The 72089-nt window shown below is 45.9% G+C and overlaps 1 protein-coding gene and 1 pseudogene across 1 annotated transcript; both read right to left on the bottom strand.

Annotated features, from left to right (window-relative positions):
* Positions 1-17078: 17078 nt before the first annotated feature.
* Positions 17079-23183, bottom strand: LOC146425494 (uncharacterized; annotated as a pseudogene).
* Positions 23184-40088: 16905 nt separating this feature from the next.
* LOC146425493 (uncharacterized) lies at positions 40089-41749 on the bottom strand. The gene is made up of 2 exons (XM_085041471.1): positions 41179-41749; positions 40089-40822 (listed from the first exon to the last, which is right to left on the bottom strand). The coding sequence occupies exons 1-2, from the start codon at positions 41734-41736 to the stop codon at positions 40346-40348; spliced, it is 1035 nt and encodes a 344-aa protein (XP_084897597.1). The 5' UTR covers positions 41737-41749; the 3' UTR covers positions 40089-40345.
* Between the last annotated feature and the right edge of the window lie 30340 nt (positions 41750-72089).

Genomic DNA, 72089 nt, shown 5'->3' with positions numbered 1-72089 from the left:
ATAATGCGGAGCCTGTAAAGAGATTTCAATGGAAAGTGTTACCACAGGGCATGAAGAATAGCCCGACTATCTGTCAATGGTATGTTGTGCAGGCCTTATCCAGAATCCGTGAGCAGTTCCCTCAGGCACTCTGCTACCATTATATGGATGATATCCTGGTGGCAGCAGCCACCCAGGATGAGTTGCGGAGGTTACAGCCTCGACTGCTCAATGCCTTGCGTTCCTATGGGTTGCAAGTGGCTCTGGAGAAAGTTCAACAGCAGCCTCCTTGGAAATATTTAGGAGTCAAAATTTTGGATGGAACCATACAACATCAAAAGGTGCAGTTTTCAGACTCTATTAAGACTCTGAATGATGCCCAAAAATTGCTAGGTATCATCAACTGGTTATGTCCATATTTGGGACTGACCAATGCACAACTTTCCCTGCTTTTTAAAATTTTAAAGGGGGACTCTGATCTAAATTCACCTCAGAAATTGACTCCTGAGGCGCGACAGGTGCTGAATGAGGTGCAGCAAGCTGTTTCTGCTCATCAGGTTTATCAAGTAGATCCCTCTACTAATATCACTGTTTTCATTACTGCTCCAGACCTCTATCCTACAGGTATCATTGGCCAGTGGAACAAACAATGGGATGACCCTTTGCATATCCTGGAATGGGTCTTTTTGCCCCATCAGCCAAAAAAGACAGCACCCACATTGTTCAAATTGATAGCTTGCCTGATAATCAAATGCCGTTATCGGTGTTTACAATTGATGGCAGCAGATCCTGCAATGATTGTTGTTCCGGTATCATGGGACAGCTTTGAATGGAGCCTTGCTAATAGCGCTCCTTTGCAAAGTGCACTGCAAAGTTTCTCAGGGCAGATTGCTTATCATCTGCCCAGTCACAAATTGCTGCAGCTGGCAAATTCAATCAGTTTTATGTTGCGGCCAAAGAACAGTCGGGTGCCAGTTCATGGACCCACCATCTTCACGGATGGTTCTGGGAAAACAGGAAAGGCCCTTGTCAGCTGGAAGGAAGGATCTGAGTGGCAAGTGCTGAAAAGCCATGAGACAGGCTGTAAGAATTGACTCCGTGGGGTTTAGTTGTGGGGGTAAAAATAGGGACAAGATCTCTAAAGATGAGTTTTAGAACATGAAGGTTTATTGCGAAGTAGAGTGGGGGTGAGAGGCCTGCTGAGTCGCAAGACGCGACTCCAAGCAGGCCAGCAGAAAGGGGAGAGAGAGAGAGAGAGAGAGCAGAAAGAAGAGAGCTAAAAGAGAGCGATTTGCCGTTTACAATACAATAAATTGTCTTCTCTGTTGAATATTCAACTCTTCTTTAACCAATCTAAGACAAACTACATGTCCTACAGCATTTACATACAGCCTATAAGAATCGTCCCATTACCATACGGGGTCATGTTTCTGACCCTTGGACTTGCCTGGGCAGAGGGCATTGTTCTATCAAGAGGGGGGATTACCTGCCCTGGTCATGCCATTGTTCTCTTAGGTGCTCTACAACTCGAATCTTGTTTCCATTTCAATCTTGCTCATATTTTCCATATTCTCATCATCTTTTGCAAGGCTATCATATCTGTAAGGCCTTCCTATTTCATCTTCCCCAACATCTCCCCCTCTTTGTTGAACAACTAATATGCTAGACACAGTTTTACTCATTAACTTTTGTACACACTGGAGTGTACAGGGTATTGCTACTAAAACTACAATTACTACTATTAGAATTTTTGGTTGATTTACAGGTAAAGCTTCACTACAGAAACTAAAGCAAAGGAATAAAAGTAACATGCATTCGCGTAAATGAATAAGGTTCATATATCTTTTTCTTCTTGAGCTGCTTTTTGGCAGAATACTTTTTCTTGAGTTCTGCTGGCTCAGGTGTGGGTACTTGCTTCTTGCTTTGCAGTTGCAGGGTTGCTGGCTGATGTGGAGGCTTAGGCAGGTTTGGATACATGACACAGCTTTACGTTTTTTGCTGGAATCCACTTGAGGCTTTCACCTGTGGAAAAACATGCAAATCTCTTCCCCCAAGTTACAAGATTGTATGGTGTTTCTATTTGTTCTGATTCTACATTTTCAACTAAAGCTGGGGGGTCAGGCTCTTTTGCAGAGCTAGTTAAAAAATTGTAAACATACAAAACATTGATGTGTGAAAAACAAGGATTAGGTTTGTGTGACTGAGTTTGGTAAATACAGGTGAGCCAAAGACACAACTTGTTGTTCACAACCTTTAGAACAGATCTTTCAACTATTTTAATAATATTAGTAACGAATGCCGAATCAGTGATTAGGTTGAAAGACTTTGGAAAGAGCTGAAAAGCTCTCACAACTGCTGCTTGAAGTAAGGTTTTAAGTTTTTGAACATCTTGATTCCAGATTTCTGTATGTTTGTTTTGCGAAATTATTGCTGAATTGCGCATTTGCTTTGACCCATCGGTGAAGATAGTGACTGCATTTAAAGGCTCTTCACTGATCAGAGGTTTCTCTTTGTAGCATAATTTGGCTTTGATCAATTTGTGTGCTGGATAACGAATAAAGCAAATGCCTGGAAAATCGAGCAAGGTACACAGCAAGTTTTCTGATTGGTGCATTGCCCAGTTAAAGTAAGTTTTGATTATAGGCAGATAACTAATTGCATATTTGTGACCTGCTATTGAGAGAAGATTTGCTCTGTCTTTTATGATGATTTGAGATATCATTTCTAAAGGTGTGATGAATGTCTTTGGCAACCTGTAAGAGAGAACACATTCAATTATTAACAACAGATCTTTCGTAGTGGAATCACATTGAAAAATGAGACTGCACAGTCTCAGGTCTTTGTCTAATACCGCCAGGAAAAAGAGTTTATCGGGCATACAGTGATATGCCTGTTTGTTTTGTAAGGCATGAATGATTTTTTCTAAGGCGTTGCAAGTTTCAGGAGTGAGAGATATACAGGATTTGATGCTATTGTTTCCTCTCAACAAATTAAAAAGTGGAGCAAGTTCATTCGCAGTGATTTTTAACTCAGGCATGGTGAAAGGATTTAGACTTCCTTCTTCACAAATTTGGCATTTAACTTCCTGCAAGTCAGTTAATTGAAAATTATGAAAATAATTCTGGAAGTGTGCTGTATTTGTTAACGCAGGTGTTACAATGCAGCTCCCCTCTCCCCGTTGCAGGGTTTGAGTGTGGGGAGGTTGGATTGGGTGGCTCAGAGACGCTGATTGTTGCACGGGGTTCGCGTGATGTTTCACGGTGGCGGGGATTTGAATGCAGCGCGGATTGTCTGGCACAGGGGATGGTGGAGCTGTGGGAACGGTGGTCGGAGCCGCGGCCGGCAGTGCTGGGGTCGTAGGCAGCTGCATAGATACTGAATTGTCGGGCATTGTAATGATAACAGACTGAGCACAGCTCTTGCCCGCGGAAAACAGGAGGGGAGCGCCCAGCCCCACGGGGGTAGGGGGGGAGGGGGGGTTAGCCGCGATTATATCAGTCAGGGAGCTTGCAGCAGCTGGAGCGAGGGGAGGGGCCGCGGCGACTGAGCCGCTCCCGCCGGGGTCTGCCATGGCCAAAGCCGGATAGGAGCGGGGAGGGGTGCGGGGGGCAGGGATGGGGCGGGTCGTTACGGCGGCAGCGGGGAGAGAGAGGCGGCGCGGGCGGGGGGTGGGGGGGGGTCACTGCAGTGACGGGAACAGTAGAGGGGACCGTGGGGGTGGCGAAGCAGGGTGGTACAGCGGTGACACTGATGGGCGGGGTCGCAGGAGCGGAGGAGAGAGGCGGGGTAGCGACGATGCAAGTGGGTGGGTGCGCAGGAGCGGAAGCGACACAAGACAGCGTGGGGCACGGCGTGGCGGCCGGGGTCATCGGAACGTCGGGTGCCGGGGCGGCGGGGACCGGTGGAGGGGTGTAGGGCGCGGCGCATGGTGGGCTTCCGACGGTAGGAAGAGGAAGCGCGGAAGCGGGGGGGCCCGACGCGGGGTATGCCGCCGGCGGCGTTTTTGAAGTGAAAAACTCCACGAGTGCCCTGCAGGCTGGGAGGAGCTCCGCGACGGTGAAATCGCGGCGCGAAATATTATTAAAAAGTTTGTTCCCAACTATTTCCCAGAAATCTTTAGTAAAGACGACGGAACGGTTCGTGTTTGGAAAATTAATTAAGGTCCATTCTAAGAGGTTTTTTAGCTCCTGTTTAGGTAAATTATTTGGAGTGGAGCTCAATAGGCGTTTAAGTTGTTTATAGAGATCTCTATCGTGCGCACTATGGGTTTGACCCATGGTGTGTCTACAGGGGTGCTTACCTGGTGCCGCAGGGGGGGTTGTCCTCAGAGCGCCGTCTCGCTCAGGACTTTCAGGGGTCGTTTAAGAGCTTCGGGTTGTGCGTGCTGTGCACGACTTTCCGCGCTCGGGATTCTCCGTCCCAGTTCTTTTAAGAGCTCCGTTTTTGGTGTTGCTCAGCAACACCGTTCCGTGCTCGGGACCTCGTGGGTACGGTAGCGCTCAGAGCTATAGGATGAGCGATGCGTGGCAGCGTCCACCTATGCTCAGCGCACACAGGTTCCACGGTAAGGTCCTTTTAAGAGCTCCAGGTTTTTTAGCCGCGCAGCAGCAATCGCCCGTGCTCGACGGTAAATAGGCAAAAGTCCTCTGAGAGCTCCAGCTGATTCGTATTAGGAACGAATTGCTGTGCTCGAGGTGTGCATTAATATTTTAAGAGCTCCAGCGTTTTGTTGCTTGAGCAACCACGCCGTGCTCACGGCACTGTTTCAGGTAGCTTTAAACAGGTAAAATAGTTACCATCCATGGAGAAGGGTCTTACAGGGAGAAGCTGGGTCAGTCGTCCAACCACGTTATGGCGCCATCTGTAAGAATTGACTCCGTGGGGTTTAGTTATGGGGGTAAAAATAGGGACAAGATCTCTAAAGATGAGTTTTAGAACATGAAGGTTTATTGCGAAGTAGAGTGGGGGTGAGAGGCCTGCTGAGTCGCAAGACGCGACTCCAAGCAGGCCAGCAGAAAGGGAGAGAGAGAGAGAGAGAGAGCAGAAAGAAGAGAGCTAAAAGAGAGCGATTTGCCGTTTACAATACAATAAATTGTCTTCTCTGTTGAATATTCAACTCTTCTTTAACCAATCTAAGACAAACTACATGTCCTACAGCATTTACATACAGCCTATAAGAATCGTCCCATTACCATACGGGGTCATGTTTCTGACCCTTGGACTTGCCTGGGCAGAGGGCATTGTTCTATCAAGAGGGGGGATTACCTGCCCTGGTCATGCCATTGTTCTCTTAGGTGCTCTACAACTCGAATCTTGTTTCCATTTCAATCTTGCTCATATTTTCCATATTCTCATCATCTTTTGCAAGGCTATCATATCTGTAAGGCCTTCCTATTTCATCTTCCCCAACAACAGGCTCTGCTCAATTGGTTGAATTGAAGGCAGCTGCCATGGCTTTTCAGCGGTTCTCTCAGGTCCCTTTGAATTTGGTCACTGACTCTGCTTATGTAGCGGATATAACCAAACGTTTGGATTGTTCGCTTTTAGAAGAAGTCAATAATGTGTCGGGAGGCGAGGGGAAGCAAGCAAAAGCTCAATATGAGTTATAAGCAAGCTCCATTTATTTCATGGTATGCGTGGCTTATATACTGTTACAAGTGCTTATGCTTGCTACTAAAAGTTACAATTTGCATTCCATTGCATTCCATTCTCACACTTTCAGGGTTCCCCCCTCATTCTTCTTAATCGCAAGTTCTTCCCTGGTACATTCTTTATGGTACTTTCTCAGAGCTCAAGGGCACTGCTGCGCCTCCTGGTACATTTCTCACGGCACTTTCCCAGGGCACTGCTGCGGCCTGTATGGCCCTTGCTCGCACAAAACTCTTTTTGCCTCTTTTCCTCCTCATTCTGTAACAATAATGCGGCTCTGTTTTCGCTATTGCGAACCTTGTGGAAGGCGATTCAGGTTCGAGTGCATCCATATTATATTTTGCACATTCAAAGCCACACCAATTTACCAGGTTTTATATCGGAAGGCAGTTCCAGGGCTGACATGTTAGCCAACCCTGCATGGGTGGCACCTCAGCCTGACAAAATTGCACAAGCCAAGGCATCGCACAATTTCTTTCATCAGAGTGCACATACCCTGCAGAAGCAGTTTCAATTGACGCCAACTGAGGCTCGTGACATTGTCAGTGCTTGTACTGACTGCCATGGACTTGCTGCACCTCTGCCACTGGGGGTAAAACCCAGAGGCCTAAAGGCCTTGCAGCTTTGGCAGACGGATATGACACACATCCCTGAATTTGGCCGATTCAAGTATGTGCATGTGTCTATTGACACTTTCTCCTCAGCCATGTGGGCAACTTCTCATACTGGAGAAAAAAGTCGTGATGCCATTGCCCATTGGAAATTAGCCTTCTCGGTCCTGGGGATGCCGTCTACTGTGAAAACCGATATTGGTCCTGCCTACGCCTCTTACACCTATGGGGTGTAGACCATAAATTTGGTATTCCGCATTCTCCTACTGGCCAAGCCATTGTTGAACGCGCTCACGGTACTCTGAAGCGTGTCTTGGAAAGACAAAAAGGGGGAATGCATGGGGAAACCCCACAGAGTCGATTGGAAAAAGATTTGTACACAATCAATCACCTTACAGTGCCACTGAATTCGAATAATCCTGTGATTTTGAACCACTTTCTGTCATTGCAGTCATCAGGCGAGTTGCACTTGCCCCGGGCAAAGGTATGGGTACGGAACTGTCTTAGATTGATGATATGATAATCCTTTATCCCCTATCGTTGGCTTATATGCCCAAGAAAGAAAAAATGTGTACAAATGTGTGGTCCTGTCTCTTTAACTGCACCCAGCCGCAGAGAGAAACGCGGGTTGTTTTGAAAACATTTTCTCCAAGCCTTGCTCCGGGGGAGGATTCGTCGCCCGGCAGAGACTGCGTGCTGGACGGGGGTCGGAGTGAGCTCTGTTCCCGTTTTTTCCATTCTTCTTCTTTTTTCCTCGTTTGGACCCCTTCTCTTCGATCTGCTTTGCCACCCGGAGACCCAGGAGGGCCAGAAAACCGCAGAGCTCTCCAGGGAGCTCCACCCGGCCCTGGGTGGGGGGCGAGGAGGAGAGGAACTGCGTCTGAGAAAAACACTTTTTAATCAGGTTGAATAACTGCCTTTCACCTTGTTTTTTCCCCTTCCCCTGTGCCTTGTAGGGCACTCTGCGTGGTTTTGTTAAATAAATAGTTTTTTCTTCACTTCCATCTAAGAGGTTCTGTTGTGGGTGGGGGAGGGGGTGTCGGGGCCCTTCGCTCTCGGAAGAGAGAGAGTCTTATCATTAACCCGGGACAGGAACCTACTTACTAACACCTGGGAAGGCCCGCATGAGCTTATTGCTTGGGGTCGTGGGTATGCTTGCATTTCCACAGATACTGGGGTACGATGGCTGCCTGCAATATGCGTTCGCCCTGACCTGCGGCTCTAGAGACAGAACCAGCAACCTCAAAATAACAACCAGAATGCAGAACACCAACCAAGTGATCCTTCTGATGATGGCCAGGACACCGACCATCAGGAAGACGGTCCTTCCACAAGCAGAGACTGAAATTTAAGTTTTTATGGAGTCAGAAAGCAAGGACTTTGAAAGCATGTTTTAACTGAATTATAGAATTGTAATATAGAATTAAGTTTATAGATGCATTACCCAGGGTGTTGATGGAGAGTCTCTCTGTTCACCTTAAATCAGCATCTGATATTCAATTGTTATTGGAAGCTGTAACAGAAACCGAAAAACAATTAATTTTGAAAAAGGCAGAGGATTTGGCTGAGGATTATTACAAACCATGACAGGAGGATCACAAAGAATATTTGCCACTCCAGGACCCAAATTGGGATTCAAAAAGAGCAGTCGAAATGGCTTAACTACAGGCTTATCAGGAGTAGATAGTGAAAGCCATGGAAAAGGCAATTCCTAAAACCATTGACTGGTCAGCACTGTATGCAGTCAAACAAGGCCCCTCCGAGTCTCCAACTGACTTTCTGGAATGATTAAAAGATGCTATGTGCAAAAACACAACACTGGACCCTGAGTCAGAGGTGGGGATACAACAACTAGTGTCTCTCTTTTTTGGGCCAATCACAGGGGGACATTAGACGTTGTCAGGGTTTGACCCTGACTAAACGCCGGCACTCCAGCTCTCTCCTGCTGCAGACGTGCAGGAGAGGGGAAAGAAAAAAAAAGTAAAACACACACTAATCTCATGAGTAAAGTGAGATAAGACACTGGTAGGAGGACACACGGAAGAAAGGGCAGACAGGCCTTAAACTTAAAGTTGCAAAGTGATTTAATTACCTAACCAAGTCGGAGGATAAATGAGAGACAAAAATAAACTTTTCATACACTATTTTGTTCACTCACCCCCCTCCCTCTTACGAACCCATTTTTTATTCACGCCCTTTCTTCCTTCCAACCAACAGCTCGGGTAGGAAGGCAGGGTGTGGGGTATTTTCTCAGTCCACAGAGCAGGTCCATAAATCTATTCATCACCACAATTCTTCTACTACAAATACTCTTTATCTCTAATTATCTCTCTCTTTCTCCAGACAGCTTCTCTGCTCTCACCCCCACCCTCTTAAGAAGCAGTCTCTCTGCTCACCCCCCTTTCCTCTTTCCAGACTAACTACACAGGCAGGGGGCAGGGTAAGGGGCTTGTTCTTTGGTCAGTCCATCAGGGAGAGGGGTCCTCTACTTAGCCAGGGGTCCCTCCCACGAGAGACAGTCCTCTGGGAACTTCTTTGGCATGGGTCCAATCTCACAAGCAACATCCCGCCCAAATTCTGCTGCAACATGAGTTCTTTTGTCCATAAGGTGCTGTGCAGACTCTCCCGAGCCGAGGCCAGGCTGCTTCCATCCCAAGAGCAAGGCCTTTCTCTCCCTTGCAAGGCCTTTGTAGCTTTAACTCTTTCGATGAGACTCCAACTGGATCACAGCTTCTTCCAGGCATCCACCTACTCCTCTGGCATGGGCTGTGGGTGGATTTCTGAATCCTTGTGGACTCCATGGGCTGCAGGGGGACCTCCTGCCCCCCCCCCCCCCCCCATGGCCTTCACCACAGCTAGCAGAGGGTTTTCAGCTCTGGCACCTGAAGCATCTCCTCCCCCACCTTCTCCACTGACCTTGGTGTCTTCATGCTGTTTTCCCTTCATGTATTTTTACCTCCACCTCCTCTTCCTCTAACTGCAAAGAAGTGCGTGCCTACCTTGTTTTGATTTTTTCTTAAATATGTTTTCACAGAGGCATAACCAGCACCTATAATTGGCCCACACTTGGCCGTCAGCATGTCCATCACCTTCAGAGCTATCAGAGATTGGCTCTGCTGGACTTGATGAAAAAACTTCCAGAACTTTCACTCAGGACACACAGGAGCCATCTTTGTGCCACTCCCCACCCCTCAGACACTTCAGGCCTACTACAACAGCTTCTGAGGGGTTGAAATTTCTCTTAGATGTTAAAAATACCTTGCTGATGTTTTGGGCCAATCAAAACCACCACAGACGTTAACTCCAGAAACTGCGTTCAACTGAGAGCAGGAATTTAGAGGTATTATTAGATGAGGCATGGAGAGTGTACAGTAACTGAGAGGCAAAATATAAAGAGGGAGTCAAAAAGTTAGTGACATTAGTGGAAGAGAGTGGAGAAAGGAGTAATCAGAAAGGGAGGCAGAGGCAAGGAAAAACCAGACTGCACAAGGACCAGTGTGCAAACTGCAAGAAATTCGGACATTGGAAGGATAAGTGCCCAGAGAAGAAAAATACACATCCCAATAAGAAATGGGATAACTCTGAGGAGAAAGAGATTGCATATGTTAAGGAAGACTGAAGAGGACCGGGGGATTCCACCCTAGCAGATCCCCAGGTTATAGTGAAGCTAGGGGAAAAGGAGAAAGAAGTAGAGTTTCTGGTAGATACGGGGGCAACTTATTCAGTCTTAAATAAAGCTTTGATGCCTATAGGGGAGGATTATGCTGTGGCTAGCACAGACCTTTTCTGTGGGAACTTTTTCTTTCTTCTTCCTGTGTTTTATAAACAAAGATAAAGTTTGGATGTTATTAAAAACAGTTTCTCGGATGAGGACAGTTCAGGCCTTGCCAATCAGGCCTAGGGGGAGGCTTCAAACTGACCAATCCGGGTGACCTTTGAAAAGTCTATATAAGATGGAATTAAATAATAAAATCTTTTTCTGGATGCCACCTTTTGAACCCGGGTCTTCTTACTCTGCTAGCGGCTCAACAGCGACATTATGTCATGGTAAAAAGTGCCACTGGCCAATCTGAAAAGGCATATTTCTGTAAACCCTCAAAATATAAACTTGGGAAACAATGGGGAATTCATAAGTTTCTATACATGCCCAACTCTCCAAAAGCACTCTTGGGTATAGACTTATTGGAACAATTACAAGCGACCATTATGTTTAAAAATGGAGAAATTACTCTGGAGGTGAATGATCACCAATATATAGAAATATTAAGCTTGATATTGACAACCACTGAGACCAAAGAAGAAATTAGTGAAAAAATAACAAATCAAGTATTTTCTGGGGTTTGAGCCACTGGTGTCCCCGGGAGGGCTAAGAATGCACCTCCCATACAAATCAGACTCAAGGAGGGAAAACAGCCAGTTAGAGTTAAACAATATCCTTTAAAGAAAGAAGACAGAGAAGGAATTAGCCCAGTAATAGAAAACTTTTTGCAGCTAGGACTATTGAAAGAATGCCAGTCTGATTTTAACACCTCTATACTACCTGTTCGCAAACCTGACGGATCATACCAGGTAGTGCAGGACTTAAGGGCTGTAAATAAGATAGCAGAGGACCTCTACCCTGTGGCGGCAAATCCATATACTTTATTAACTGAATTAACACCGGAGTTAATTTGGTTTACTGTTCTAGATTTGAAAGAGGCCTTCTTTTGCCTCCATCTCCACGAAGCCAGCCAGAGAATATTCGCCTTTGTATGGGAAAGCCCTAAAAGTGGGCGTAAAACTCAGCTCACCTGGACAGAGTTGCCTCAGAGGTTCAAAAATAGTCGTACCATATTTGGAGACCAACTTGCTAAGGACTTAGAATCCTGGGAGGCCCCACCATTAGAAAGAAAACTTTTGCAGTATGTGGATGATCTCTTAATAGCTACCAAGACTGAAGAGGCCTGTCTTGCCTGGACAGTAAGTCTACTAAATTTCCTAGGACTACAGGGATACCGGGTTTCCAAGAAAAAGGCCCAAGTAATGAAGAAAAAGGTGGTTTATTTGGGCTATGAAATCAGTGCAGGACAGAGAACTTTGGGACGGGACCGCAAGGAGGCCATCTGCCAGATCCTGAAACCTCAAACTGTGAAAGAACTCAGAATGTTCTTGGGAATGACAGGATGGTGTCGACTTTGGGTTTATAATTATGGTTTACTTGTGAAGCTCCTATATGCTCTCATAAACACGGAACAGAGGGATCTCCAGTGGACAAAAGAGGCCACACGGGCCTTTGACCAGCTGAAGAATGCCCTCATGTCAGCTCCAGCTCTAGGACTTCCAGACGTGAGTAAACCATTCTTTCTGTTTTCCCATGAGAAAGAGGGGATTGCCCTGGGAATATTAGCACAAGACCTGGGCCCGTATCAACGGGCAGTTGCTTATTTTTCTAAGCAGCTAGATGCAGCAGCCAAAGGATGGCTGGGGTGCCTCAGGGCTGTCGCAGCAGTTGTGATGAACATTCAGGAGGCATGGAAATTTACCTTGGGCAAGAAAATGACTATGCTAGTGTCCCACACAGTGTCTGCAGTGCTGGAAGTGAAAGGTGGCCACTGGCTTTCCCCACAGAGGTTCTTGAGATACCAAGCCATCATGGAGGAACATGATGTATAAATAGTAGTAACTAACATTGTCAACCCAGCTTCTTTTCTTGTTGCGGTTTGAAGGATGTTGTAGCAGACCTTACCTGAGAGCTTCTCTACCCAGCCCGGTTCAGCGCTTCAGTGCACCAAACCCTCTGTCCCAGGGCTGTACACTGCGCTCTCACCGGCCGGGGAGCCATAAGGCTAGCTCTAGTTCGTCTGCTTCCAAAACCGGCGATGATAAAGGAGGCGAGGAGGGTCTATACATTGTGTCCATGGAAGATGTTTATTCGCATGGTGCAGCAGAGGCCAACGACCTCCCCGAGGCAGAGATGCCTCGAGGGCGAAGGCCTCACATGCACAGGCACATGTGGTGCATAGACAGCCACATGCATAGACACACGTGGAGCATAGACAAGATGGCGGAGGGTGAGGGGGTTTTATAGGGAAACAGAGAGGGGCGGGGACAGCATGCTGGTCCAGTGACCTCTGGGTACTGGGGAGGTACATGGGCGAAGTTAGGGTACAGGAACCAATAGGGAAAACCCGAGGGAGTTGCCAGGGCCATGTGGGGTGGGGAAGACAGGGCAATAGGTGAGAAGTACACTCATTAAGAAAGGGGTGTGGGGAACCTGCAGCTATTATCACAACATTTTCTCAGTGGAAATGAAGGAGAGCCGGTACACCACAATTGTCTGGAGACCATTGAGGCCACCTACTCCAGTCATCCAGATCTGAAGGATACCCCTTTAAATGACGCAGAAACCTGGTTCACTGATGGGAGCAGCTACCTCATCAGTGGAAAGTGACATGCGGAGTATGCAGTTATCACCTGCAAAGAGGTAATAGAATCTGGACCTTTGCCAACAAACACCTCTGCACAGAAAGCTGAGATAATTGCTCTAATCCGTGCTCTGGAAATGGCAGAAGGAAAGAAAAGAAGCATCTATACAGACTCAATATATGCATTTGGGGTTGTACATGCACATAGAGCCATTTGGAAAGAAAGGGGATTGTTGAACTCACAAGGGAAAAACATCAAACATGCACAAGAAATACTGCGGCTGTTGGAAGTAGTCCAGCTACCTGAGAAGGTAGCAATCATGCACATCAAGGCACACCAAAAGGTGAGCTCTGAATTGGAGGAAGGAAACGAGCTGGCAGACAGAGACGCAAAAGAAGCAGCAAAAGGTGAGATAACAACAGAAGGAGCCTTGATCCCAGATGGGCAGGTCTCCCTAGAAGGTAAGCCAAAATATAACAAAAAGGATAGGAAGTTAATTAAAAGTGAGAAAGGAACATATAACTGAGAGGGATGGGCTATTACAGCGGAGGGAAGAATAGTAATCCCTTCTCATTTATTGTGGTCGTTAATTAGGGAGGAACATCAGAAAACACACTGGGGAGTAGATGCTCTACATAAATATTTAAATGATAAGATTATTGCCAAGAAGTTACAAGATACCATCAAACAGGTAACCCGCCAGTGTGACCTTTGCCTCCAGACTAAACCCAAAATTACCCGCAAATTAAAACTTGGTCAAATTGGAAGGGGCCATGGGCCTGGACAGCAGTGGCAAATTGATTTCTCAGAAGTTCCAAGAAAAGGGGGGTATCAATATTTGTTGGTATTAACAGATACCTTTTCAAGGTGGCCAGAAGCCTTCCCCACCAGAACTGCTAAGGCCCGGGAAGTAACTAAAGTATTGCTACAAGAAATAATACCAGCTTCGGAGTTCCAGCCACAATATCCTCAGAGGACTTCACTTTATTGCAAGGGTGGTGCAGCAAATAAGTTGCCAATTAGGCAGAAAATGGAAACTCCACACCCCGTACCACCCTCAATCAAGTGGCCAGGTGGAAAAAATGAACCATCTGATCAAACAACAGATTGTGAGGCTAGGGCAAGAAGCCAATTTACCCTGGCCCCAATCTCTCCCACTTGCATTGCTATGAATTCGGACTAAACCCAGAACAAGAGAACAGTCAAGCTCCTTTGAAATACTCTATGGGGGACCATACAGAATACAAAAGAGAATATCTACTCAAGTTGGGGAAGACATAATGACCACCTATATGGTGGCTTTAAGCAAGCAACTCAGAAAGATTGAGAAACATGTGGCCAGAACCCGAAGCCAGGGTTTGGACGGTCCTGTACATGATATTCAAGCTGGGGATTATGTATATGTTAAGTCTCTTGCAGAAAAAACTCTGGAGCCACAGTGGGAAGGACCATTTCAGGTACTCCGTACCACTTTCACCGCAATTAAAATCAAGGAGCAGAACGCCTGGATTCATCATACCAGAGTGAAGAAAGCTCAGTTCTCCATGGAAAGTCACACAAGTTCAACCAGGAAAATTATTTTTCTCACGATCATAATTTTAATCCAGGGATGGGAGAGTACTTCTAGCCAGGACAATACTGAGTGGCCTTGGTCCCAAGCTTTTAGGCGGTTTACTGGATCCATGGGGAGGTATTCTGATATAAAAGGTTTAAATCTGTTAACTGTGATTATGCATGAAAATCAAGTATATGCAAGACAAGAATGGGAAAAACAAACATTGTGGCAACTTCAGGGGACTGTAGGAGAAGTAATCAAAATAGGATGCTAAATGATTAATGGGACTACCCATGAAAAAGCAACCCAAATAAGTGTCTTGGCTATCCCTACTGAAAAGCATGAGGAGATTTGTTTCAGTTCAAGAGAATCGGACTGTTGGTACACCTTTACATTAGCACAGACTGTTGAGGTGGTTTGTCTTTGGGCCAAGGACACAAATGGGCTCTCATTCAAATTTAAAATAAATGCCATAGCTGGACCTGTTACAACCTATGCCAGCACTCAAGCCCAAATCCAAACCACACCACCTAAACTTGAACCCAAAATTTATGAAACTGGCCCATACATAATAAGGAACATGGGTCAACAACAGTTGTTGTTTAACCCAGGGTGGTCTTTTAAACATGTTGAACTGCTAATGCAAATCAGTGTTTCCGAAATTCAACCAACATGTTCTCCTTTCTTACAAACATCCTTCAAGGGCTGGACAACCTGGCTGCAGAAACAAGTGCCCTTCAGGGGTAGAATACAGAGGGACTTAACTGGAGTGTTGGGGACTGGATTGGGGGTTCTAAATGAAATTGACTCAGAAATATTAATGAATAAATTGGCCACCGTAACTGGTGATTTGGTAAGATTAAGACAGCCCCTGCAGTCTTCTCTATTAGCATTAGGGAATGGACAGGGGCAAGTTTCAAAAGTATTACCAAAATGGGAAGAATTTGAAGAGCAGCACCATGAAATAATAATAAATGCACTTGGTATAGCCCAGGATAATTTATCCCTAGCCCTTAGTTGTATACAGGCTCAACTATGGATGCAGTCAGCAGCTGCCTTAATTATAAGAGAAGGTAGTGAAGGCAATTTCTCCATTGAAATTCGCGGTTATTTGGGACAATGCCACTGACCTAGAAAGGAAGTTTCAATCTTGGTGGACCCAGGTAAACTTCACCTATGACCCTATTACTAATATGGCCACAGCCTCTGTGCTCACTATACATAATGCCACCATCTACGTTATCCATCCCATTGTTGCACTAGGACTAAACTATGAGAAAACAGTGCTCTATCCCTCTGAACATAGGGTATGGGCTCGGATAGTAGAGAAGTGGCATCCTGTATTACACGAGAACAACAAGGGTTTATCTATGAAAGCAATACAATTGATGCCCAGGACATATGCCTTGATATGGAGCAAGGCATTTGCCACTTTGAAGTCCATCCAGACACTAGTCAAAAGACTGTGCTTGTGTATATTGGTCAAGGTTGTGTGTGCTTAAGGACTGTTTGTGTTTTGTGGAGATAATAATAATATAACCATAAATGTTAAAAATCATTATAATTTTTGTATCTGTAATTTTGTTAAGATAGTTGGGTGTGACTTTTTGTATTTAGCTCCAGTTGTATCCTTCCAATTGATAAAGTCTAATTACACTATGTACCACAAATTGTCACCCACACCTATTGGAATGAACCTTACATTAGTAAGACAGTTAGTAAAGCATCAAGACCTGATTGAAATTTTGAAAGAAGTTCAAGAAACTGGAAAGAAAACTTTAATTACTATTCATCATGACACAGAAAAGATAAGAAGAGTCATGCAAAGAGTAAGACAAGATGCAAGTCATCACTGGTGGGATGTGCTCTTTGGGTGGTCACCTACTGCAACTGGTATTCTAAATACGTTATGTCACCCTATCATTGTTCTTTTTATATTAGTGTTAGCTTTGTTTTATTCTTTGTGTTGTTTGGAATTGGAGAATGTTACAATGGGTAGCGATTTTAACTTCTCTGTCAAACACACATGGTAAGGCATTGAGAGACACCTTTCACAGAAGTTTGCTAGAAGAAGAATTTATGTACTAGTAAAAGAATTTACTAATTTTATAGAAAAGTGGGATCTGATACAAGGGAATTAGAAATTAAGGAATAACTTGTTAGAAACTGCTTGCTGAACAATGTATTGCCTACTTAACATTCATTGTGTTTGCCAAACAAGGACTGTGACCCAGTTGGTACTCATGGAACCTCCACACTGGCAAAAATCAGACCTGTTGTTTTGACTTTTGAACTCATTATAATATGAAGCGGGGATAGGTTATGCATATGTATAAGTGGATTGAGAAACTCTAGGAATGTGTAACATGCAACCACATATATACCGAGCTATATGGGATTGACGGCACACTTGTCTTTGGAGGGCTACCTCCCACATGCCCAGTGCTGTAATAAACATACCAGCTTTACAACTTAAAATTATATAGGTTGTGAAGTCTTGACTCTTTTTCCATGAATCAGTCCAACATGTGTGGTACAGCAGCACTTAGAGGTGGTGTGACTTCATTCAGGCCCCGATAGTCTACCATCAGTCTCCATTCCCCATTTGACTTCCGCACTGGCCATATGGGACTGTTGAAGGGCGAGTGGGTTCTGCTGATTACTCCTTGGGTCTCCAGTTGACAAATTAGTTCATGGATAGGAGTTACAGAGTCTCAGTTTGTACGATACTGCTGCCGGTGCACTGTCTTGGTAGCAATTTGTACTTGTTGGTCTTCCACCTGCAGCAATCCTACAATGAAGGGATCTTCTGAGAGGCCAGGCAGGGTGGATAACTGTTTGTTCTTCTCTGTATTCACTGTAGCTACACCAAAAGCCCATCAATACTCTTTTGGATTCTTGAAGTACCCTCTCCTGAGGTAGTCAATGCCAAGGACACAAGGTGCCTCTGGGCCAGTCAGAAAGACTGAAAGTCAGAAAAGTCAGAAAGTCCAGAAAGAACTGGAGTTCGTTATGTCAAGTGTTCCATGGAGTGTTCTTGGGGCTTCCCTTCCCTCCGACCGGGGTTGGAGAGGAGCAATCTCCTGGGCTGTCCCTAAAAGCTGGGGTACTGGCTTGTAGGGATGAGGAGGTACCCAAAGTTTCTCCTATGTTTTGGAGCCAGGACGCCACCTCTGCAGTTGGTGTATCCATTTGTGGGTAGTACAGTGCTACCAAGCTGCTGAAATATGATGTAGGGGCGCCTTGAACCACCTTCCTTCACATGGCAAGTGCACAAGGGACATCCTCTGGATCTTTAGCAATACTATCATTTTTTAGATCACTACAGACTGTTGCGGTTTAGAGGATGTTACAGTAGACTTTACCCGAGAGCGTCTCTACCCAGCCTGGTTCAGTGCCTCAGTGCTCCAAACCCTCTGTCCCAGGGCTGGACACTGCGCTCTCACCGGCCGGGGAGCCATAAGGCTAGCTCTAGTTCGTCTGCTTCCACAACCGGTGGTGATAAAGGAGGTGAGGAGGGTCTATGCGTTGTGTCCATGGAAGATGTTTATTCGCATGGTGCAGCAGAGGCCAACGACCTCCCCGAGGCAGAGATGCCTCGAGGGCGAAGGCCTCACATGCTCAGCACATGTGGAGCATAAACACACGTGGAGCATAGACAGCAAGATGGCGTAGGGAAGGGGTTTTATAGGGGAACAGAGAGGGGCAGGGACAGCACACTGGCCCAGTGACCTCTGGGTACAGGGGAGGTACATGGGTGGAGTTAGGAGTACAGGAACCAATAGAGAAAACCCGAGGGAGTAGCTAGGACCACGTGGGGTTAGGGTACAGGAACCAATAGGGAAAACTGGGGGCGTGGCTAGGACTATGTAGAGTAGGGAAGGCAGGACAATAGGTGACAAGTACAGTCGTTAAGAAAGGGGTGTGGGGAACTTGCAGCCATTATCACAATATTTCCCCATTTTTTACTAAATTAAAGAGGGAAAGGCTTTTCCTAAAAACTTTCATAGCAAATTTTTAAACAACAGGAAAATGGTAAAACAACATAATGTAAAGCAATAACAAAATTAGTTTTGCTGTGAGTATGGGGAAAACGATGATGCAGCTGGCTGATTTTGATGTTGGAATTCAGTACAGGCTGAATTTTCGGACTGCAGTCATGTTTGTAGTCTGTTTTTCTTTTGCTGGGGATGCTAAGATGAAGGCAGGGTTTGCAGCAGCAACGGCGTTGTTACCGAAGTCTTTCTCAGCTTAGGAGAGGGAGAAAACTTTGGACGCAGCGCAGCTCCGCTGGGTGACACACAGCTCTTCCCTGCTGTGGCTCTGCTGTGTCTGGAACAGTTCCACTAGGCTCCAGCATGGCCGGACAGCAGCACAGCTTCAGGGACTGCTCTGGCGCAGCTCCACCGGGCTCCGGGGGCAGTGTCTGCCGCGGGGAGCTAGAGGTGAGGCCCCACCGGCTCCTCCGAGCCTGCCGCGGGCAACTGGAGGTGCGGCTCCGCTCCTGGCCAGGCCATAGCTGCTTCTGGCTGAGAAGGAACACCTGAGAGGATGGGAGGAGGGGCCCGCACCGAAGAGAAACACTCAGATGGGGAGGGATCCACGCCTGAAGGGAGCACCCACCGACGCGGGGGGAGGGGCTACAACGGAACACGAGGGACACAGGGGGTGGGGCTTTGGCAAGCCCGGGACAATTTCAAGGGGAAGAAGACAATATGGCGTGCCTGACCATGTGGCCGGCGCCATATTGGAAAACACGTGGAGTCAGCTCGGCTGAGGTTTGGGGCACAGGAAAGGATGTTAGCAGGGATCTCGAGTTAGAGTGATCAGTTCTAACCCGGGAAAGGGACAGGAGAGGCTGAAAAATGTACGATCAGCTCTCTCCTGAGGGACAGAGGGGGAACACAAGCTGGTGGAGGAGGGGGTGCTACCAACAAATGGCCGGCACCATGTTGGTGGATACATGCAGGGGAAGGTGCTTATTAGGGAGAGAACAAGAGTTTTTCACTGCCAGATAACTAAATAAAACAAAACACAGATTAGTTTACTTTATCTCTCGCGCGCAAAAACTTCCCACACAACAGCTGATTCCCCATTCCTTATAAAATATGTCTAATTTTATAAGAAAAACTTCTCCCAAAATGGGGGCACAAAACTTAGGTCTCCCCTTGTTAGAAGTGGGTTTTTTCTTGTCGAGATTTCGCATGGAGCGCGACTCCCTTCACCTCGACAAGACGCCACCTCTAACCCTCCACCCACACCGAGGCAAAAAGAACAAACTAAAAAGAAAAAAGGGACCCCCGTACCAAGCCGACCAGGCCTACACCGGCTCCCCTCCCAAGGGGCTTTCCAGAGGGCTTACCAAGCACAGAGAATCAAAATAAAAAGCACTCGGGATGGTCCACCGCCGTTCGGCCGACCTCCTTGAAAAGCACGACTTTTTTCCAGAGGCTACCGGCCGCCCCTTCGGTCTTCTCGCTGAATGCAAGCTTCTCGTCGGGGAAATGGCTTCCCAAATGCGACTACTCCCCTGCTGCAGTTGCGGCTGCAGGGGGACGCTTTCCAGGGTGGCTTTTGCCCCACGTTGGGCGCCATTTGTTGCAGTTTAGAGGATGTTACAGCAGACCTTACCCGAGAGCGTCTCTACCCAGCCTGGTTCAGCGCCTCAGTGCTCCAAACCCTCTGTCCCAGGGCTGGACACTGCGCTCTCACCGGCCGGGGAGCCATAAGGCTAGCTCTAGTTCGTCTGCTTCCACAACCGGCGGTGATAAAGGAGGTGAGGAGGGTCTATGCGTTGTGTCCATGGAAGATGTTTATTCGCATGGTGCAGCAGAGGCCAACGAGCTCCCCAAGGCAGAGATGCCTCGTGGGCGAAGGCCTCACATGCTCAGCACATGTGGAGCATAAACACACGTGGAGCATAGACAGCAAGATGGCAGAGGGTAAGGGGTTTTATAGGGGAACAGAGAGGGGCAGGGACAGCATGCTGGTCCAGTGACCTCTGGGTACAGGGGAGGTACATGGGCGGAGTTAGGAGTACAGGAACCAATAGAGAAAACCCGAGGGAGTGGCTAGGACCATGTGGGGTTAGGGTACAGGAATCAATAGGGAAAACTGGGGGCGTGGCTAGGACTATGTGGAGTAGGGAAGGCAGGACAATAGGTGACAAGTACAGTCATTAAGAAAGGGGTGTGGGGAACTTGCAGCCATTATCACAATAACAGACAACTTCCAGCACTGCTAATTCTCTCAAGTACTGGATACCTTCATCTGCGGTGGTCCACTTCCCTGGGGATCTCATAAGATCTTCCTTAAATGGATAACTTGCCCTCACACGTGAGAGAAGCCATCTCCAGAGACTGCAAATTTCTCCTTCCTTTCCAATTCCGCTTTCAATTTCTTGATTTTTAGCAAGGGATCCCAGCTGTTGGGCTTCATGACCTTCTAACTGCTGACTGTTGGCCCCATTATCCCAGAATTGCAGCAGCCATGCAGAAATCCTCTCCCCTGGCTTGTGGTTGTAATCTTTTTGCAAGTCTCGAAGTTCTGATGAGGTCAGGAACCAAGTAACTTCAGTTTCCTGTTTGACTTGCCTCACTCCTTTTGATTTCTTTGCTGAATGGCTTGCCTCTTGATCTAATTCCTCTTTTCCTACTATTACTTCCTCTTCTTCTTCCTCTTCTTCTTTCGCCCTTACTGATCGGTGGTATGGGCCTGAAACTTGCCTCGTCCATTTTTGTGTTTTCACTACTGGGGCAATTTTTGTAGTCGCTGTGGTCTGGGTCCCTATCTTGGCAATAGTTGTTGTGGTCTGTGTCCTTGCCTCAGCCACAGTGTCCTCAAACACAGTTTGAGTTTCTGCCTCGACTACAGTCCTCTGGAAGTATTGAACAGAGGCTCGGTAGGCCCAGGCCAGGCCCCAGTACAGGGAGAGAAGCTGCTCATATTTGTGGGTATAAACGAGACACCCTTCTATCAGTCGACAGGCCAATTTTTTAGGGTTTTTAACCTCTTTGGGAGTAAAGTCCCAGGCAATGGGAGGTGTTAGCCACCCCAGGAACCTGCCCAGATCCTTCCATACACCTTTCCACCCAGGAACTGGGTGCCTCAGAAGAGATTTTAACAGCTCCTCACCCAAAGGTTGTTTCCTCTTGTACCAGGATGATGAATTCCATTAATTCCATAGTGTAACGATTGTATTGGCCAATGTTATCAATAATACAAGGCAGCTTATATAAGGGTTTGCAATGACCATGGGAGCCTGCAATAAAATATCATCCATATTCAGATCCAGCCTGGGTGGGGAGAAGGAGCTGTACTCATTCAAAGTCACTTTTTCTCAACATGTTCCCAAGTGAAGCAAAACAAAGATAAGCAGTGTGGCCACCGAAGGCCATGTGCCACACATGAGCTTACTACTCTAGAACTGCTACTGACAATTACTAGAACATTTTATATATATATACGCATATATAAAACTGCTTTTATCTCGCCCCACATTTGGGTGCCAAAAAAGATGGTAGCGGGTTGACCCTGGCTGGGTGCCAGATGCCCACTAAGTCATTCTATCACTCCCTGTGCCTTCTGGACAGGGGAGAGAATAAGATGGACAACAGCCAGCAGGGTGAGATAAAGCAGTTTTATTACAGTAAAAGAAAATAAATAAGCAGAGATAGTGGTCACAAAAGCTAAAGGAAAGAAAAGGTCAATCCCTACTTCCCACCCATTAACAGCAATGTTTGGGCCCTTCCCGGAAAGCAGGGCTTCAGCACGCGTGACAGTTGCTCTGGAAGGCAAACATTGAAAATTCATGAGTGCCCCCCCTTCCTCCTCTCTCTCCTAGCTTATATATCTGAGCTGACATCATATGGTATGGAATATCCCTTTGGTTGATTTGGGTCAGCTGGCCTGGTTGTGTCCCCTCCCAGGATCTTGCCCACTCCCATCCCTTTGATGGGAGAAGGAATGTCAGAGGGACAGCACTGCCCAGCAGTAACCAAAACATTGGTCTGTTATCAACACCCTTCCAGCTACCAATGCAAAGTACTGCACTGGGAGGGCTGCAAGCTTTACCTCAGTCAGACCCAATACACAAGGGTAACAAGGCCCTTTATTTGTAAGGTCTTACCTATCTGCTACATCTCCCCCTTCTTTGCTTATATGCTCTGTTGCTAAAACAGTCTACACCTGTAAAGCCATTACCTTATCAAGACTATTACTGATCATCTGTTGCACACAAGATAAAATACGTGGAATACATATCACAATCAATAAAAACACATCAAATACAACCATGCCACTGACAAAGAGACTCATAGCATAGGAAACCAAAAGGATGGTGTCCAATGTCCCCAGGAAGAGAGCTGCTTCTTCTGCACTTGGAAATAACTGGCTACTATTCCAGAGCTCATATGGCTGGAGCTCAGGGCCATGCTGTTTAGGCAGGAGAGAGGACCATTAGCTGGAAATGCTAACTTTGACATTACTGAATGTCTTTCTGGAAGCATGGGGCAGAGAATAACTGAAGAAGGTCAGCAGGAACACAAGAGTATGATGGTGGGTGCAGTGGAACACAAGGTCTTTGTTGGCTGGCTGCCTTCGTAAGCTTCCAGGCACAGCCATGGTCCTGGCAGCCCTACCCCTTCTCCTGCCTTAGCTACGAGGGCTGGATGGTGATTAGGTCATTTTCCCTCTCACTGGGCCTCGTCTCCTTGGAGGTGATCAATGTTTGTCCAGAGGAGTTGCAGAATTCTTATGGTACTGTTGCTAGTTAGGTAGGCCAGGAAGGTGTTCTCTGGGGCTGGTGCCGCTCCTACACTGTGCATCAGGATGTCAGTTCTTTGTTGTAGTTGCTTCAACATCCTCCGTGTTATCTTTGGGTTCACCGACGTGCTGATGGCTGGTGTCGTGTGGCGCCTCTTTGTCACTATTAAGAGTCTCTTTAGCTGGGGTATTGAGTTGTTGGGCTGGTCTCTCTGACTCATGGTACGGTTTTACCAGACGAGCAGGTAACCACTTTGGACCTGTTAGTGATAGAACACACGCATACCCTCTTCCTCAGGTTAGTAAATCATCTGGGCCTTGCACATGCACACCCAATTTTAGATCCTTACATAAAACTTTTGGAAATTGGTTATGCGCACGCAAACCTTCAGAGCAGTATCACAAGTAATCAGCAAGTCAAAGTGACTTGATCACATTTTGAGAGCAGAAACACCTAGGTCTCTTGGCATAGTTCCCAACCAGCCAGGGCCAGGACTTGGCCAAAGCCTAGGCCTCGACTGAGAGGGTTGCCCTAAAACATCCTACAAACAGGCCTCTATTAATATAAATTGGTAAAGTTTCCTAAAATGATACACTTCTTGCAGAGAATTACACAAGGTTATGTGAAAGTTTCTAAAGCAGCCCACATTGTCATTTAATTTCAACTAAGTAATCAATGGTACCATGAACAAACTGAAAATAGCTAAATGAATGCATATGTGTAACATCAAATAATATCTTCTGGATAATGCCCTTTATAAAAGCCCAGTGAATTCACATCATTACATTAACAACATATCTAGAATCATTAATACAGTAACAGTAACTGTTCCAAAAAACCAAGATTATATTTTTCCACACATCTATGTATATATGACAATAAAGCAAAATGAAAGCAAGAGAGAAAGCACTAAGCATCTTACATTTAATAATATCCATATTTTGAAATTGTTATTCATTCTGCTGTGCTACCTATGGAAGATAAAACTGCAAAGATTGCCATGAATAGTTATCTTAATTAACCAATATATCTTAATTAACCAATAACATTTGCACCCATAGAATTCGTGATGAAACTAAAGATCCAATAAACTGCATTTTCACATATTTGTGTATAATTTATCAGCTTATGTTCTTAAACAGTTGCTTGCTAATTCTCCATCATAATTGTTTCAGTTGACTCCATCTTATCTCTATAACAAAATAACTGTATTTTTAAATTTAAATGAGCATATTTCAGCAGAACTTAAACTTCACTCAAACTTAACGTCACTTAAACGTAACAGAAAGCAAACCTAACAGAACTTAAAGTTAACATCACTGAAACTGAACAGAAATTAATCTTAATAGAACTTAACAGAACTTAGGGTTAGGGTTAGCTAGTTTTGTATACTTTGTCTCTTCTCTGAGGTTACATTTTACAATACCCTTTTAATCCAGATCTCTGAAGGGAAAACCCACTATATAACTTAAAATTGAATTTCTGTCTTTTACAGGAACCACATTTTTTGTTCTAAGACTGTCCCAGGATTTAACTTTTCCTTTGTCTGCAGACTACTAGCATCTGCTCTTACAAATAGTGACTGCTTAAGTGCTGCAAAGTCAGTTCTTCAATTGGCAGGTTCAATAGGTGTACCTGAAGTATTTAATTTGAACAAGTACATTAAAACCATAGGGTAGAATTTATTTTTTCCGTACATAGGCCAGTAAGTTCACAGAGCTGGCTTGGCACCTGTCCAACAAAATGTTTAGTGGATGGCTGGGACTCCAGCTTTGAGACCTTGAGATGCCTAAGGTACTTAAGACAAATCAAATAGTACAAAAATAATTACAGGCAGCATGCATAATTCCTTCTATTAGTCCCTGGAATACACCTATTTTTTGCGATCCCATAAGGAATCAGCAAAGTAGCATTTATTGCATGATTTTCAGGCTATCTCCTCAGAGCATTGTTTATCATTATCCTACGCGGCATCTTAATCCTACTCAGCATGCTTGCAGGTAGAAATTTGGTAGATCCCTCCTTGGAATATTTAGGGTGACTATTTACTGGACAAGATGTAAAGCCATAGCAATTAACTTTAAAGCCTGATGTCAAAACATTAAATGATTTACAAAAGTTACTGGGAGCAATTAACTGTGTTTGACCTCTGCTAGGCTTAACCCCATGTATGTTATCTGCAGAAGCTATTCGGGAATTAGATATAATTAGCTCATTATACTCTACTGTAAGAACAGACAGAACAGTGCCAGCTTTACCTGTTCGCTTGTACAGCTTCAATCAGACAATTTAAATGTGACTGTTTTGCCATGGAGATGCATGTGACAGCATTTCAAACTAGTACAGCTGTTCAGCACTTCAAGTGTACTTGTTCTTCCTTAACACTTATAGATTGCAGTTGAACTTAATATCAAAACAGTTTAAGTAGAGTGATTGCCCGGAAAAGTGACTGAATGTAACACCATCTCATAAAATAGACTTGCCCAGTTATCTACTCAGTACCTGAGTTCTTAATGTTCTTTGCTCTTATGGCAGAGGTCACAGTGAAGTATACAGTAGCACACTCCTTTAGAATCAGTTAAAACCGTGACTACAGCTGCTTGTGTACATGCGTCAGTTCTATACACCCACTACACTAAGTTACATGTGCAAAAATTATGACAGTATTATATGATTATGTCCCTGGTGTTTTGTCCTTAAGTATTTATATCTCAAACCTATTGTAATGACAATCACAGGAAGTTGTCTTACCATCTGCGACTTGAGCAGGTTTTAAATGCAATTTGCCAAGACATACAATGTCATCATTTTTCTGAGTAAGGCTGTACATTGGAAAAATCCTGGCAAACTTATGCTTTTATTAGAAAACTATTGACCATGAAACAGGCATTTTCAGTAACGTTTATAGTTACCATAGGTTATTTTCAAAACTGATTTATGTACAATCATGACATATTTGCCACACCTTTCTAATCTTTCCAGAAAATCCAGCAGAAATTCAACCCTCTAGAGTTCCATGTTGCTGCTATTTCATTTACTACTCAGGTGTTTGCTTGCATATTGTTCAATGATGTTTAACAGTTGTATGACAAATTTTTAGTAGCTTTCTTGTAACGATGGAGTCAAAATGACGTAAATGCTGTTCTATCTAAAACATTTAAAGTAATGCTCTCACCTTTTTTCTTGGTTTGAAAGACAGATGTCTGCCAAGGAAGGTGGGACCCTCCCTTAGGATAGAGAATATGACCCCCTTTCCCTCCAAATTATTATAATTTGGAAATCAAGGGGCTTTCAGGCAAAAGATATGGGAAAAAGAATAACAGTTCTTTACTAGTATTTACAACAAGGCAGTAATATAGAAACAACAATTTAAACTGACAAAGTCAGAATACAACCTGATACCCTGTTAGTCAGGGTGGTGGTAGCAGTCCAGTTAAATGGTAGCTGCAGTCCCGTTGGAGTGATGGATGTGGTCTTGTTGAAATGGTGATCCTGCAGAAAGGTCTGGTCGGTCTCGGGAGGTCCAGTGGTGACCCTTGAGCTCTCCTCCTCTGGGAATCCAGTGGAAGTCATAGTCCAGTGTTCCAGAGTCTCAGTTTACATGCAGGTGGGAATGTTCAGTTCCTTCCCTCTGGGAGGGGCATTTCCTAATGGGATGATGTAATATTAGTCAATCCCGGAGACCTTGATGGCCCATTAGCAGAGATAGCCCCCCAGATGGTGTTATCAGGGCTGAATCATGCTGAAGATAATGAACACTGCCCCACCTGTTCTTAACAGCTTATGAAGATGGCAATAGAATACATACTTTTGGTTACACCTTCCATGTAACATAAGACACAAGGTTGAATCTAGTTTTTTTGAATTTAAGGCTTTGTTAACATAGGATTAAAATGTTTCTAAAATCGGGATAGTTAAAAATAGGCTTTGGGAACGGGAGTAGGTAAGAACTGCTTGTACAGGGTCAGGTTGACATGAATACAAAGATTGCTTAGAAAATATGGGGATTGTTTCAGTTAACTCATGCGGATTCACACCTGCGAAATAAATCAGAGATACTGCGGGAGGAGGAGGGCTTAAAGTCATGCTTGGGAGAAAACAATAGAACAATGTTAAGTTGATGATTAACATATGATCATACCACTGTTATATAAGGGAAGGTATAAAATGTATTCACTTCAGCTCAATGTTGAAGTCAGATTTGGGTAGATGTCACACCCCGGCTTCCCGAGCTCGAATAAAAAGGCACCTGCATATAATCATTCAGTAATTATGTGTTTTCCACGCTAACATCTTGACCCTGGGCCCACTGGAAAGATGCAAAGGCATCCAAGGTGACTGCTTCACTGAATTCAATGGAATTTTTTCCACAGGTATAATTTGAACGCACTGTTTATGTCTTTGTGCATGAGAGTGTGAAAGTGCTGCAGCAAATATACAAGGAATGTTGTTCTAGCTTCTTAAGTACTTTAGATTTGTAAGTTAGGCCTGTAAGTGAGTTACTACTGTGTTATAGTAAATTCTATATTTATCAATTGCTAAATAGTTTAAGTTATCTGTTAAGTGCTGTTAATTGTTCAGTGCTATTAAGGTTAAGTTCTGTTAAATTTAAGTGATGTTAAGTTTAAGGTCGGTTGTTTTTAAGCTCTGTTAAGTTTTATTCAGGCTAAGTCAGTTGAATTTAAGTGTTGTTCAGTTTAACGTTTATTAATTTTACATAATTACCTGAGCCCAACACATGGCTTCTCCATCTCAGAAAGATGTGGGAGCAGCAATGTTGGGGCCCTGCCGCGATGGCCTCAGCAGGCCCTTTCCAGCGCCAGTGTGTCTGGAGCACTAGGCTCTTTAGATCTCTCAAGCCTAACCAGAAGCTTAGCAGTGGGCTAAGAGGTGCCCACCCCTGTGGTGGGTCCGGCTAAGAAAGCTCAGAGAACAGCAGTGTTGGGGCCCTGCCACAATGGTCTCGGCAGGCCCTTTCAAGTGTGCTTGGAGCTCTAGGCTCTTCAGATCTCTCAAGCCTAACCCTAGCCCCTACCAGCAGCTCCCTCTGTTATCCCTGAGCTCTCCGTGCTCTCCGTCTCATTGCACTTTCTCTCTGTGCTCAGTCTCTTTGCTCAGTCCCTGTGCTCGGTCCCTGTGCTCGGCCTCTGTGCTCCATTGAGGTGCGTATTAACTCTGCAACTCAAATAGTTATGAAGTAGGTATGCGTTTATTCCAGTGCTGGAGGTGCATGGGGGGTAGCCCCTCCAAAAGCATGCACACCTCAGCAGCACATCACTGGGTTTATACTAGGTTATAGGTTGCATATGCATGAAGTTACACAATGCCCCTATACATATTCATTACCTATCCCTGCTTTGTATTATAATGAGCTCAAAGTTCATTTAAATATGCTCTCGGAGGTGCAGTGTCACTTAATTAATTGAGGCAGTGGTCGCTAGGGGTTGTGGGCAGGTTTGGGAGGAAGTAACCGGAGGATTCTTCAGAATGAACTCTTTCACCTTGTCTCCTTGCGCATGCTTTCTTGGTTCTTGGTCCAAGTCCAAACCTTAGAACTAACTTGAACCAGTTCTGGGGTCCGAGAGTAGGATGTTCGGTCACAATGACTAATTTATATCAATTATTCAGCATTCTTTTCTATATCCTCCCTTCTGCTAGGTAGGCACAAAAATCATTAAGCAAGCAATATATTGTTTTAGCAAGTAGCTTCTAGTAAATCATTATCTAACTTCTGGCCTCTTAAATTAGTTTCAAAGGATTATTATTCAACTTCTAGCCCCCCTAAATAAGTAACTTCTAGGCCTCCCTAAATCACCTGTGCTCTCTCTCCTCTCTGTGCTCGGTGTCTGCACACCATCTCTGCGCCCTGTCTCTGTGCTCTGTCCCCGTGTTCTCTCCCCTCTCTGTCCTCCGTCCCTGTGTTGTCTCTCCTCTCTGCGATCGTTCTCTGTGCCCTGTCACTGTGCTCGATCACTGTGCTCGGTCTCAGTGGTCTCTCTCCTCTCTGTGCTCTGTCTCTGTGCTCTGTCTCTGTGCTCGGTCCCTGTGCTCCATCCCCGTGCTCAGTCTCTGCAAACTCTCCTCTCTGTGCTGCGTCCCTGTGCTCTCTCTCCTTTCTGTGCTCCGTCTTAAACCACTGTCTCTGTTCTTGGTCTTTTATATAGACAAATTCACAAGCTGGCATTTTTAGCAATATAATATTGAACATTTATTAGTAGAACAAAGACTTACGGGGCTGGGCGGGAGTGGCAGGTTTGCCTTTTATCATCCCCCACACCCTAGTCATCTTAATATGTGCTTATGTACTTTCTGTAACTGTTACATATTCATTAAGTCCCGAAAAAACTATTTACACTTCAACCATCCCTCTTTCTTCGATCCTTGCCCCCTTTCACCAGCGCGGTGCCATCTTGGGCCCTCAGGTTTGCCTCAGGGCTGAAGGCAGAAATCTTCTTTAGCTCTAATTCAATTTGTGGCTGACAGCTTCTCAGGGAGGTGTAAAAGGAGATAACAGATTTCCTGTGATGCATGAGGTCTGTTTTTTTTTTTCCTTTAGGGCATCTTGATCTCTGGCCTTGTGGCTTATCATCTTAAAAGACATTTATTGCCATGTATTTCTGACCATGTTTTCTAGCATATTACAACTATTTTGAAGTTATAATTCACTCTAACTTTGTTTCTACTTAACTATTTTTTATCTTAGTGCTACTTTACACGGTACCTTATCACTTGTAAATTTTAAATTCATATATGCGAACACCAACATTTATCGCAATCCCCCCCTGGTTTTTTGTGGGGTTTTTTTTATGTTGGCTTGAACCATAATTTTTATTCAAACTTCATTGTTATGCTCAAAATTTTTACAGATTAACCGGGCTTCTTCAAGAGGGTCTCCAATGCTGTTTGGTTTGTTCAGGATCATTATCCTTTGAGCAGATCCAGAAGTAGCTTGTCTCGGGTCTGTGGGCACGATGACTAACTGCATACCTTGGATGACACTTGTGATTAGCTGGATAAAACAGGGAATTAAACAAGGAAGGAATACTAACCCAGCGATTTCATACAAAAGGAAAAGACCTAGTTTCTTCCACCAAGTCATTCCTAAGAATTTATCCCACCAATTCACTTCTAGTACTGTTTCCCATTTTTGAACTAGTACATAAGCAATCTTCCGTATGTCTGTGGCAATATCAAGTATAGCTTGACCGTTATCAGTTATTTGCAGGCAACAATCGGAGGAATTAAATTTCCCACATACTCCTCCTTCTGCTAAATGATAGTCAAGGGCTAAACGGTTTTGGTAAGTCATGGCACTGGTTTGGGATAACTGGGTTATTCCTACCTGGGTTTTATATTTTGCTTGACCCTCTCTCCCAATGCATTCCTCGCCCATTACTCCTGAATTTAGTATCCCCCCGTTCAGGGCGGTGTTCTCTAGATATTCTGGTTTTATTCCACAACAAAATTTCGGGGGCACTTAGGCTAATTTCCCTCCATGGCCACAGCTCAGTTGTCAATGCACCTTCGCATATCCAGCAGTCGCTGATATTTAGAGCTTGTGCTATTCGTTCCATTAAATCTATAAATAGATTTTCGCCTAGGGGTGGAACAGGAAGTGTTTCTTGTAGCTGCTCTTTAACTTTTTTATAGAGGGAGTCTGAGGAAGTTAAGGGTGTCTGGGTCTGTCTTGGGATGCTTTTGAGAGTCTGTATTTGCTGCTCCATTAGTTCTTTTTTAGTTCTGTCTTGTACACCCCCACCGTCTGAAATGCCCCACATTCCTGCTTTGGCAAAACAAACATACTGTCCTTTCAGACACGGTAGCCCAAGCTGATGTCCCCCTGAGGATTTTAATTTGGCTACCCATAGTGAGTGTTTTCCATAATTACACGTTTCCAGGGATGCTTCATAATAGCACACGTTATTTACTATTGTGTGCCAGGTTAGATAAGAAGCATGACTGCCCCATTGCATAAGGGAGTTACACATGTTGCAGGGTTTTGTTGGATTTGCGTTGCTTGGGGTTACCCATGCGAGGATACATGAGATAATTATGATCGCCACAGTTGTAATTGGAGGTCCGGTATGGCATACACCCCCTCATCTCACGCCCCCTGAGGTTGCTGCTCGTGGCTGGACTATACCTGAGACAGGTGCAGAGGCCAACCCGGGCTTGCCCTCCTTACACCGCTTGTTCCATTTCCATGCAAATCGTACTGCACACAAGTGTAATTTTTGCTCCCATTTTTCTTCAGGAATTTCCCAAATTTCAGGTACGAGTAACTCCCACCCACACAGAATTTGTTCTACCGCAGTATTTTCTTGATCTCTTTGCTCTTTATGCTTTCGGCAGTTCAGACAATGGGGATGCCTCCTCATTGAAGAGCAATACCATTTATTCAAGCATTCAATACATTTGCATAATATCCATGCTTGATGATTTAGGTGGGTTTTTTTAGACAAGGAAGCCACATACATTGTGTTTTTTGGTTGATAATGATCTCCTCTGGCCTCTTGAGAGGTTGCATTATTCTTATGCTAATATTGCCATGGATCTAGCCAGCTGTCAGGCCTATGTTCTTTTACCCAGGGTTTTTTGGTTTCCCACTCTGCTTTAGCTATTTCCCACCGAGCAGGGATTACTAATTCCCACCCACAAATCAGGGTTACAATCTCAGTTAGGTGCCAGTGATCGCGGGATGTACTCAGGTAGTTGGAATTACAGCGGCACCGCGGGCACCAGGGTTGTCGTTTATGGGCTATACAATACCAATTTTGTTTACAGCTTATACACTTATACTCGACCCAGCTACAGTGTCTGCTATTGGGATGAAGCAAACAAGGTATGTGAGCTGGTACAGGTGGGGGTTGTAATAATACTTTGAGGTCTGGGTACAGTGTGATTTTTTCTTTATACAAGTCACAAGCTAATGCATACACATTAGGACCTTCTGTTTGATACAATCCTGATCCCCCAGTTTGGGGTGGAACTGTCCCTCCCCAAGGGGCGTGACAAAGGGGTTTTAGGACTTGTTCTGATGGTATTTGGAAACACTGATATAGGCTTGATTTTATTTCTTCATTATTTACAACTCTTAGGTTTCTCTGTTGATTATTTGAGTCCTCCCAGTCCATTACCCCCCCCCCGTCCACGCTTAAGGGTTAATTTTGTATCACCCAGTATAGATATTACAGTCCACTCCTTCGGTTCTTCCATGGGTCTTTTGATTCCGTTGGTGTGGATCCACCCTCGCTCCTTGGTTCAGATTGCTGCCTCAGTTGTCAGCAACACCTGGAACAGACCTTCCCATTGTGGAGTTAGAGTCTGCTCCTTCCATGTTCTAACCATTACCCATTCCCCCAGGTGAATATTATGGATTTTAAAGTCTAAGGGTGTGGTTTGAGGAATCATTCCTCTTGTTCGCAAGTTTTCTAGTGTTTGAGCAATTGTGGTGATATATTTCTTAATGCTTGCCTCCCCTTTCTTGTAAGTAGTGGTTTTATGTTGAGCAGTCAAAAAGGGCAACCCAAACATGATTTCATAGGGGCACACTCCCAAGTTTGATCTGGGTTGTGTCCTGACCCTTAATAGGGCCAAAGGTAAAACACCTTATTCATGACACCTATGTTTCAATCATTAGTTTGGTTAAGGTGTTTTTTAGAGTTTGGTTCATTCTTTCTACTCGGCCTCAACTTTAGGGGTGCCACAGTGTATGCAAATCCCATTCCATGCCCAGAGCTCATGTTGTTTGCTGTAAAACTTTTGATGTAAAATGTGTTCCTCTATCTGAGTCTATTTTATTAGCCATTCCATACCTGGGAATAATTTGTTCTAGGAGAGTTTTGCAAACTACTTTTGCTGTAGCTCTAACAGGTGGAACAGCTTCTACCCAGTGAGTTAAATGGTCTATTATTACTAATAAAAATTTCCATCTCTGCACTTGGGGGAGTTCAGTAAAGTCCACTTGGATGCTTTGAAATGGTCGCAGGGCTAACTCTTGCCCTCCTGGCATGGTTTTTCTCATATTCCTTTTATTTACTCTCTGACATGTTATACAGTTTTTAGTAACTTGTTTGGCTAATCCAAAAATCCCAATGCACCCATAATTCCTTAAAAAATGATCACACAAAGCTTGAGTCCCCCAATGAGTTTTTTGGTGCATATTTTCCAATATTTTTCTGGCAAGGGGCTTATTAAGTAACGGCCTCCCATCAGAAAGTTTCCATTGACCTGATTGGTTTCGCTCACCTCCTATCTTACAAAATTCCTTCTCTTCCACTTCGCTAAATTTTGGGATTTCCAATTCTTCTTTGCCTGGAGTTAGGATTAACATAACCTTTTTGCTTCCATTTTATGCTGCATCTCTGGCTTCCTGATCTGCTAAATTATTCCCCCTTATTTCTAAGGTTTTTCCTTTTTGGTGTCCTTTAATATTGTCGGAGTTTGGGGAAGGCCTTAGAATTTTTCTCCATCACTGTTACTAAGCAACAAATAGTTGGGTGTTTAGAGCCATCAAGTCTTTTGTAAAAGACAAAAGGTGTGCTTGGGCAGGGCAGGGTAAGGGAAGAGCTGGCCATTGGAACGCTCTCTTGTGGTTCGGATGCTGAGAGGAAAGGCTGCTCTTTGCTTTTGGCTGCAACCAGAGGAAATCCAACTGTGCCCTTTTTCTTTTTTTCTCCTGGCTGGGTGAGCTTTGATTCAACCTTTTTTCCCACTGGGAAGTGCACATTTCCCCGGGCTGCGTTTTCTTGCAGCAGCTGCTGGGAGAGTCTGGCTACCTCTGCCGCCTGCCCCCGCCCTCTGACGCATGAGACCGCGGCGTCTGCTGTGACTGCAGAAATCCTTGCTACCTCGCTGGCTAGCCGGGGAGAGCCAGCTCCTACCCCTGCCGCCCTGCTTTTTGCCGCTCCGAGCTGCCCTGCCTGCTTTTCAGCCTGCCCACCATTACCAGCTGTGTGAGGCTGACCTGACCCTGTGCCACAGCGCCACAGCGCCACCTGCAGCCGCTTGGGAGTCATCGCACCTGCCCTGCCCAGCCGGGTGCTCAACAGCGCCCCCGCTGCTTGCAACCGTGATTACACCACACGGGAAAAAGGCTCGGCAGCTCACAAGTCATCTGCTATTGGTTTCTGGTTCTAGTTGTGGTTGCTATTATTGTTATTGCTTGTTTATAGATACTAGTAAAGAACTGATATTCCTTTTCCCATACCTTTGCCTGAAATCCCTTGATTTACAAAATTAAATAATTCGGAGGGAGGGGAAAATCAAATTCTCTGTCCTAAGGGAGGGTTCAACCTCTCTTGGCAGACACCTGTCTTTCAAACCAAGACAAATATGTACTACAGCTATTTCCTTAGCAACCTTAATGCTTCTAAGATTTCTAAAATAAGTCTTTCATGAATAAGCCCCTTTCCCCCTGAGTTTAATAACCCTCTTTCTTCCCAGGTTTTCCCAAAAGTGTGTACTACTCCATATGTGTATTTTGAATCTCTAATGATTGTTCCTACTTTTCCTTCTAATAACCTCAAGGCTCTATTTAGGGTGTACAACTCGCAAAACTGGGCTGACCAGTGACTAGGCAGTTTTCCCTTTTCCTTAAGTCCCATAGTTTTCCCGTCTACTACTGCATATTCAGGCATTCGCTGCCCTTGCTGGCACCTAGAAGACCCATCGATAAATAACTTTTCCCCATCCGGTAATTCACATTCCATTAAGTCTTCTCATATTTTTGTTTGATAATCTATTAGTTCTAAACAATCATGGGTAATATTCTCCTCTGGTTCCCCATACAAAACCTGGGCAGGGTTCACATGGCTACTTGTGGAAATGGTCAGATTTGTAGTTTCTAGAAGCATTGTTTCATATTTTAGCATCCTTGAATCTGTGAGCCATTTCTCAGCTTTTTGGTTTAACACTGATCGTACAGCATGTGGGGTATATACTGCTAGGTTTCCACTAAACATGAGCTTACGAGCTTCTTCTACTAACAGTTCTACGGCCGATATGGCTTGCACACAAACTGGACATCCTCTGGCCACAGGATCTAAAAGTTTAGACAGAAAAGCCACAGGCTTTTTGGACCCCCCCCCCATTCCTGTGTGAGAACTCCATAGGCTACCCCTTCATTTGAATCAACAAATAATTGAAAGGGCCTGGTTACATCTGATAAGCTTAAGACTGGAGCTTTTTTAAGCTTCCCCTTTACTATTTCTAGCCTCTGGTCATCTTCTTGTGTCCAACTGATTTTATCCTCACCTATTAGCTTTTCATACTGAGAAAGGAGTGGTCAAATAGTTAACTATCATGTTAGCTATTGAGAGACAGAATATGTGAATTCTAAAAACCCAGAAATACAGGATTCCCTTAATCTTATCAAGATAAGAGGGGCAAAAGAATCTGTTGGAAGCCAGCACAAGAAAACGCTGAATCATCTCACAAAGGACTATGCGTGCTCCAGAGAGAAAAGTGAAAAGTGCATTGAGATGAAGACTACTGGGACCTTCATCCTGGAGGGGTTTTTGGGGTTCTCCAAAAACCACTGGAACATACTGAGCATGCGTGGTGCACATGCTAATAATATTAATGACTTCTGAGAAATAATTTGCACAACCCCTCCTATCCCGGGAAATGTAATGAATATTCATGAATTTTACCTATAACACTGTGTCTTTGGAGGTACCGAGGTGTGTGTTTGGAGGAGTGAATCCCCCACACCCGGTGCACTGAATAAAAGCAAATAGCCACTTCTCTGACTTTGTCTCTGAAGTGTCACCGGGCTCACTTGGGGTGAATCAATATAAAAACTTGACTACTTTGCTATATTCTTCAATCCACTGCTTACAATACCCCAGTAGTCCTATTAACTTTCTAACTTCTTTTTTAGTTTGAGGTGGGGGAAGAGATAATATACCCTGCACTCTTTCCTGATCTAACTTTTTGCTCCCCTGGCTTAACCAATGTCCTAAGTATTTCACTTCCTGCTCCACAAACTGTAGCTTTTTCTTTGAAACTCATAACCTCTTTTTCCCAAGAAAATTTAACAGATCAATAGTGGTGCTGTGAACTGTTTCTTTGTCTGATCCTGATATTAATAAATCATCTACGTATTGTAAAATCAGTGTTTCTTCACTTCGTTCAAAAGACATAAGGATAGCTTCTAAAGCTTGGCCAAACAAATTTGGGGACTCTGTAAAACCCTGGGGCAATCTAATCCACCGCAATTGCTGCTTTCTTCTTGTCTCAGGAACTTGCCATTCAAATGCAAAGAAGTCCCTGCTGTTTTCTGCTAATGGACAAGCCCAAAATGCATCTTTTAAATCTATTACACTGTACCATGTGTGACAAAGAGGGATATGGTTTAAAAGGGTATAAGGGTTAGAAATGACAGGGAATCATGTATGTGTCCTTTTGTTAACTTCTCTTAGATCCTGAACCAATCTATATGTTCCATCAGCCTTTTTCACCAGGTAATATCGGGGTATTGTGAGGTGACATGCAGGGTTCTAAAGTTCCTTCTTGCAGCAATTTGTCAATTACTGGTTTTAACCCCATCCTTCTTTCCTTAGAAATTGCATATTGCCTGACCCTTATCGGGTGAGATGGTTGTTCTATGTTTATTTTGATTGGCTTCATGTTTATCTTTCCCCTATTATTTTCAGATGCCCACACTTCTGGTTCAATTTTATTTTCATCTTCATTAGTTAAAGTTAAAATTTTTGCTTTCATTTGTCCTTCTGGAAGACGACCTATACCTAATAGTAATTGCAAATCTCGCCCCAATAAATTCCATCTGGCACCTGGGACTAATAATAAGTCTCCAGTAGCAAATCGGTTAGGGCCTTCTATGTGTACATTTTCGATTAAAGGTACTTTAAACTGACATCGCGGCGAGAGGGAACTCACAGCAGTCTCAATATGAGATATAAAGTAAGCTCCATTTTATTTCACCAAACGAGAAACTTATATACTGTTACAGAAGTTACTATTCATAGCTAGACACACACCTGCAGTCTGTTCTCACACATTCAGGGATCCTCCTGTTAACTCCCTTATTCTTTTCTCATAACACTTCTGACTCCCTAATCTTTCTCATGACATTCTTCCCACAGAACATTCTCAGGTAAACAAGCCACTGTAGCTTGTTGGAATTTTACTGAGGCCTGAGAATACTGAAGCCCTGCTCAGGTTTACTCAGTTAGCATAAGTTTTGCTGGAAAACTGCGTTTTCCAACAGTTCCCCCGTTTCGCTTGTGAGAACAGACGTTGTCTGTTATCAGATTAATTTGCTTTGCTATAAGTAATTCTTATTATTAGAATTGTTATAAGTTTACCTAAGGAAATTTCACTAGTTATTTAGATATGTTGCCATGGTCTAGGAACTGTCGTTGCTGAAAACATTCACTTCACAGGTAAAGCTTGGAGAACCTTTTCCGGACAAGGACTCCAAGTTTACTTGGAAGAAGGTTTAGCTTTTATGAACTCAATTTGGCAAGTCAAAATTATTTGATCACATTTTGATGCAGAACACTTGGGACTCATGGCATGTTTCCCAGCCAGTTAGAACCAAAGCTTGGCCAGAGCTTAGGTGCTAAGTGGAAGGGTTTTCTTAGAACATCTTATAAACAAGCTTTGATTAATATCAATAAGGAGAGTGTCTTAACATGTTACTATTTTTGTAGATAACTATATAAGGTGAGATGAAATATTTGAAAACAGTAGATATTATTATTTGACTTTAACTAAGAAAGATGAAACTGCAAAGCTTTTGTGAATAATAATATAAACTAACAAATTTAAAACTTAAAATTAATATCACTAAAAATGAATAAAACTTAATCTTAATAAATCTTATTTTAAACTAACAAATTGGACTTAACTATAATGGAATTTAAAATTGATATCACTTTAACAACTTAACTCTAACAAAATTTAAAACTTAACAGAATTTAAAATTAACATCACTTAATATTACTTAACAGAATTTTAACTTTAACAGAATTTACAACTTAATAGAATTTAAACTCACTATTACTTAACTTTAACAGAATCTATACTTAACCAAAAGTACTTAACAGGTAGTTTAAACTATTCAGTATAACTTCACTCACAGGTTTTATTCACACATCAAAACTCTCGAGAAATCAAAATCACACTCTCATCAATCACAGGCTTCATTTACACATTAAAACATTCAACACACTCTCAGTAGGCCTACAATATTCACACATACATACAAACACCATCTCAAGCAATGCTTTAGCAAAATTCAACTTTTGTTCAAGGCTTTTAGTATTCAAGGTGTTATTTTTTTCAGGATAATATCTGGTTACAATGCTTCTTTATTAGTAAATCGCTGGAAATAGGTTTTGGTCTCGGTGTCAGTACGTGGCAATGGGTGTTTCACCCTGCAAAGCGAATAATTAGAGGTTTTGGAGAGAATCTGCCGCTCTGATTCGGGTATCAGACTGCTGTTTCTGCTGGCAACGCTGTTGGTTAGTTCTGGTTTGCTGCTGAAGCTGTCAATCATTTCCTCATCCTTGGGGAGGAGTAGAGTTTAGAGTTTCACCATAGGCATCACAGTTGGGGCAGTGAAGGAGGCGTGGATGGCTCGCGGCTCCGCCTACCGGGGCACCCTCTGGGACCTCTGTTTTCGCCGTCATTTGACCGGAAACCACGGTTGGAGCAACTTCTGCCACAGGTCTGTTTGTGGTCCACAGGCGGCACGCAGTGAAGGGTAGGGGCCGCCGCTGGTTTTGGTCACTGGTCACTTTCTGTTTGTTCTTTTTGTTTCTACAAGCTTCTGTGCTGTAAGTATCTCTGTTGCAGCGGGAACACCAAACTTTTCTGTTACAGTTCTTTCGTATGTGTCTTTCACTCCCACTTCGATAACATCGGAATGATTTCAGGTTACTCTGTTTCTTTACCCACGATATCTGAGCTCTCTCAAACAAAGCAGCTAAGATGTTTTTCGTTGAAAATTGCCAACCTCTGTGATACATTGAGACAGGAACAGATTTTTCATCCAATCGAGTAACTTTGTATTCTCGGCTGTTGGCAGCGCGCGAGAGCTACTATTCTCCCCCCCCCCCCGGCGGGGGGGGTTTCCCCGGCTGCTGTGCCGCGGCCGAAGTTTTACGCATATCAAAAGCGGCACAGTAATTCACAGGTTTTTCTCTGCTCCATGCGGCTGTTATGTCCTGTGCCGTGAGCCACGCAAGGTTTTGCTCCGTGGCATGTTTCTGTAAGCAGGCTACGACTTTACTCCATGGTTTGCCAAGCTTTCTTGCAATTTTATCACAGTCCAAAAGTAAAACAGCTCCGTAATTCAACCACTCTCCCACACTGAATAGTGTAATAGGATTTGTAAAAAATCCATAAGCTTGTCCTACCACTATCAGGCCAGCCAAATGTAACAGGCTACTTTTACTGAGTCCGTGCTTTTCTAAAAAGCATAACAATAAAATTTGGGCTACCTCTGATTCCATTGTGGTCCAGCTGGTTTTCAGGGTCCTGGTCGACACCGTCTAAGCACTCTGTCGGAGCTCGCAGTCGCCAGAGTTTGTGCAGTTCACCGAAGTGTAGCCCCCACGGTAGGCAGGTCCTATTCGGCCTGTGTCTGCTGGATCTTCCCCGATTCGAGCGAAGATTTTGACACACCGTCGCTGCACAGCTTCGGCGCCTCTCCGTTCCCGCCGCTCCCTGCTGTTGGCGTCCGTATCACGTCGGAGTCACCATTTGACATCGCGGCGAGAGGGAACTCACAGCAGTCTCAATATGAGATATAAAGTAAGCTCCATTTTATTTCACCAAACGAGAAACTTATATACTGTTACAGAAGTTACTATTCATAGCTAGACACACACCTGCAGTCTGTTCTCACACATTCAGGGATCCTCCTGTTTACTCCCTTATTCTTTTCTCATAACACTTCTGACTCCCTATTCTTTCTCATGACATTCTTCCCACAGAACATTCTCAGGTAAACAAGCCACTGTAGCTTGTTGGAATTTTACTGAGGCCTGAGAATACTGAAGCCCTGCTCAGGTTTACTCAGTTAGCATAAGTTTTGCTGGAAAACTGCCTTTTCCAACATTAAACCCTTCCCCCTTTGCCCCTATTTCATTAATAACCTTTTTACTTGTACAGCATCCCTCAGGAACCTTTAATATGCAGGTTCTATCAGCTCCAGTATCTATTAAAAATTCTATTTCTTCTTCCTGGGGTCCTATTTTTAATTTTATCGAGGGCTCAGTTTGATTTTCCACCCCCCGTATGAAAAGCCCCTGATGTCCCTATGCAATTTCCCCTTCAAACGCTTTTATATCTTTGGCAAGTTTTGAGCAATTTCTTCTTAAGTGCCCAGGGGCACCACAGTAATGGCAATTAAACTTTTCTACGAGCCTTGCTGGTTTTTCTGTTGTTGTTTCCCCAGGGGTCTCCAATTGCTTTGCTGAGCACCTTCCTGACCCCTTTTCTTTCTGGGTCCCCCCCCTTTTTATTAAGGGATTCTGCTTCTTTCATAGTGGCAACCATGATTTTTGCTTTGGCCTTTGCTTTTTCTTTGTCCCTCCGGACATATACTCTTTGTGCTTCTTTTAATAATTCTTGTAAACCCCTGTCCTGCCAATCCTTTAATTTTTCTAACTTCTTTTGACTGTCTGGCCAGGAATGTATAACAAAATTTACTTTTAGCACCCCTTGTCCCTCTGGGCTGGAGGGATCGACACCAGAAAATTGTTGTATTGCCTTTCTGAGTCTTTCTAACCATTCAGTGGGGGTTTCATCCTTCTCTTGTTGGCTATTGAATGCCCGAGCTGTATTCTGTCCCCTTGGGGCTGCTTCTTTTATTCCTCTTAGAATTAGATTTCAAAAATCAGCCATGTTCTGTCTACCCTGAGGCTGATTCTGGTCCCATTGGGGACTCTGAAGAGGCATTTTTTGATCAGTGGGAATCCCTTGTTGATTTTCCCTTTCCCATATCCTCATCCCTGCTACTCTAATCATTTGTCATTCTTCTGGGGTGAATAATATACTCATAATTGATTGCATCTCTTCCCATGTGTATGTGTTTGGGCCCAGAAATTGGTCAAACTGCTCGGCTAGACCCAAGGGACCCTCTAACAATGATTTCATCTCTTTTTTAAAACTTCTTACATCTGCAGAATTTAAGGGTACATTCACAAATCTAATTCCTCCCTGTGCCCCCCCCAAGGAACCTCCCTTAAAGGGAATAACTTTCTCTCTTCCCTTTCTTCTATTATCCTTGAGCGTGTAACTGGACTGCATGGAGGGGCATTTTCTTCCCTGAGCGGGGCTTCCTCTCCCTGTGGCAGGGGTCCCTCTTGTGGGGGAGCTTCTACAATGACGGGATTATAGGGTGGAGGGAGATGTTCTAAGGGGTCCCATTCGCATCCCTCTGACTTTGTTTTATCTTCTACTTTCAGGATTGTTGTGGGTCTCACTTCTGATCCCTTCCAACATGCTGCATATTCACATTCCTCTAGATTATAAGGCTTCTTTCTGTTAACATATACATTTAAGGCTTGGCACATCCAACCCTCACAGGAACCATATTTTGGCCAACATAGATTATCAGATCTAATTTTTCTCTCTGCCCATACCATCATACAAAAGTTTATAATTTTATCTTTTCCCTTAGTAACATTAGATTCATCCCAATACTTTATCATAACCCCCAGTGGGCTATCAGGTGGTATATTAGCCAACACTTTTCTGTGGTTTTTGGAATTTATCTTACTTGCTTTCTGTCCCATGTTAGTGCAACTTTCTGCCCGATGTTAGTGCAACTTTCTGCCCGTTAATTTTCTTCTTGCACACTTCTATTAATTTCTTATCTACTTTTCCAAACAGTTCTCGTCTTTTTGGATAAGAGGACTAGACTACAAAGAAAACTATTTCACGAGCTTAACTCAAACCAAACATAATCAAACCACTAATAACACCAAACTATCTATAGTAAGGCTATGGACAGAGTTATGTTGCTAAGCCAAACAAACGAAAGTAAACACCAAAAACGGAGAAAAGAGAAAGAAGAAAAAGAAAGAGAAAAAAACCCAAACAAAAACGAAAACCCGAACTCCAAGCAAAAAATCAAAAATAAAACAACAACAAACAAAAAAACCCAAAATAAAAAAAAAACCAAACTAACCCAAAGCTTCCAATAAATCTGCACTACAGAGCTAAATCCCTCTGTTTTAGGTATCTTTAGTCTTAATCAGATTTCCCAGTGGACCAATAAGCAATTCTTATCACTACAATTATTAGTATAAAAACTCCTAACCAGCATAAGGCTTCTTTAATTAAGGTTATTAGCCATGGTGACAGACCTCCAAACAGGGATGATAACCATTTATCAAAAGGATTGATATCAACTGTAATTGTGGAGGTGTGTTTTTTCAGCCGCTGTAGCTGCTTATGGATAGAATTGCTATCATCTGACAAATTAAAGCAGCACATCCCTTCAAAGTCTTTACAGCCATGGTCTTGAGCTAACAATAAGAAAACAATGGCAGCTCAATTTTGAAGCACAGCATGTCGCAAGCTCTTTTGATCAAACAATAATTGGGAAATAACATCAGTAGTAACATTTGCTTGCTTAACTGTCCAGCATGCTAGTTTCTCAAGCTGCCTAAGGGCATTTGCAGTGGCTACTCTGAGGGTAAACAGGGAGGCAAACACCTTAGCTGTTACAGACCACAACTCAACATCATCTCTGCATTGTGGGTCCAGTTGATGGGAAAGTGAACGTCTCTGGTGCCCTGTCTCAGTGGTTAAGCTGAGCCACAGGCGTTGGTTGGGCGCCAGAAGTGTCAGTTCTCCTAAATAGCATGGCCCACCAAAAATGTTATGAGGGATTCCTTGCCATGCCCTGTCTCCACATATCAAAAACACAGATGGGGCAACACTTTGGGTGTTCTATTGTTCCAAATTGTAATTGGTGGTTTTTTTATTTCAGCTCCCAAAGCACCCAAACCTTAACAGTGTTGTTGCTTCCGCAATAGCCGCCTTTAACAGTGTGTGAGTACTCTGCTATATTTATCGGGCTGACATTTGTCCAGCCTTCGTTAGAGTGACTTAGATATGGATTTAGGCCTTGTTGTCCACCTCCAAACCAAATACTCGTTTGGGTCCAATTGCTAGAGGTGTTGCCAATTTTCATGGAGCCTAGGAGTTGCAACTCCTGCGGGTCCCATGGCAAGGTATTGTTTAAGTGGTTGATTAAGTTTGCAGCACACCAAGAGGTGCTTTTTGCTGTAGAGCACTTTGTATACGTGCTATAATTGCTAAATGCTTCAAAACTAAACAAAGGTATTCCAACTAAGCATGTTTTAAATGGTGCAGTAGCTGATTGCAGCTGAGGCAGAATTCTGGATTATGTGTTGCATTGGCCTGTCACCCACAAGTTTTGTCTGTCTTCAACTTTCGTTATGAAGGTTGTGGCTGGGCTCGACACCAGAATCTCGATCACTAGCAGCGCAAGGAACAGCCTTGGTCCATTTCGCAGGGACCCACTGTGTACCTGTGGATGTAAGCACACACATGTAACCAAGCCCTACATATTTCACCTCTGCTGGGCCTTGCCACAGGTGCACACAGATTGCACAGCGCTGGGTCGACCGTCGCGACCCGGATATCCCTGTGGATCTTACAATTTTAATTGGCTCCAAACAACTCCTTGGTGCACTCACACAGTGCAAAAAGAAAAAGGGGGAGGATAAGATAAAAGTATTGGAATGGCTGTTTACAAGCATCTAACCCAAAACTACAATTCAACAAAAAATTGACAATTTGGCCGAATTGGTCCAGAAGGGCCGCACTAGAATCTTGCAGCTCACAAGCCAAGAGCCAGGGACTGTTTATTTACCACTAAAACGACAAAATCTTGAGTGGTACCTGCAACATTCACAGGCCTTACAAGTTAGCTTGCTGTCTCAGGCAACGGACATTAATGTGGAGCCATTGCAATCCACCACCCTGCGCTGGGTGAGCAACCAAGATTGGGTTATAATACCTAAAAGGAGCGAGCGTCCATTGCCAAATGCGGTGATGGTCTTCACAGATGCAGGAAAGAAATCTCGGCGTGCATCGGCAACTTGGATGCAAGATGGCAAGTGGCATCATCGGATATTAGCCGCGGTCAATTATCAGTAAATGCCATCCTTCCAAGAGCATTGCAGGGTTTGGCAGTCCAGGTTGCAGGGCCCCCATTGCTTGCATCTGTGCATTGACTGCTCGCAGGTCGTGTAAAAGTCTATATTTGCCGGATTTTTTCTTAATGACAAAAATGGGCGTGTTCCAGGGACTTGTAGAAGGTCGTAAATGTCCCTTCTGCAGTTGCTCTTGTACCAGATGTTGTGCTTGTTCCAGACTTTCCTTCTTCAGTGGCCACTGCACGATCCATACCGGCTCGTCGGTAGTCCATATGAGCTGGATCGGGATAGTCCATTCTGCAGCGATCGCTCCTAAAAATGCTGATTGGTCAACACAAGTCCTAGTTGATCTAGTACATCTCGGCCAATCAAGGCATTTACTCCTCTAGGTAAGGGCATGATGGTTACATGGATCGTAGCCACCCTGCCTTCAACGGCTACTTGGATTGGGTCGGTGCTCCGTTGTACAAAAACTGAGCCTCCCACACCTTCGACTCCACTCAAGGTATGCTGATGTGGACACTCCGGTGGCCAGCAAGCTGTGGCCATAATAGTGATGTCTGCACCTGTATCAAGTAGCGCAGGCAAGGTCTGGGACATGCCTTTCCGTGTCCAGGTGGTCTCTACAACTGGCCGTTCTGCCATCGGAACTGTCAGCATCGCAAGTCCTCCAGTAGAGCCAAATCCAGCAGCCCCTCAGTCTGCAAGCGCCTAGTGCTCTTGCATCTGTGCAGCCATGTGTGGGAGTGGGACAAGCTGAGCCAGTTTGGTGCCTTTGGGAATGTAAATAGGAGGAAACATAGTCTGCACCATAATGCAAATCTCTCCCATAAAATCAGCATCAATTATTCCTGGTAACACAAACAGTCCTTTCATGCTCACCGAAGAACGTCTCACTAGGAGCGCGCCCACAGGTTTGTTGTCGATGCTCAGTGGGCCCTGAATTCTAGTTGGAATTTTCACAGGGAGCAGGTCGGTAAGCGTTGTGCCTACTGCTGTTGCCAGGTCCAGGCTTAAGCTCCCCCTTGTGGCGGGCTGAAGGACGTGGGCTGGCTGAAGGGGTTGGCAGTTGACAGACTCGCCTGCGGAGACGCGGTCGTGCACGGAGGCTGAACTGATGGAGCTGACATGGCGAGAGGCGGGGCTGTCAGCGTTGCGGCAGAAAGGGCTGGAGCCGCTACTGTTGTTGGGGCGCGATGGCTGGACATGCTCTTCTTCCTGTTTCCCGACTGCTGGCAAGCCGCCATGGAGTGGCTGTCTTGGTTGCAGTTGTTACACCGCACTGGACCACTACACTGCCTCCTTAAGTGTCCCTCAGCCCCACAGCAATAGCACTTAACGGCTTTCCCTGGTCTCGTTCCGCCTGCAGATGCACTAAGGGGTCGCAATGGCCCTAGTGCAGCAAATGCTTGAGACTGTGCCTGAGCCAATTTTTCTCCTAACTTTTCTCCCATAGCTGTTACCAACTCTGCAACAAAAGCTTGGGTACTGACAGGCACCCGACTCATTCGTTCTAACATCATTTCTATAGTAGCGTCTGCAGGGAGCGTAATGAGGATGTTCTTTGTCTGCTGATTGCAATTTTCTAACATTCACTGACGCAGCAATGCTCCTGTCATCCATGGTGCCACCCCAGAGGCTATGATTGCTGCTGAAACCTTATCAACAAAGCTCACAAACGACTCATCCTTTCCTTGCTTGATAGACATATAGGACAGTGTAGGGGGGGCAGTACGCACCCTGTTTATGGCTTCCCGTGTGGTCTGCATAGACTCTAGCAAAATGTCTGGCCCTGTCTGCATTTGCTCAACAATTGTAGACCATCGCCCCTGGCCCATTAACTGTTCTGGAATGACCCCCTGCAGGGGGTTGTTATTACCTTGCTGCTGGTTTGCCGATTCCTGGCACAGCTGTTGCCAGTGAGCCTGCCACAACAACTATTGCGACTGGGTCATAATCATTCTGATAATACCTTTGATATTTCTGGACACAGTATAAAACTTCCCCAAATATAATTCAGCATCATTCTCATGGGCTCACCATGCAGACCCGATTCGCTAGCTGTGCTATGCAGCCGGGTGAGCAGCTTCCAATCGGTAGCTGCATGGGTCGCCTGTAGCCCACCCCCTTCTAGCGGTTCAAAAAATACAGGAAACGCCTGTTTCGCTCTACTTAGTGCTCTGACTTCCTCTGCTAGCTCCATATCACCTTCCTCCACAGCTTTTTCTTCTACTCTCCTCCAATCTATTCTCCGCCGGCCACTTAATCGACCATCATTCTGAGGCGCTGGTTTGAGGGGGACGTAATCCTCCTCAGGTGGTGTGGTGGTGGATAATACCACCTCAGGAACTGCTGAGGAGCCAAGTAGTCCCAGTACAGCAGGGTTTCACTGGTGGCAAACATCCCAGTCGAAGTAACACGATAAGTCCCTCCCCAAATTATGTAAATCCCCCTGGCTGTAACCTAACCCCTGACTCCATCCCTCCCCTCTCCCCATTGGTTGTGGTGTTCCCCCCGCCTCCTCTCCCCTGACCCCAGGTGATCCCTATATCTAGGGACACGTGGGGTTCTTCCTCCTCTTTCTCCCTGGAACCCTCTGGAATAAACATCTGGAACATCCAGCTGATTGAGCCTCTGGATTCCTTGTCTCTGGTAATGCATGAGCTACCCAGCTCTCTGGGTGAGTGAGAATCTGTGCCTTACACCGGTACGGGTGTGAGAAGGGTCTTTCTGTACAGCACCAGAGCAGTGCTGGCTGGAGTGATCTCTCGATAGCCTTAGAGACACTTTCGGTAAACGCAGAGGCCTGTTTCTACCCCTCCTCCCCCCCTGCGTTAAGGTGGGGGAGGTGCACTGGGCCATTCCTCCCATTCCTCAGTGCCCGGAGTCGGAGCTGAGTTTGGCTTGGGACATTAGGGTCCATACCTGTGGCAACACTGTGCTTTGCCAGTGACCCTTGTACTCCTAGCACCATACACTTCCCTACTGGGGGCAAACTGGGTAGTTCTGTGCCTAAGCCTAACATGCCTGGAATGAGTTGCTCACCTCCCACAACCCCCGCGCCTATCCCGGACTGATCGTCCCGAACAGTCCCTCCCAGCTTCTCGGTGGCCACGGCAGCAATTTTCTTTTCTGCCTTATATCCCTGTAAGCAATTTATCACTTCCCTCCATGGCTTTCCTAGCTTTGAGCACATCTTATCACCATCAAACAATCCATCAAGCAAACAGTCACCATAACTTCACCACTCCCCCTCCTCAAATACTGTATTAGGATCTACAAAAAACCCTTTGGCTTTCCCCACAGCAACTAGTCCTGCTAATTGCTTCATGGTATCTTTGCCTACTCCCCGCTTTTCTAAAAAGTGTTGTAATAAATCTAGAGCTACCTCTCTTTCCATTTTTGTCCAGCTGGATTTAAAACGGAGTTAGAACGTCTTGGTCATCGCTGCAGAGTAGCGCACTGCCTGCGTCTCTCTTTTCGTTCCGCGATCGCCGAGCAGCTTATTGGAGTGTAGTCCTCACGGGCGGCGGGTCCCCTCTCGGTCGGCCAAAGCTCGGATTGACCCTTGCAGAGCAAGGGGTGATGATCTTTAGCTCTCCGGTCACTGCACCGGTGCTTTCCCGTTCTCGCTGCTTTTCAGAGCAGGGTCCTAAGTCCAGTTATCAGTGTCCCTGTTCGATCACATCAGGGTCACCATTTGTTGGGAGGTGAGAGGAAGCAAGCAAAAGCTCAATATGAGTTATAAGCAAGCTCCATTTATTTCACAGTATGCGTGGCTTATATACTATTACAAGTGCTTATGCTTACTACTAAAAGTTACAATCTGCATTCCATGCATTCCATTCTCACACTTTCAGGGTTCCCCCCTCATTCTTGTTAATTGCAAGTTCCCCCCGGTACATTTCCCACGGCACTTTCCCAGAGTTCAAGGGCCCTTGCTGCACCTCCCCAGTACCTTTCCCACGGCACATTCCCAGAGTTCAAGGCTACTGCTGCGGCCTGTATGGCCCACTTCAGCTAACACTAGCCTTGCTCACACAAACCTCTTAAGGATTCGTGACCGTGATTTTGAAGCCATTCTGTAACAATCCAGCTGTCTGGTCCACGTCTCAAGCACACCACATTCAATCCCCCTTTTTTTCATGCCCCCCGCACAAGAACTTACCTGTGTCGTCCTGGCTTGTTCAGGTCTTCATAAGTACAAGAATTATGGGCGATTTACCGTGGTTTTCTTCAAGGGAGCTGAGCTCAAAAAAAAAAGTTTTGCCTCTGTTCTACGAATTAGGACGTGTTTTTTATTACTGCTTGATAGTGCCTACTGTATTCTGTCTGGGCCTACAGAATACTGTTAGAGGCATCCCTCCCACCAAGCAAGAAAGCAGGTCCTAGCAGAGTATCACGTCAGGTTACCAATTGATATAGACAAATTCACAAGCTGGCATTTTTAGCAATATAATATTGAACATTTATTAGTAGAACAAAGACTTATGGCGCTGGGTGGGAGTGGCAGGTTTGCCTTTTTTCATCCCCCGCACCCAAGTCATCTTAATATGTGCTTATGTACTTTCTGTAACTGTTACATATTCATTAAGTCCCGAAAAAACTATTTACACTTCAACCACCCCTCTTTCTTCGATCCTTGCCCCCTTTCACCAGCGCGGTGCCATCTTGGGCCCTCAGGTTTGCCTCAGGGCTGAAGGCAGAAATCTTCTTCAGCTCTAATTCAATTTGTGGCTGACAGCTTCTCAGGGAGGTGTGAAAGGAGATAACAGATTTCCTGTGATGCATGAGGTCTATTTCTTTTTTTCCTTTAGGGCATCTTGATCTCTGGCCTTGTGGCTTATCATCTTAAAAGACATTTATTGCCATGTATTTCTGACCACATTTTCTAGCATATTACAACTATTTTGAAGTTATAATTCACTCTAACTTTGTTTCTACTTAACTATTTTTTATCTTAGTGCTACTTTACACGGTACCTTATCACTTGTAAATTTTAAATTCATATATACGAAAGCTAACATTCACTATTCACTCATTTATCGCACTCTCTGTGCTGGGTCTCTGTGCTGGGTCTCTGTGCTCGGTCCCTGTGCTCTTCCTCATCTCTGTGTACGCTCTGTGCTCAGTCTCTGTGCTCTGCCTCTGTGCTGTGTCTCAGTTCTCCGTCGCTTTGCTCTGTCCCTACGTTCTTTCCTCTTGGCACTCGTTTTCTGCACTTGGTCCCTGTGCTCTCGCTCCGTCTCTGTTCTCGGTCCCTTTGCTCAGTCCCTCTGCTCGGTCCCTGTGCCCTCTAGTCTCCGTTCCCTGTCTCTGTGCTCAGTTACTGTTCTCGCTCTCTGTTCCTGGTCCCTGTGCTCGGTTTCTGTGCTTGGTCCATGTGCTGGTCCCTGTGCTAGTTCTAATGTGCCCCATCTCTGTGCTTGATCTTTGTGCTCCGTTTCTGTTCCCTGTCGCTGTGCTTTTTCTCTGTCTCTGTGCTCTGTCTCTGTGCTCTTTCTCCTCTCTGTGCTCTGTCCCTGTGTTCTCTCTCCTCTCTGCACTCCATCTCTGTGCTCGGTCCCTCTATTCCGACCCTGTGCTCAGTCCCTCTGCTGTCTGTCCTCTCTGTGCTTTGTCTCTGTGACCCGTTCCTGTGCTCCCTCTGTGTTCCATCTCTGTGCTCCTTCTCGGTGCTCCGTCTCTGTACTCGGTCTGTGTGCTTCGTCTCTGAGGTCCGTCCCTGTTCTCTCTCTCCTCTCCCTGCTCCCTTTCTGTGTTCTTTCTCCTCTCCGTGCTTGGCCTCTGTGCTCGGTCTGTGTGCTCTCTCCCTGTGCCTGGTCCCTGTGCTCGGTCCTTGTGCTACCTCTCTGTCGCTGTTGGACCGTTAGCGGAGTGAAGAGATGAGTCCTTTCGAGTGGTAGAAAGAACTAACTTTATTAAAAAATGAACCATTTATATACACATCAGAGGGCCGTTCGGATTGGACAAACAATCATCCGCCCCCAGGGATTGATTGGCCCAGGCGTTTGACCGCCTGTATACATAAGGCAGTTTCAATAACATGAAACTTTTATCTTTATTTATAAAACATAGAAGAAGAAGAGAAAAATTCCCGTGGGAAAGGTTTCTGTGTTGCCACAGCTCCCCCTTTTTATTTAAGAACCAGAAGGCATGGCTTGTGAACCTCTGTGAATTCAGCATGAAGGATCTGCTTGGTAGTGGCCAGTTACCAAACAGAGCCTAGATGGAGAACCGAAAAGGGGTCTGCCCGGCTGTGGCCAGTTACCGAACAGAGCCCAAACCAGATGCTGATTTAAGGTGAACAGAGAGACTCTCCATCAACACCCTGGGTAATGCATCTATAAACTTAATTCTATATTACAATTCTATAATTCAGTTAAAACATGCTTTCAAAGTCCTTGCTTTCTGACTCCATAAAAACTTAAATTTCAGTCTCTGCTTGTGGAAGGACCGTCTTCCTGATGGTCGGTGTCCTGGCCATCATCAGAAGGATCACTTGGTTGGTGTTCTGCATTCTGGTTGTTATTTTGAGGTTGCTGGTTCTGTCTCTAGAGCCGCAGGTCAGGGCGAACGCATATTGCAGGCAGCCATCGTACCCCAGTATCTGTGGAAATGCAAGCATACCCACGACCCCAAGCAATAAGCTCATGCGGGCCTTCCCAGGTGTTAGTAAGTAGGTTCCTGTCCCGGGTTAATGATAAGACTCTCTCTCTTCCGAGAGCGAAGGGCCCCGACACCCCCTCCCCCACCCACAACAGAACCTCTTAGATGGAAGTGAAGAAAAAACTATTTATTTAACAAAACCACGCAGAGTGCCCTACAAGGCACAGGGGAAGGGGAAAAAACAAGGTGAAAGGCAGTTATTCAACCTGATTAAAAAGTGTTTTTCTCAGACGCAGTTCCTCTCCTCCTCGCCCCCCACCCAGGGCCGGGTGGAGCTCCCTGGAGAGCTCTGCGGTTTTCTGGCCCTCCTGGGTCTCCGGGTGGCAAAGCAGATCGAAGAGAAGGGGTCCAAACGAGGAAAAAAGAAGAAGAATGGAAAAAACGGGAACAGAGCTCACTCCGACCCCCGTCCAGCACGCAGTCTCTGCCGGGCGACGAATCCTCCCCCGGAGCAAGGCTTGGAGAAAATGTTTTCAAAACAACCCGCGTTTCTCTCTGCGGCTGGGTGCAGTTAAAGAGACAGGACCACACATTTGTACACATTTTTTCTTTCTTGGGCATATAAGCCAACGATAGGGGATAAAGGATTATCATATCATCAATCTAAGACAGTTCCGTACCCATACCTTTGCCCGGGGCAAGTGCAACTCGCCTGATGACTGCAATGACAGAAAGTGGTTCAAAATCACAGGATTATTCGAATTCAGTGGCACTGTAAGGTGATTGATTGTGTACAAATCTTTTTCCAATCGACTCTGTGGGGTTTCCCCATGCATTCCCCCTTTTTGTCTTTCCAAGACACGCTTCAGAGTACCGTGAGCGCGTTCAACAATGGCTTGGCCAGTAGGAGAATGCGGAATACCAAATTTATGGTCTACACCCCATAGGTGTAAGAGGCGTAGGCAGGACCAATATCGGTTTTCACAGTAGACGGCATCCCCAGGACCGAGAAGGCTAATTTCCAATGGGCAATGGCATCACGACTTTTTTCTCCAGTATGAGAAGTTGCCCACATGGCTGAGGAGAAAGTGTCAATAGACACATGCACATACTTGAATCGGCCAAATTCAGGGATGTGTGTCATATCCGTCTGCCAAAGCTGCAAGGCCTTTAGGCCTCTGGGTTTTACCCCCAGTGGCAGAGGTGCAGCAAGTCCATGGCAGTCAGTACAAGCACTGACAATGTCACGAGCCTCAGTTGGCGTCAATTGAAACTGCTTCTGCAGGGTATGTGCACTCTGATGAAAGAAATTGTGCGATGCCTTGGCTTGTGCAATTTTGTCAGGCTGAGGTGCCACCCATGCAGGGTTGGCTAACATGTCAGCCCTGGAACTGCCTTCCGATATAAAACCTGGTAAATTGGTGTGGCTTTGAATGTGCAAAATATAATATGGATGCACTCGAACCTGAATCGCCTTCCACAAGGTTCGCAATAGCGAAAACAGAGCCGCATTATTGTTACAGAATGAGGAGGAAAAGAGGCAAAAAGAGTTTTGTGCGAGCAAGGGCCATACAGGCCGCAGCAGTGCCCTGGGAAAGTGCCGTGAGAAATGTACCAGGAGGCGCAGCAGTGCCCTTGAGCTCTGAGAAAGTACCATAAAGAATGTACCAGGGAAGAACTTGCGATTAAGAAGAATGAGGGGGGAACCCTGAAAGTGTGAGAATGGAATGCAATGGAATGCAAATTGTAACTTTTAGTAGCAAGCATAAGCACTTGTAACAGTATATAAGCCACGCATACCATGAAATAAATGGAGCTTGCTTATAACTCATATTGAGCTTTTGCTTGCTTCCCCTCGCCTCCCGACACATTATTGACTTCTTCTAAAAGCGAACAATCCAAACGTTTGGTTATATCCGCTACATAAGCAGAGTCAGTGACCAAATTCAAAGGGACCTGAGAGAACCGCTGAAAAGCCATGGCAGCTGCCTTCAATTCAACCAATTGAGCAGAGCCTGTTGTTGGGGAAGATGAAATAGGAAGGCCTTACAGATATGATAGCCTTGCAAAAGATGATGAGAATATGGAAAATATGAGCAAGATTGAAATGGAAACAAGATTCGAGTTGTAGAGCACCTAAGAGAACAATGGCATGACCAGGGCAGGTAATCCCCCCTCTTGATAGAACAATGCCCTCTGCCCAGGCAAGTCCAAGGGTCAGAAACATGACCCCGTATGGTAATGGGACGATTCTTATAGGCTGTATGTAAATGCTGTAGGACATGTAGTTTGTCTTAGATTGGTTAAAGAAGAGTTGAATATTCAACAGAGAAGACAATTTATTGTATTGTAAACGGCAAATCGCTCTCTTTTAGCTCTCTTCTTTCTGCTCTCTCTCTCTCTCTCTCTCCCTTTCTGCTGGCCTGCTTGGAGTCGCGTCTTGCGACTCAGCAGGCCTCTCACCCCCACTCTACTTCGCAATAAACCTTCATGTTCTAAAACTCATCTTTAGAGATCTTGTCCCTATTTTTACCCCCATAACTAAACCCCACGGAGTCAATTCTTACAGATGGCGCCATAACGTGGTTGGACGACTGACCCAGCTTCTCCCTGTAAGACCCTTCTCCATGGATGGTAACTATTTTACCTGTTTAAAGCTACCTGAAACAGTGCCGTGAGCACGGCGTGGTTGCTCAAGCAACAAAACGCTGGAGCTCTTAAAATATTAATGCACACCTCGAGCACAGCAATTCGTTCCTAATACGAATCAGCTGGAGCTCTCAGAGGACTTTTGCCTATTTACCGTCGAGCACGGGCGATTGCTGCTGCGCGGCTAAAAAACCTGGAGCTCTTAAAAGGACCTTACCGTGGAACCTGTGTGCGCTGAGCATAGGTGGACGCTGCCACGCATCGCTCATCCTATAGCTCTGAGCGCTACCGTACCCACGAGGTCCCGAGCACGGAACGGTGTTGCTGAGCAACACCAAAAACGGAGCTCTTAAAAGAACTGGGACGGAGAATCCCGAGCGCGGAAAGTCGTGCACAGCACGCACAACCCGAAGCTCTTAAACGACCCCTGAAAGTCCTGAGCGAGACGGCGCTCTGAGGACAACCCCCCCTGCGGCACCAGGTAAGCACCCCTGTAGACACACCATGGGTCAAACCCATAGTGCGCACGATAGAGATCTCTATAAACAACTTAAACGCCTATTGAGCTCCACTCCAAATAATTTACCTAAACAGGAGCTAAAAAACCTCTTAGAATGGACCTTAATTAATTTTCCAAACACGAACCGTTCCGTCGTCTTTACTAAAGATTTCTGGGAAATAGTTGGGAACAAACTTTTTAATAATATTTCGCGCCGCGATTTCACCGTCGCGGAGCTCCTCCCAGCCTGCAGGGCACTCGTGGAGTTTTTCACTTCAAAAACGCCGCCGGCGGCATACCCCGCGTCGGGCCCCCCCGCTTCCGCGCTTCCTCTTCCTACCGTCGGAAGCCCACCATGCGCCGCGCCCTACACCCCTCCACCGGTCCCCGCCGCCCCGGCACCCGACGTTCCGATGACCCCGGCCGCCACGCCGTGCCCCACGCTGTCTTGTGTCGCTTCCGCTCCTGCGCACCCACCCACTTGCATCGTCGCTACCCCGCCTCTCTCCTCCGCTCCTGCGACCCCGCCCATCAGTGTCACCGCTGTACCACCCTGCTTCGCCACCCCCACGGTCCCCTCTACTGTTCCCGTCACTGCAGTGACCCCCCCCCACCCCCCGCCCGCGCCGCCTCTCTCTCCCCGCTGCCGCCGTAACGACCCGCCCCATCCCTGCCCCCCGCACCCCTCCCCGCTCCTATCCGGCTTTGGCCATGGCAGACCCCGGCGGGAGCGGCTCAGTCGCCGCGGCCCCTCCCCTCGCTCCAGCTGCTGCAAGCTCCCTGACTGATATAATCGCGGCTAACCCCCCCTCCCCCCCTACCCCCGTGGGGCTGGGCGCTCCCCTCCTGTTTTCCGCGGGCAAGAGCTGTGCTCAGTCTGTTATCATTACAATGCCCGACAATTCAGTATCTATGCAGCTGCCTACGACCCCAGCACTGCCGGCCGCGGCTCCGACCACCGTTCCCACAGCTCCACCATCCCCTGTGCCAGACAATCCGCGCTGCATTCAAATCCCCGCCACCGTGAAACATCACGCGAACCCCGTGCAACAATCAGCGTCTCTGAGCCACCCAATCCAACCTCCCCACACTCAAACCCTGCAACGGGGAGAGGGGAGCTGCATTGTAACACCTGCGTTAACAAATACAGCACACTTCCAGAATTATTTTCATAATTTTCAATTAACTGACTTGCAGGAAGTTAAATGCCAAATTTGTGAAGAAGGAAGTCTAAATCCTTTCACCATGCCTGAGTTAAAAATCACTGCGAATGAACTTGCTCCACTTTTTAATTTGTTGAGAGGAAACAATAGCATCAAATCCTGTATATCTCTCACTCCTGAAACTTGCAACGCCTTAGAAAAAATCATTCATGCCTTACAAAACAAACAGGCATATCACTGTATGCCCGATAAACTCTTTTTCCTGGCGGTATTAGACAAAGACCTGAGACTGTGCAGTCTCATTTTTCAATGTGATTCCACTACGAAAGATCTGTTGTTAATAATTGAATGTGTTCTCTCTTACAGGTTGCCAAAGACATTCATCACACCTTTAGAAATGATATCTCAAATCATCATAAAAGACAGAGCAAATCTTCTCTCAATAGCAGGTCACAAATATGCAATTAGTTATCTGCCTATAATCAAAACTTACTTTAACTGGGCAATGCACCAATCAGAAAACTTGCTGTGTACCTTGCTCGATTTTCCAGGCATTTGCTTTATTCGTTATCCAGCACACAAATTGATCAAAGCCAAATTATGCTACAAAGAGAAACCTCTGATCAGTGAAGAGCCTTTAAATGCAGTCACTATCTTCACCGATGGGTCAAAGCAAATGCGCAATTCAGCAATAATTTCGCAAAACAAACATACAGAAATCTGGAATCAAGATGTTCAAAAACTTAAAACCTTACTTCAAGCAGCAGTTGTGAGAGCTTTTCAGCTCTTTCCAAAGTCTTTCAACCTAATCACTGATTCGGCATTCGTTACTAATATTATTAAAATAGTTGAAAGATCTGTTCTAAAGGTTGTGAACAACAAGTTGTGTCTTTGGCTCACCTGTATTTACCAAACTCAGTCACACAAACCTAATCCTTGTTTTTCACACATCAATGTTTTGTATGTTTACAATTTTTTAACTAGCTCTGCAAAAGAGCCTGACCCCCCAGCTTTAGTTGAAAATGTAGAATCAGAACAAATAGAAACACCATACAATCTTGTAACTTGGGGGAAGAGATTTGCATGTTTTTCCACAGGTGAAAGCCTCAAGTGGATTCCAGCAAAAAACGTAAAGCTGTGTCATGTATCCAAACCTGCCTAAGCCTCCACATCAGCCAGCAACCCTGCAACTGCAAAGCAAGAAGCAAGTACCCACACCTGAGCCAGCAGAACTCAAGAAAAAGTATTCTGCCAAAAAGCAGCTCAAGAAGAAAAAGATATATGAACCTTATTCATTTACGCGAATGCATGTTACTTTTATTCCTTTGCTTTAGTTTCTGTAGTGAAGCTTTACCTGTAAATCAACCAAAAATTCTAATAGTAGTAATTGTAGTTTTAGTAGCAATACCCTGTACACTCCAGTGTGTACAAAAGTTAATGAGTAAAACTGTGTCTAGCATATTAGTTGTTCAACAAAGAGGGGGAGATGTTGGGGAAGATGAAATAGGAAGGCCTTACAGATATGATAGCCTTGCAAAAGATGATGAGAATATGGAAAATATGAGCAAGATTGAAATGGAAACAAGATTCGAGTTGTAGAGCACCTAAGAGAACAATGGCATGACCAGGGCAGGTAATCCCCCCTCTTGATAGAACAATGCCCTCTGCCCAGGCAAGTCCAAGGGTCAGAAACATGACCCCGTATGGTAATGGGACGATTCTTATAGGCTGTATGTAAATGCTGTAGGACATGTAGTTTGTCTTAGATTGGTTAAAGAAGAGTTGAATATTCAACAGAGAAGACAATTTATTGTATTGTAAACGGCAAATCGCTCTCTTTTAGCTCTCTTCTTTCTGCTCTCTCTCTCTCTCTCTCTCCCCTTTCTGCTGGCCTGCTTGGAGTCGCGTCTTGCGACTCAGCAGGCCTCTCACCCCCACTCTACTTCGCAATAAACCTTCATGTTCTAAAACTCATCTTTAGAGATCTTGTCCCTATTTTTACCCCCACAACTAAACCCCACGGAGTCAATTCTTACAGCCTGTCTCATGGCTTTTCAGCACTTGCCACTCAGATCCTTCCTTCCAGCTGACAAGGGCCTTTCCTGTTTTCCCAGAACCATCCGTGAAGATGGTGGGTCCATGAACTGGCACCCGACTGTTCTTTGGCCGCAACATAAAACTGATTGAATTTGCCAGCTGCAGCAATTTGTGACTGGGCAGATGATAAGCAATCTGCCCTGAGAAACTTTGCAGTGCACTTTGCAAAGGAGCGCTATTAGCAAGGCTCCATTCAAAGCTGTCCCATGATACCGGAACAACAATCATTGCAGGATCTGCTGCCATCAATTGTAAACACCGATAACGGCATTTGATTATCAGGCAAGCTATCAATTTGAACAATGTGGGTGCTGTCTTTTTTGGCTGATGGGGCAAAAAGACCCATTCCAGGATATGCAAAGGGTCATCCCATTGTTTGTTCCACTGGCCAATGATACCTGTAGGATAGAGGTCTGGAGCAGTAATGAAAACAGTGATATTAGTAGAGGGATCTACTTGATAAACCTGATGAGCAGAAACAGCTTGCTGCACCTCATTCAGCACCTGTCGCGCCTCAGGAGTCAATTTCTGAGGTGAATTTAGATCAGAGTCCCCCTTTAAAATTTTAAAAAGCAGGGAAAGTTGTGCATTGGTCAGTCCCAAATATGGACATAACCAGTTGATGATACCTAGCAATTTTTGGGCATCATTCAGAGTCTTAATAGAGTCTGAAAACTGCACCTTTTGATGTTGTATGGTTCCATCCAAAATTTTGACTCCTAAATATTTCCAAGGAGGCTGCTGTTGAACTTTCTCCAGAGCCACTTGCAACCCATAGGAACGCAAGGCATTGAGCAGTCGAGGCTGTAACCTCCGCAACTCATCCTGGGTGGCTGCTGCCACCAGGATATCATCCATATAATGGTAGCAGAGTGCCTGAGGGAACTGCTCACGGATTCTGGATAAGGCCTGCACAACATACCATTGACAGATAGTCGGGCTATTCTTCATGCCCTGTGGTAACACTTTCCATTGAAATCTCTTTACAGGCTCCGCATTATTAATTGCAGGCACAGTAAAGGCAAATTTTGGTCTCTCATTGGGGTGCAAAGGGATTATGAAAAAACAATCCTTCAAATCAGCGATCAAGATTTCCCACTCTGTGGGAATCATTGTAGGTGAGGGCATGCCAGGCTGTATGCTCCCCATATTTCTATCACTGCATTAACTTTTCGGAGATCTTGCAACAGTCTCCATTTCCCCGATTTTTTCTTAATCACCAAAACAGGGGTGTTCCGGGGACTGGGAGAAGCTCAATGTATCCCTGTTGCAGTTGCTCCTGAACCCGCTGACAAAGGGCGACTAATTTGTCTTTTGGCAGGGGCCACTGTGGTTCCCATATGGGTGTTTTGGCCAGCCATCGCAAAGGTAGCGTGGAATATGGTGCACCCTTGCACACGGTGACCCCTATCAAAAATTTGTCGAGATTCGTGCCCCCCAAGCTGCCAACACGTCCTGTCCCCAGAGGTTAATTGGAGCTGAAGTGACAAAGGGCCGAATTGAGGCTGTGTGTCTGTGTGTCCCTCTGGGTCCTTCACCACCACAGGTCACTTACTCAGTCGGCTCTGTGTGGTTCCTCCCAGCCCCACGATAGCTCATCCCGCAGGGGCTAAAGGCCATGAAGGAGGCCACGAAGCAGTGGAAAGGATCGTTGCATCAGCACCTGTATCAATCAAACCTCAGGTCCGAATTCAGTGCAGATGTGCTTTCAGCATGATGAGGGTACATGTCATCTGTGGTGACTCATTAGAGATGGCAGCAGCCCAGTAGACTTGCGGAAGACCCGGCAGTTCAGTGCTGTTACCTCTGCCAACTTGCTGGTCTACCCTGAGAACAGAAGACTCAAAAGGCAACAATTGAGCAATGTGAGTCTTTTCAGGGATGGTGACGGGTGGGTCTGATGTGGAAACCGTAGCATGAATCTGGCCTGTAAAGTCAGCATCTATAACTTCTGGAACAACAAGGATCCCTTGGCTGGTGGCATCAGGTCCTCCCACAAGCAGCACACTGAATCCCTGATCTAGGGGTCCCTGTGTATTGGTTTGAAAACAAACCAGTGGGAGATCACAAGTCAAGACTGAAATTAAAAATAGGTGAAATAATACAAGGAAAAGCACTGACAAAGTCAGATACAACCTAACACCCTGTTAGGGTGGTGGTAGCAGTCCAACTGAAGTAATCCAGTTGAAGCGGTGATCCTGTGAAGGTCTGGTCTCCAGCTGAAGGTCCAGTGGTAGCTCTTGTCCTCTGGGAACCCAGTAGACAGGGCTAGCTCAGGTAGTTCCAAGGCCAGGTTATATCCAGGTGGGAACACCTGGCTCCTCCCTCCTGGGCAGAACATCCCACAATGGGATAAGTCCATGAGTCACATGGTGGGTCCCTGATGGCCCATTGTCTGTCATCCGGGGTGGGTCATTAGCAGGTGATAACAGCTAACGGCCCACAGCTGGTGGTAATAGAATACTTAAATACATCTATATTGCAACCTAGGACACCCTGCACATCCAAGGGAATCATATGGACATCGCCAGATTCTAGGATGACTGTTGCTGCCGTGTAGGCGTTGACTCAGACTGAGCCTTGGGCGCCGTCTCCACATTGACTGGATAGGCCTGTGCTGCCGCCCTGTTCTGGGGGAACTGTCGTGATGGGGGGCAAATCCCCCTTTTTGCACCCCTCTTCATGTTTCCCGACAGGAGTTGACCATCTACATGGTACTTGGACCTGCAATATTCTGGACAGTGACCTGGCCTACCACACCTCCCACACTGAGGAATCCCAGTCCCCGAATTTTTCTTCTGCTTTGATTTGACTCATTTCCATTTGTTCCCAGCTTTGGGCTGGTTTTGTCCCTGATCAGGGGGGTCCCGACCAGGCGATAGAAATGCAGCCAAGGCAGATTTCCCTGGACTGTGTGCCTGCACCTTAGCGCAGGCTTGTACCATGTCTGTGACTGAAGGATCCCCTGGTAGGGCATTTATGATCCTTCTACACTCATTGTTGGCATTGTCTCTTGCCAACTGCTTGCACAATATCTGTCTCAATGTATTATCTTCCACCTGCTTTTCCAAGGCTGCTGCTAGCTTCTCTACAAAGGTCAGGAAAAGCTCAGATTGCCCCTGATGTATTTTTGAATACTGTGTTTGTGGGGCGATCATCTCCATAGTTTTTCCAATGGCTCCCATACCGAGCTTTTGGGCTTGCTCCAGAATCTGAGGATCCTAAGTAGCTTGGATGTTGGGGTTAGTGAAATATCCTCTGCCCATAAGGACATCAGCCCCAATCATGCGCCTAGGGTCCTCAGAATGCAAGGACATATTGTCCTTTATCTGTTTTTCAACCATCATTCTCCAATTGTTCTCAAAAACTCCGTATTGCACGGGGTGAAACAAGACTTGAGCCAAATATGTGATATCAAATGGAGCAAGCAGATGACTATTTATCACTCTAATATTATGCATAACATGTGAAGAAGAGAGCCCATAAGTTGCTACGTTCGTGTAAAGGTAGTTTATGACCTTCCATGCAATGACGTCATGCCTGCTTTTCACATCCGAGTTCGGGTCAGGCACAAACACAGGAAATGCATGAGCGTCTCCTTGCTTGAAGCTAGTATGAAGCTAGTATCACCTTGACCTGCCGTAGCAGCTCCACGGCTCCCCCATCATCTTGGCATCCCTAATCTCGCTATAAGGTCCCAGTATCCTGCATCCAGAGCGCCCTGCTTTACTGATTACCAGAAATTCAGGGAGTCCAGTGGGCGTAATAGCCCCACACTGTTTCGGCGTCTCCAGGGGTTACGCAGAACCCAATGCATTTTTCGCCTCCCCGCCAGCGCAAGCTTTCGCCCAGGAGTAAGTAACTCCTCTACGTCACTGTCTGAATCGTCAGCGTAGGGTTTGGTATCTACAAGCCCTATGACAAATGACGGGGTCTGGCTGGACGCAGTTTCAGTGCCGAGTAACGGCACAGTGATGGGGTTGGGGGAGGGGCATGATGACGGCGATACAAGAGCGTCATCAGGTGCGCTCGCCGAGTTCGATGGCACAGCATCAGTTAATATCGCTTGCTGCGTCGACACGAAAGCGGCTGGATCAGCGCGCTGTGCCGAGGGTGCATCTGCCACTGAAACCATCAGAGGGGCCGGTACCTGTCTGTGTCCCAGATTCCCCCGCACTCCCGCCACCATTTCGGGTGCTGCAGTGGCATTGAGCCCAGACACCTTCCAGGGTCTCTGGGCGGGGACTTCCGCCCAGGTCTAGCCTGCGTGCTGGAAGTGCTGCGAGCAGATCTCCACCATATCTCGGCGGAATCCGGCCACTTCGGCCAGTAAATCCATTAAAAGCCGAGATGAAGAGGGCTCATCTGGCAGAGACCCAAAGTCCTGAGTACCTGAGTGAAGGAAGCCTTCCCCGGCAGCGCTTCAGTGGATATGTCAATCAAATCTCCCAGAACGGAAGCACCGCCCACCAGAGGCTTCTCTTCCAGTTCCTGCACAGGCTGCGAGGCCAGCGCGGCAGCCAGGACCCCTGAATCCGCGGCTGTTCTGGACGGAACCGGGGTCTGTTGCTGTCCTGCCCATGTCACCGCAGGGCCAGCCATTTCTGCACTCTCAGTCCCTGCCCCCGGGGCAGCCTGCACCAAGGCCAGGACCTCCAGCAGCGGTCCTCGTGGGGGGAGAAGGGCAGCACCATTTCGCGGAGGCAGAGGGGGGAGAACTCCCCCTGCCGCTGGTGTCTTGGGGCCAGCCTGTTCTCCCTCTTTCTTCAGCATCTTCGCTAGCTGATCATTTGGGTGGGGGTAACTGTGTAAGGTAAAATCATTTGCAGAATTATACTTGCTCTTTTTGGACCCATCCACTGCTGACTGGGGGGCCGCGGGGTCAGTCTGGGTCAGGGTTTCCTCTGTGCGGTGCTCGCTGACCGAAAGCAAGGAATCCAGACAGAGAGCCTCATCCAGCTCTGGAGCGTAAAATTCCTGTCCCCTTAACATGTCCCAGACCGCTCAGCATGTCCGGTGCAAGCGGATGGTTTTCTCGTCTCCAAATATCATTTCTTTCCACAAAACCTTCCCCACCTTGAGCCACAAAGAACAGTCCACATCCGTGTCTCAGACTTCTGGGACCCCATTCTCGGCCACCCATGTCATTAAAACCCTGGTCAGGTGCTGCTTCCCTGTGACCACTGGATCACACCAGGGGTCCTCCAAGAAAGCTCGCAAAAGTTTGGTTTTTGGCATTGGAGGGTCCATCTCCATTCTGAAACCAAGCCATGCTGCGTGGCGGGTGGGGGGAGGGGACGGGTGCCGGTGTACCTTTTCGTTGCATGCAGTACCCGTCGGTGGTCACCAGATGTCGCTGTTGGACCGTTAGCGGAGTGAAGAGGCAAGTCCTTTCGAGTGGTAGACAGAACTAACTTTATTTAAAAATTAACCATTTATATACACATCAGAGGGCCGTTCGGATTGGACCAACAATCATCTGCCCCCAGGGATTGATTGGCCCAGGCGTTTGACCGCCTGTATCCAAAAGGCTGTTTCAATAACATGAAACTTTTATCTTTATTTATAAAACATAGACGAAGAAGAGAAAAATTCCTATGGGAAAGGTTTCTGTGCTGCCACACCTCTCTGTGCTAGGTCTCTGCGCTCCGTCTCTTTGCTTGGTCTCTGCGCACCATCTCTGCGCCCTATCTCTGTGCACCATCTCTGTGCTCAGTCCCTGTGCTCTGTCCCTTTGCTCTGTCTATGTATGCCATGCCTGTGACCCGTCCCTCTGCTCTGTCCCGGTGCTCCGTCTCTGTGCTCTCTCTTCTCTCTGCTCCGTCTCTGTGCTCAGTCTCTGTGCTTGGTCTCTGTGCTCGGTCTCATCTCTGTGCTCTGTCTTGAGGCTCTGTCTCTTTTCTCCATCTCTGTGCTTCGTCCCTGTGCTCTCTCTCCTCTCTATTCTAGCTTTCTGTGCTCAGTCCCTGTGCTCTCCCTAATCTTTGTGTACAGTCTCTGTGCTCGATCTCTCTGCTCTGTCTCAGTTCTGTGTCTCAGTGCTCCGTCTAGGTGCTCTGTCTCTGTGCTTGATCCCCGTGTTCTCTCCCCTCTCTGTCCTCCGTTCCTGTGCTCAGTCTCTGTGCTCCATTTCTGTGCTCCATCTGTGTGCTCCATCGCTGTGTTCTGTCACTGTGTTCCGTCACTGTGCTCTGTGCTTCCTCTCTACTGTGTTCCATCTCTGCGCTCGGTCTCTGCGCTCGGTCTCTGCACTCGGTCTATGTGCTCTCCCCTCTCTGTGCTGCGTCTTGATGCTCTCTTTTCACTGTCTCTGTGCTTCGTCCCTGTGCTCTCTCTTCTCATTTCTAGGTCTCTGTGCTCAGTCTCTGTGCTCTCCCTAATCTCTGTGCTCAATCTCTCTGCTCTGTCTCTGTGCAATGTCTCAGTGCTCTGTCTAGGTGCTCTGTCTCTGTGCTCCGTCCCCGTGTTCTCCCCTCTCTGTCCTCCGTCCCTGTGCTCAGTCCCTGTGTTCTCTCTCCTCTCTGCACTCGTTGTCTGTGCCCTGTCACTGTGCTCGGTCTCTGTGTTCAGTCCCCTGCTCTCTCTCCTCTTTGTGCTTCATGTTTGTGACCCATCCCTCTGCTTCCTCTCGGTTCTCCGTCTCTGTGCTCAGTTTTTGTGCTCCGTTTCTGTGCTCACTCTCTGTGCTTGGTTTCTGTGCTCCGTCTCTCTGCTTGGTCCTGTTACAAATGGAGACAGGAGCTTAGATGAATTTCTGCCTTTTTCCCAGGCCTTTAGCAACAGGCAGTAGCTCTTAATGGGATTTCCAGCACCCCAAGACTCAGTCTTGTTCACAAGTTCTTTAATTAATGGCCAATTAGGTCTAATATGACATAAATTATCATTTATTAGATACAGAAAATAACAGACATAGGACTTAGGACAAAACTACATACTACACAGGAATAAAATAAAAGAAAAACTACTAGTAGCTAAAAATGCAGCATGCGAAAAGGTACCTATTATTACAGCTAGCAAGAAATAATATAACTTAGGAACCAAATGTATCTAACTAGCACCAATTTGGTTGTGAAGTATACCTCAAAATCCTTTCACTCAATCCCCAGGAAAGTAACCAGCAGAGCCTGGGTCCAGACTCCGGGGAAAAGTTCTTGCTCATTTCCAGAGTGCGTGTAGGAGACTTCTACCTCTGTGATATTTCGTGTGTCTTTTATAGTGTAAAAGTGTGTCTTTCAGTCAAATAGTTATTCTTTTAATCTCTTTTCACATCTGCTCTCCATACCAAGATATGGATTCTGTGTGGGAAGCACCAGACTCTCGGGCACCAAGAGATAAGCCCTTGCTGGACTTTTGACCCACCTTGAGTTTATCTTATGCACCAGCCATGTGTTAGAGGGAGAGGGGGGATGTCCTGCCACAGGTCCCTGTGCTCGGCCTCTGTGCTCCATCTCCGTGCCCTCACTCTGTCTTGGTGCTGCGTCTCGGTGTTGTGTCCCTGTGCTCCATCCCTGTTCTCTCTCTCTCCTCTCTGCGCTCGTTCTCTGTGCCCTGTCGCTGTGCTTCCTCTCGGTTTTCCTTCTCTGTGTTCCCTCTCTGTGCTCGGTTTCTGTGCTCCCTCTCTGTGCTTCGTCTCGGTTCTCTCTCTCCTCTCTGTGCTCCCTCTCTATGCCCCCTATCAGGTTTCAGTGCCTGTGCTCCGTGTCTGTGCTTTGTCCCTGTGCTCTGTCTCTGTGCTCTGTCTTGGTACTCTCTCCCCACTCTGTGTTCAAACTCTGTGCTCCATCGCTGTTCACTGTCTGTGTGCTCTGTCTCTGTGCTCTTCTTCTCTTCTCTTCTCTTCTCTTCTCTTCTCTTCTCTTCTCTTCTCTCCGTCTCTGTCTCCATCCTTCTCTTTGTGCTCTGTCTCTGTGCTCTCTCCTCTCTCTGTGCCCTGTCTCTGTGCTCAGTCCCTGATCTCTGTCCCTGTGCTCTCTCTCTTCTCTGGGCTCAGTTACTGTGCTCGGTCCCTATGCTCGGTCCCTATTCTCGGTCCCTGTGTACGGTCGCTTTGCTTGGTCCCTGTGTTTGGTCCCTGCTCTCGGTCCCTATGCTAGTTCAAATGTGCTCCATCTCTGTGCTCGATCGCTGTGCTCTGTCTTTGTGCTCTCTCTCCTCTCTGTGCTCTCTCTCCTCTCTGTGATCCGTCTCTGTTCTCCCTCCTCTCTGTACTCTGTCTTTTTGCTCGCTTTCCTCTGTATGCTGTTATGACAGGACGTCCCCCCTCTCCCCTCTCTCCTTCTGCTTTGTGGCAGAACACAGATAACTCCAGTGGGGTCAGAAGCCCAGCAGGAGGTTATCTCGTGACGCCTGAAGGCCTGAGACCTCTAACCTTGAATTCATAAAGAGAGGATGTGAAAAAAGAAACAAAGAAATCAGTACATGACCAAAAAGCACGCTTTAACAACTATAAATTCTCACAAAAATATCCCAGAGGTAGAGGTTTCCTACACACACTCTGAAGATGTGTGAAGACCTTCTCCCCAGAGGCTGGACACAGACTCTGTGGTTACTTTCCTGGGAATTGTGTGAAAGGATTCCGAAGTATATTTCACCCCCAATCGGCTGGTAAGATACATGGAGTTCCTAAGTTATATTATTCTTGCAGCCTGTTAATAAGAATAGGTACCTTTCCATAAATTGCAATATTAGCTATCAGTAGTTTGCAATAATCTTATTTAATAATTGCAGTGTTAGCTATTTTGTAGTTTTTGCAATTTCTGTGTAAATTTGTCCTAAGTCTTTATGTCTGTCATTTTCTGTGTCTAATAAATACTAATTTATATCATATTAGACTAATCGGCCATTATCAAAGAACCTTGCGAATGAGACCAAGTCTTGGTGTGCTAGCCACCCTAATAAAAGTTACTGCCTGTTGCTAGAAGCCTGAGCAAACAGCAAAAACTCATAAAACTCCTGTCTCCCATGCATGACAGCTCTGTCTCTGTGTCCTCTCTTTTCTCTGTGCTGTATCCCTTAGCTCCGCCCCTGTGCTTTGTCTCTGTGCTTCATCCCTGTGCTCCATCCCTGTGCTCAGTCCCTGTTCTCCATCCTTTTGCTCTCTCTCCTCTCTCTGCTCTATCCCTGTGCTCGGTCCCTGTGATCATTTCTGTTCTCTGTCCCTGTGCTCTCAGTCCGTCTCTGCTCGGTCTCTATGCTTGTCCCCTATGCTCAGTCCATGAGCTCTGTCCGTGTGCTCTCTGTTCACTCTCTTCTCTGTCCCTGTGCTCTCTCACCTCTTTGTTCTCAGTCCCTGTGCTTGGTCCCTGTGCTGCCTATCTGTGCTCCGTCTCTGTGCTCCGTCCCTGTGCTCCATCCCTGTGCTCTGTCCCGGTGCTCCGTCCCTGTGCTCTCTCTCCTCTCTGTGCTACATCCTTGTGCTCTCTTCCCTCTCTGTATTTGGTCTCTGTATTCAGTCTCTGCGCTCAGTCTCTGAGGTCAATCTGTGTGTTCATTCCCTGCACTCGGTCCCTGCACTCTGTCCCTGTGCTCTCTCTCAACTCTATGCTCTGTCCCTGTGCTCTCTCTCCTTGCTGTGCTCTGTCTTTGTGCTCGGTCTCTGTTCTTGGCCTCTGCGCTTGGTGTCTGCGCTCGATCCCTGCGCTCATTCCTGGTGTTCCATCTCTGTGCTCTGTCCCTATGCTCTCTGTCTTCTCTCTGTGCTCAATCCATTTGCTCTCTCTCCTCCCTGTGCTCCGTCCCTGTGCCCTGTCTCTGTGTTTCGTCTTTGAGCTTTCTCTCCTCTCTGTACTCGGTTTCTGTCTCACTCTCCTCCCTGTTCTCCATCTCTGTGTTCTCTCTTTTCTCTTTGCTGCGTCACTGTGCTCCATCCCTGTGCTCTTGCTCCATCTCTGTGCTCCGTCCCTGTTCTTTGTCCCTGTGCTCCGTCCCTGTGCCCTGTCCCTGTGTTCTTTCTCCTTTCTGTGCATGGTGTCTGGTCTTGGTCCTGTGCTCGGTCTGTATTTTTGGTCCTTTGCTCTCACTCCATCTCTGTGCTCAGTCCCTGTGCTCTTTCTCCTCTCTGTGCTCTGTCTCTTTGCTCTGTCCCTGTGATTTAAGGGGCTTGCAGTTGGATAGTAATTTACTAGGAGCTGCTAGCTAAAAACAATATATCACTTGCTTAATGGTTTTTGTGCTTGCCAAGCAGAAAGGGAGGATACAGAAAGAAATGCCTGATCATTCATAAAGTTAAACCACTGTGACTGAACATCCTGCTTTTGGACCCCAGAACCGGCTCAAAGTAGCTCTAAGGTTTGGACTTGGGCCAGGAACTTGGGGAGCATGCGCAAGGAGACAGGGTGAAGAGCTCATCCAGAGGAATACTCCGGTTACTGCCTTCCAAAACCCTCAAAGCCCACTGACTCAATCAATCAAGTGGCACTGTGCAAGCATATTTAAATTAACTTTGAACTTCTTATAATATGAAGCGGGGATAGGTAATGAATATGTATAAGGGCATTGTGTAACTTCATGCATATGTAACCCGTAACCTGATATAAACCAAGTGAAGTGCTGCTGAAGCGTGCATGCTTTCGGACGGGCTACCTCCCCCCCATGCACCTCCAGCGCTGGAATAATCGCATACCTACTTCATAACTTTTTGAATTGCAGAGTCTATCTGCACCTCAATTTGGCACCCAGATGGGACAAAGTCTGCCTGGATGCCGGATCGACTGAGGGCCTGACATCCTAAGCGCACCCCAGGATTTTCCTGGAGGAGCTTCGCTCTTTGGGCACTCACTGCAGGGGCAGACAATGACCATCTGATATGGCAGAGAAACAGTATGTTTTGGGTATAGGGAAGCCTGTAAGTCCTATACACGTGGCTAGAGCTGCTGATAAGTCACAGAGAGATGTCTCTCCGCCCAGCCTTGTCCCTGAGTGGGTTAAGTTTGCAAGCAACTGGCTAAGGGAACCAGGAACCTGTGGGGTAATTCGCTATCCTTAGCTTGCAAAGGGGGAATTCGCTGGCCGATGGAGTGGCCCACTAGCGATCCTGGGGGTGGATTAAGTTAATCCTGAGAGAAACTATTTTGAACTGCTGCTAACACCTGTGTTTGTGTGTTTGTGAGTGTGTGTATGAGACGCAGACTAGATAGTCTGGATCTGCAAAGTGAGTGGGTGTAGAAGAATGGCTATATTCCCAGGGTCACATAGATGTAATGTACGTGCACAATCCAGCCTTTGTGAACCATCTTGAAATGTCCTTCCCAGGAGATAAAGAAAAACAGGAGCCAAGAATGTGAACAACATAGAAGAATTAAAAACAAGATAGGGAAATCACACGGGCAGGACTTTAGCTGATGCTAGTAGATTGTGGTTAGAAACTTACAGCCAATTAGCAAGCTAGATTAGGCATGTGAGCGCAAGCAAATAACCAATCATGTATACCAGTGTGTCGCGTGAACAGTGCTTTTGTCTATAATAATGCTTGTTTCATAAGAATAAACGAAATAGCACCAATACCTCTATGAGTGCGGGTGCTATATTCGGGTGACTCTCCACAAGTGGGGGTCTTTTTAACCACAGTTTCAGATCTCCGCGAGGGGACTGGCTGGTGAAGAGATGAAGGGAGTGTTTTAATAAAGCTGGAATGAATGTTTGGTTATGGTTATGGTTGGGAATTATTAGCTTTAGTGTATTAGTGTTTGGTATTGGAATTTTTGTTGCAATTTGTTTCTGTGGTTGTAAGAAGCGTTTTCTGTGCTGTGGTAAGTGTATGCCGTGTGTGCTTGTTTGAAATTATTATAAAGCTTTGTGTGAGTGTATGTTGTTGATTGAAACTGTAGCGGTGAATAAAGAAAGGAGAAATTAACACTGTGGCTAATCAGAGAACACTGCCCCTCCCCCGGTGGCTATATCAAAGGAGCATAGCCCCCAGACCTTTGGCTTTATGTGGATGTAGCACAGCAATCGCACCACAGCATGATTAGTGGGTTTTAACATAGTGCCGGTTTTGTGAACTCAGGAAATATTTTCCTTCCACCGAGACCAAGCTGCTAGAAGAATGTGTGGATTGTAGAGAAAATAAAGGTTGGAGCATTATAAAGGTTGTGTGTAGACAAAAACACCAAGTCCCTTTTTTTAGAGATGCAATTTTAGAAGAATATTGGGAATATTGGGTTAATCTATTTTGTGAAAAAAGACTTAAAAGAAAAAAAAGAGTAGAAAGGCAAGGCATAGGGAGAGGGCATACAAAGAGTGGCTGGTTAACTATACAGGTGACTTGGAGTGGGTAACACAATATTTAAGTGAAGTTTAGATTGCAAAAATGACTAGACAGATAAAAGGAGCCCCCCTTCCTCAGTGGTTTGGTTTAGACCCCTGGGACTTTGTGCATGAAGAACAGTTTACCCAGGAAGGGGCATACCGATCGCCTGCAGGGAAACTTTTGCCTTTAGATTGGGAACAGCCTAGAGTTGAAGATTTAGACAAAAAATTTTCTGAGTATACCGTGTTTAGAGTGCAGGTGCACTAGAAACCCAAACTCGACCAGTGGATGTCACGCAGCTTGGGCTCTGATACAGTGTATAACGTGTTCTCTGAGGTGGTATTGCTGGACCAGGATCTGGGAGAGAACTTGCCCCAGGTGCCCCCTACTAGAATCAGAAGAAACATTTAGTGATTTTAAGATAATTAAATTGGTGTGTGGCAGAGAGAGACTGATCCCAGAAACATGGAGAGTGTGGGAAGAAAATTGGGAATAGACTATTAAAGAGTGTAAGAGAAGGTTTGCGTGGAAACAAGATAAGAGAGAGAGAAAAAGTAGATAAGATGGGGGCTGGGCAAAGTAAAGAAATTCCTAAAACAACCCCACTTGGCTGTGTTTTGGCACATTGGAAGGAAATTGCAGGGACTGGAGGTACAGAAAATAAAAGAACCCTCATCAAATATTCCACCCAGTGGTGGCCCCTGTATAAGCTAGATGACAGAGCAAGGTGGCCACCCTACGGAACTTTAGATTATAACACTCTATTGCAGTTGATGCTATTTCTAAGATGGGAAGGAAAATGGGGTGAAGTCTCTTACCCTGATATGTATTTCTCCCTCCGAAATTGCCCCGAATGGCAGAGAGATTGCGGGATCAGACCTCCCAGTGACTCTATGGTACTAGCCCTTGAAACGGAAAATAAGAATAGCAAGGGGAAGATTAAGCGGTGTTGCTCAGCCTGTATCATAGGTCAGAGATGTACAATATCAGACAAAGTTTATCAAGAAATGCAAGAACGGGATTTAACCGATCTGTTTAAGCCTCCCTCTAGGAGACAGGAAGAAGATGTGGACTCGGAAGGAACATTGACTCCAACTCCCTCTCGCCCAGACAGCCCTGTTGCATCTCAGACCAGGAAACAGGCACTACAAGCTCCCTTAAGGGAAGCAGTGGGACCAGAGGGAGAAACAATGCTGATTAAGGTACCTTTTTCTACAATTGACCTAGATGTGTGGGAAAAAGTTGCCCAAAATTACCGAAGTGATCCGGTAGGTGCTGCGAAACACTTGCGATTTATAATTAAACAACGTAATCCAGATTGGAGTGATATGGATCTGTTATTGGATGCATTAACAGAAACTGAAAAGCAACTAATCTTAAAGATAACAGGGGATTTGGCAGAAGATTATTATAAAACACAACAACAAGATGTGAAAGATTATTTCCCACTTCAAGACCCACATTGGGATCCAAACAGATCATCAGAAAGGCGAAAACTAAAAGATTACCAAGGATGGGTAGCAAAGGGGATGGAGACAGCCATTCCCAAAACTATAAATTGGTCAGCCTTGTATGCAGTTAAACAGGGTCCTTCCGAGTCACCATCTGAGTTCCTGGATCGCCTGAGGGATGCAATGCGTAGTTGGACATAGCTGGATCCTGGGTCTGAGGTAGGAATGCAGCAACTAGTAAACTTGTTTTTAGGACAGTCTACAGGGGACATCAGATGCAATCTTCAGAAGCTTCAGGGATGGATGGAAGGAACTTAGAGACCCTAGTAGATGAGGCATGGAAGGTATACAGCAATCAAGAAGAGGAATAAGGAATAAGAAAGTTAGTAGCAATAGTAGGAGAAGAAAGAAAGGGAAAATATGGGCAAAGACCACCCAGACAGAGACCACCCAGACAAGGCCGACCCCAGTTAGGTAAAGATCAGTGCGCTAATTGTAAGAAATTTGGTCACTGGAAGAACCAATGCCTGAAAAGAAAACAAGATAACCGGCAAAGAAGTCGAGACCGAGAAGGGGTTGTCGCACATGTGAAAGAAGACTGAGGAAGACCGGGGGACTCCACCCTAGCAGATCCACTGGTTATAATGAAGCTGGGGGAAAAAAGAAAAAGAAATAGAATTTTTGGTGGACACGGAGAGGAGCAGGATGCTCTCCTGGGTCACTGGGATGAGTGTCCCTGGGGCCAAAGGCTGTGCTGAAGTGCACCCTGACCCCCAGCATCCCAACTGCCTGGGGGCATGCCATGGGGCAGGGCAGGATCCCCTCCCTCAATTGGGGTCTGGGGCACCTGAGAGATTTCCCTGCCTGTGTCTCAGTGCCATAACTCACCTGTGACACTCAAGTTCAGGGGAGCACTGAGGGCAGAGCTCCTCACTTAGTTGCTGTTGTCCTTGTGCTGGTATCCACATGTGAATGTCCCTGTGCTCCCCTTTGTCATGGGGAAAAAAGTGTAATAGCTCTCTGTCCCTCATTGGGCTTTCAGGCTGTGTACCTGCAGAAGACAATTCCTTTGGTGGGAGATTTCCATGAAATTCTGCACTGAAATAAGACCTGTCCACCCTCCTGTACAGCAATGGGGGTCACGTGCAAGGTAGGAGCTTGGAGGTCATCTGCAGAAACGGCACAGGGATTGCCCAGGGCAGTGTTACTGTTGTCAGAGCTGAAAAATGAATCTGAAAAGG

This window comes from Lichenostomus cassidix, chromosome W (genome assembly GCF_008360975.1).
Source record: "Lichenostomus cassidix isolate B80296 chromosome W, HeHo_3.0, whole genome shotgun sequence".
Taxonomy (NCBI): Eukaryota; Metazoa; Chordata; class Aves; order Passeriformes; family Meliphagidae; genus Lichenostomus; species Lichenostomus cassidix.
This window is presented reverse-complemented; position numbering and strand designations above follow the sequence as displayed.

Bases quoted from the DNA above. Each gene is read 5' to 3' on its own strand.
- LOC146425493 (XM_085041471.1), bottom strand. From the start codon at position 41,736: ATGGGACAGAAAGCAAGTAAGATAAATTCCAAAAACCACAGAAAAGTG. The intron at 40,823-41,178 runs GTTCCTTGGGGG...TTTTGAAATCTA, and splicing joins AGTTATTCCCTTTAAGGGAG to ATTCTAAGAGGAATAAAAGA.